This window comes from Lycorma delicatula, chromosome 1 (assembly GCF_047948215.1).
Source record: "Lycorma delicatula isolate Av1 chromosome 1, ASM4794821v1, whole genome shotgun sequence".
Lineage (NCBI taxonomy): Eukaryota > Metazoa > Arthropoda > Insecta > Hemiptera > Fulgoridae > Lycorma > Lycorma delicatula.
This window is the reverse complement of record NC_134455.1, coordinates 290303929-290376017: the sequence shown is the minus strand read 5'-3', so window position 1 is coordinate 290376017 and position 72089 is coordinate 290303929. Positions and strand designations below refer to the sequence as shown.

Genomic DNA, 72089 nt, shown 5'->3' with positions numbered 1-72089 from the left:
GAATGCGTAAGTAATATTTTCCATTTATTTATATAAATTTTGGAAAATCAAAACTAACTTCCAAATTTGCGGTGACCGAATTATAAAATGAAAATAGATAGATTTGTACTTTGCAGCTCCATACTTAAAATCATATTCACTAGTTATAGAAACCAACTGTATACGATTAGAAGGGTAAGGTAGAGAGGGATTTAGTCTGACACTTTTTGAAATCATATTCAGAGTACGTTTCTTCTAGAAACCCATTAAAATGAATGATAATGCCTCCAACACTTTAGAGCGAGTAAAAAATGAAATAAGGAAAATAGAGGAGGTGAGTCTTTCTCCGATCCGAGTAAATAAAGTTCTCGAACAAAGAACGTTTGATAAAATATAAGAGATGAAATTTCTCTCGAAGACTCAATCAGCGTTTTCTATTTTGCCAAACGTTTTTTCATCATAATTCCAATATCTATCACCTCTCAGAATTCTTGAGAAATAATAAAACAAGACTAAAAATGTTTATTATAACCTAATATACTATCAACGGAAGTTTTTTTTTATCGTGAGTAGCTGATAGTTATTCTTATTTCTCATTGATTAATAAACATTAAAACAAAATACACCCAAAATTAATAATAAAATTAGATAAAGATTTTATGAAATAATTCAATTATATTATTAAATCCAATCGATTATTACAGAACTCTCAGCATGTATACCATAATTATGATTGAAATATTATTATTTTAAAACATGAAGAATAAAGCTATACAATTGCTGATGACAGAATTCTCTAAACCAGAGTGAGTATCGCAGTAGAACATAGAATAAGTGTGGCCTATTTCACACTTTGCTATCACATTCAATAAACTATATGATCTACCAATCCAAAATTTCAACAAGCTGCATCTGTACTTGACACAAAAAACAAGAAACGTCGGCAATTAAGGGGCTTCAAATCAAGACTCCTAAACTAAATATCGGAGAATCCTAGACTGAGTATAAAAGTCTATAGCAGAAAACCCAACCTTTGTGATGGAACGGTTTCTTCTTTGCTTATAACACCGAAAGATTTGAGCTTGACATTTTTCTCAAAGTAGATATTAAATTTTAAATGTAATAGGCGTAAAACTGTGGGGAAAAATGTTTCAAGAATAAACCGATTACCGTAATGGTCACCATAGGCTAAAGATGAATGAACCACAGAAAAGCTGAAGCACTTTTGAACGTCACACCCCTAGGTAATTAGATTTCACATGATATTTCTACGAATAAGTCACGAGATGAAAATAATTAATAATTTCGAATTAATATATATATATATTGTTTTAATATAAAAAAGCTTCAATATAGTTTTAATAGAAGAGAGAACAGCTATTTGTTATAAAGATACTATTTCAATATGTATTCTGCATTTCACTGCATCGCTTGTAAAAAAAAAATATAATGTACATACATATTTATAGTTTTTGACGAGATAGGATACAGATGTATAAATAATGTTCAACTAACGAATTTGTCCCTTATCAGTTATTAAAAATTCACCATAGTTGACAGATATTCTGTTAAACATAAACATTTTCAAATGTACAGCTTCCTTTATAATACTGTTTGGAAAAAATTATAGATGAAACTGCAAATATTGAAAAAACTATAACTAAATCATTTAAAGAAAATTCTATCCAATTATATATTGTTCAGATTGCTCAGCGATTGCTCTCACCACCACATAGGTTAAGGTAGAAAGCGAATAAATTTTAATTAATTGAATTAATAAGATATCCATGAATTCAAACAATATTCTAAACGATTTCAAACATTTGTAAAGTTAATCAATATCGGCCATATGATCACCCAAAACACCGCCAATTTTTTTTTAGATAACTTAGGATCGTTAAAATTACATCAATTTGCATATCCAAAGAAGATAGGGTAAATATAAATCTGGTAATGTATGTGCATCGATAAAGAACTGTTATAAATAGATTAATCGTTTCTCTTTTATCTCATATTAATTAGTAATTCCAGACAACCTACAAGATTTTTTTCCAATACACTTCTCTGCACGATAGACTATTACTGTTAGATTTATATTATTATAAAAATCGGACAATATTTGAGAACCGTCGTCTGACGGAGAATGTGCTAGGAAAGGTTATTTATTATATCCATTTTATTATTATTTCTGCACAAGGTAAAAGATATTGGTCAAACCATCGATATTCAATTGAATTTTGTCTGGCTGAAGACTCAAAGCAATCAATTTTTATTTCACTGACAATTCATCCATTTTATTTGATACAATCAATACTTCAGTAGAATTACACTTCTTTTTTAGCGAACGTAGAGAATTTCGCTTAGCTTCTGTTTATTACCTTTTCTCATCAACTTTTCCAATCACTTTCCTACCCAAATCACTTTAAGAAAATTATAACGAAAGTAATTTCTCTATGTCAAACAGTAATTAATTAAGGTTAATAATAATAATTCTAGTATGTTGATTTATGGTACAGGTCGTTTCTCGGCCAAATAAAATATGCAGAATTTATCTCAAAGTAACGAAAACACGTATGAAACATGTTTTTATAATGAAATTAGACGTTTCTATTACGTGTGGTTCAAAAATCGCTTATTGCTTGTTACCACTATCACAAGATGTTTTTTAGTATAAAAACGTAAGTAATGATTCTAAATTAACAAACACATGTTAATTATGACAAAATAAATTATTCTAGTAACAAATCAATGAAAAATTTAGATAAATCTTTGTAGAATTCTAGCTGTAATTTTATAAATTTCTCGATAAAGAAACTTATGGGCACTTTAATGAATCCTGAAAGTCCAATTTCATGTCCAATCTTTAAGCAGTCGTGCGTTGGTCTCAGTGATCCCACGTACATTATTTTCCATATTCTGATATAAGAATAATAATAATAATTCATAATACCCTCCTGAAATTGTACTGACAACAATGTCTTAGAAATTATTTAGTAATTTACAAACCAGTTCTCATTGAATACAATCATCTTTTACATTGATGATGGTTTGCATTGACCCCACGCAACTATTCCCGTTACACCACTTTCTTTTAAAGTTAAGTTCTGAATCGTTGTGCACGCGTGCATGTAGACGTTGGTTTATTTAAATTGTGCTCCGTTTAGTGATAAGAATTGAGCAGACTAGTCGCAAAATTAAAGCTCATAATTTTTTTTCAAGTACTTCTTTGGAAAAGATATTACAAAATAATATTCCATTGGTATATTCCGTCAGTTGTGTTAATTCGTGTCGTATATTACTCGAGCATTGAGTATTTCTAGATTTATCGTGCAATTTTGTACTGTAACTAAAATATATCTGTTAGAAATTATAAGTATATCACACGCTTTGGATGAAAAAGAACCCGAACGAATTACGAACACTTCTTCTGAAGTTCTTTCATCTGAGGAATAGGAGCCGTAAACTAGAACATTTTGATAAAGTTAATGTTAATGATTCTGATCATGATTCAGCTTTTGAATTTGAAGATGTAGAAGAGGAAGGAGAAAAAGAGTCTAGTAATTTTTTTTCTTTTGACAAGTACAAAAGAAGATGAAATTGAGAACCAACTACTCTGTAAGAGCTCGATTTTTGAACTTTACGTTGTTTTCCTTATCCAGTTCATAAGGCAAAAACCATGCTTTTAATGAAATTAGCCCATAATAGAAGACACTGTTTTGAATTTATTAACAAAATACACAAATATATATACTGGAAGTATTTATGATTGATTTTCAAGATAACGAGATCCTAAAGCAAAAGATAGCATTCAAGTGAAATCGTTTTTGGTTTATTCATTTTTGCTGTGTCTGTTATATAACTTGAGACCATCAAAAGATGGTCTCAAGATGGTGATTGGGATAAGGATGGTATGAGTACTTAAATATTCTACACAGAATGAGCTTAAAGCATCTATTATTCTTTTCTGCGAAGCATTAGATTTATCAATATCCAAGACATGGATCAATGACATAAACGTGACAAGTTTCCTCCATTTAGAGAAATTTTTGATTTATTTGTCGAAAACTGGAAAAGATCTGAAATTTTCGAAAAAGACTTAATATTTTCATCACTATAGTCGAGCAGTTGTTCCTTTTATGGAATCAAAATTTTTACTTCAATAAATGCCGAAACATTTAACGTGAAAACAATAGAAGTTTAACTCAGTATTCATCCAAAAGGACTTATCGACACTCTAATCGATCTTATATTATGCTCCGTTTAGTCAAAAGTATAGAGGGAACTGGTTGTATAACACTGCAGATGATGAGTGGGTTTCTTGAAAAACAATTATTCGAAACGAACTGCTGAAATCCCTTTAGTAGAAGATCTTACAACTAGCATACATACGTCCGAATATTAAGTTGCAATAAACGAGAAATTACAGCCAAATTAGTGAATATTAAGTGCAGGAAAGAAATGAAGATCATATTTGCTCCTTTTCAATCTAATATCACTCTTACCATTCATTAAAAACTAGAAAAAAAAATAGAGATGTAATTCCTTTTTCAACAATTAACCTTATTAATGCTGCCATTGATTCTTTTGCTGGAGACTTGAAAAAGTTGATTAAAATATTTTATCAATTTTTACATACCATTTTTTTAACCAAATTTCATTGTTTAACAGATACATGTTTATTAATGTCAGATCAATAAAAATTTAAAAAAATTTCCCAACTTTTTTTATTTCTTTTGACACAAAACAATTCTAAATTTGAGAAATTTGACTGAAAAGGTGTACAACAAACTTGATTTATTAATATATCAAAAAATTACATTTCTATGTAGTAATTAAATCAAATAAAAGACAAATTCAAAATAATGCGTAATGAAATACAGTAGTTAATAAAAATGTATGGTAATACATTACTGACTAAATTTTAACGAAAAAACCTACAAAATATACTTATCATACTTAATAGCATTTCCTTAAAATCAGGTAAAATCATTAAAATGAATTTTTATATAATTGTAAGGAAAAATTTTGTTTTAAGATTATAAAAATGATTTTACATTGGTCCGGACAAATTTCCAATGAAGGAAAGCAAACTACCACGCCCTTACTTATAGTGAAGACAGAAGCGAATCAAATTAAATCTCAACACCGAACAATGTAAAAAATTCTCAAAAAATAAAATTTTATTTGTGCTAAATAAAGAAGAAGTTAACATTTTATAAAGTTTATGAAAATAAAGTAAATGAAATAAACAAGAAAATACAAAAATTCAGTTTTTAATTTAAAATAAAACTTTTTTATGCTATTTTATTTTTTAACAAGCAATGTTAGAAGTAAATATATATATATATATATATAAACCTGCTAGTTACACAGCGTTTTCGGACAGACATATATTTGTTCGAATACAAATTAATCTCATTAGTATAATACACGCTCTTCCGTTACTTTGTTATACACCCTAAACCTCTCACTTGATACCAAACTACATAAAAACGAATGTTAAAGTACACACAATTACAAGAGCGGACATAAAATATCCTATTCTTCCAATATTGCCATTGTAAACGCCGTTTTCCAAACAGGTGACACACAACTATAATAATGGTAAAAGATTCAAAGACAATTTTGACGGTCGTCAAATCTACAAAGTAAATGGCATCACTTAATTGCTGCCACCCTTGAAATTTAAATATCAATATCATGTAACTTATAGTTGTACATTTCTCACTCAAATATGTTTGTATTGTATTATGAGCAATAAATAATATTATTTTTTAATAATAAGAAATCGAATTAATTTACACAATTTCAAAAAATAGGAAGATATATCATGTTCCTTATTCTATCATTAAATTCTATAAATTTTCTTTTTATATTCTACGAAATAATCTTTACTTCATACTTCATTCCTACAACTGATTTAATAAAGTAACGCGTTTTCAGGTTTGCTTGTTTTAGATAGAAACGAGATAGGAAATTCTCAAATTTTCTTGTTGAGATAAACAAAGCGAGCTACGAATATACAGAAAAATAATAATCCTAAACGAAATTTAATTTACCGGGCTATCAATTTTCTATTTAATTTAAATCATAAAACAATTAATAATTAATGACAAAATACAGATGCATAATAACTTACTCTTAAATGAAATTTAAATTTTTAACGGAGATTATCAATTTTTTAAATATTATGAACGTAAGACGACTAAAAAAAAAAATTATAGTTTTATTCCACTCAATATTCTCCACATACCAATACTTTCACATAAAAGTTCCTCCAACAACTTTTTCATATTGTGCATTCTATAATCTGTAACGTACCCTGAAGTCCCTATACAACACTATAATAAATTAATCATTTCTCTTACACACTGTAAATTCAAACTTCCGCTACGAAACTTTAAATTGTTGCTATAATACAAGACAATACCTAGGTTTTCATAAATAAATTAGTATTTCGTGTTGTTACGTCTGCTTTTGTCTTTTGCACTTTCTCCCTTTAATGAATTTTAATCCCTTTCTCATTTACAAGAAGGAATATCTAGTACAAATAAAATAACAGCAGGTTGAAACAAAATTTCAATATCTAGACAAAATAAATGTTTGTAAAATTTTATGCCCGCTAATTCAAAAAATATTGTATTAATGGTATTGTATTTACCTATAACGCAGAAGAGAAACACTCTTCTCTAGGAACAGCTAAATGCACGTGCCAATGCGCGTGCCTTTAGCTTTATAATAACCTATCTGGGTTGTCTTATATTCATAAAATATTTTTTTATTGGAGATATAAAAATATGTAACACGATTACAGTTATAATCTCGGACCAGCAGCCAAAGATTCATCCAAATTCATTACTCAAGACTCTAGAGGAGAAAAAATAGGAATGTATTATTGCCGGATTACCAACAGGATATCCAAACTGTAAACGCAATAATACAATCAAACAACAAATCTATTTTCTCCTGAAAGTTATAATTATATCCAGCTTATGAAATATATCTCATGAAATAAAATTTTCGAACAAGATATCTATTACGTACTATATGATAAAAGAAATAACAGCTCTTGGAAACGCTTTTGCTATGTACGTTTTAAATATATTTTTTTTTTTTTTTAATTTAAAACGATAGAGTAAAGAAAAAAGTAATAATTCCCTTTAAAAACAAAAAAAAAGTACTACAGAAAATATTTAAAGACAGAATTATAATAAAATTGTATGATTGGTGTTTTGGGGAGGCGAAAAAGCATTCGAGTTATTATCGCCCGGGTTAAAATAATAGAGACTTCTTCTTGGATATTAAAAAATTGGAAAAATATAGTTAAGACTATGATGAAAATTAAGATAAGAATAGGGATAAAATTGAAAAAGTAAGAGATGCAACAATACATGAAACGTGAGTAACCAAATAATATCAAATTTTGACGGGTTAAATCTTATTAAGCATATTAATTCTTTTTAGAAGTAACAATACCCGGACTAGTACATTCTTTTCATTTCCTAGGACGCGTCGTATATCCCTCGGCAATTTAAATTTGCGACGTAAGGCTGCATAGCAGCAGATGCAGTCAATAGGATGATAAAAAGGATAATAAAAAGGAAGGATGATAAAAAGTCTAAACATCATTATGTCATCGCAGAATGCCCCTCAGGCCTCAAAGCGCCGTTTACTGGCGACCACCGTCGTGTCTTCGCTTATGTATGCCGTTCCGGCCTGGTGGCGCTCTATCGCCATCAGGCGCAACAAAGAGAGACTGGCGAGGACGCACAGGTGTGTGCTCCTAGGTGTTGTGTCCGCATACAGGACAGTGTCCTATGCCGCCCTGTGCGTGTTATCGGGTACACCTCCTATTGACCTAATCGCAAAAAAGAGGGTGGAGAGGGCACAAGGCAAGCCAGAACAAGAGGTCAGGGATGCCGTTTATAATATCTGGCAGGAAAGATGGTCGCAGGAAGCTGTGGGTCGATGGACGAGAACCCTCATCCCCAACATCAAGCCATGGTTGTCGAGAAGATTTGGTGAGGTTGATCATCACCTATCGCAGTTTTTTACAGGACATGGTTCCTTCAATAACTACCTGCACAAAATAGGCAAGAGAGAAGAGCCAATTTGCAACTACTGCAACGAGATAGAAGATGCTGAGCACACCTTTTTTGAGTGCAATAGGTGGGACACACTTAGACATAGTAAGGCACTCACAGGTATAACTCCAGAGACAACAATAGACTACATGCTAAGAAGCGAGTCAAACTGGAATAATTTTGCTAGTTTTATTAGACAAGTTGTTCTACAGAAATACTCCGATGAGAGAAGACAAGGTGTTGGCTAGAGGACTGGGTGGACAGCCTTGCTGGTGAGGTCCAGCATGCTGCGGTGTGTTGGCATTGATGAGCCACCAAGGACTCCACGGGTAACAGTCAGGCAAGAGCACACTGAATACTGAAGGGACCCGGTACCGCGTCGCGGCGAACTGGGTCTGGCGTAGTGTATTAGTATTGCCCTTTTGGGTCCCCAAGGGGCCAATATTGATAAAGAACTCTCAAAAAGAGCTAACCGGTAGGCCGACCTGCCTTGCCGGTATATAGCCGGTAGGTGGGGAGGCCTATTTGAGTTTAAAGACACTCCCCTGGGCGGCGTAATACCAGCAAGTCGGTCCGGCCCAGGGGAGCTGAGAGAAAAAAAAAAAAAAAAAAAGATGCAGTCCATAAGGATGAGGTGCACAATCAAGTGTCAGTTACTTCGGAAGCACAGTCGGGTGCTCTCCGCTGACAGGTGTCCGTGAGTAGCTTTGGTATTCCTAATCGCAGTCGACACAGGACCACTTTCTCACGGTGAATTTTCCTGCATGAATTTCCCTGCAAAGTCCCTTTGTAATAGGGTGTCTCAGTTGTAAGATGTAATGTAACTAGAAATCAATCCAATTACAATAGGGGCAATAAACTTAAAAGTAATAAAACTTATATAAATATAGGGTAATAAAATTTTCTCAATTTTTTTTTAGCTTTTATAATTTTGAAATAAACATGATTCCAGCCAACTCGAGGTCGTGACCAACAGGCTCTCTCTTCCTTTCTGTATTCACTAATCCTACTAAATAGAATGCTATAAAAATAAAATAAGATTTTTATTCTTCAGTGTTATACTTTTTTTTTAAATCTAACACTTCGGGAATGATTATTTTTAAAAACAGTTACACATTTTATAAATAATTTCCAACAGTTAAACATAGACCCGAAAATAAGTGTTTTCCATATAATAAGAAACTGAAGCGACCGGTTATCAAAACATTTCTTCCTATTCATTATAATTCTGGTTTGATATTTTAATAATGTACCGGTACGACTTTTAATGTTGGGAAAAATTACCCTTTGTTTTATTTATCTCTTTATATAAAACCAAAAGCAATCGATTACATAATATAACTTAATGCATTAAATTGGAAAAGTTATTCTTTATCTTGAATAGCTATTCTTTAAATTAACTTTATTTTTTAGCTGTTTGGCTGAACAGTAATACGCTTAAAGCTTTTTATAATAACATGAAGGTTTTTTTACAGTTTTTTACAAAACTTTACGTCAAAACGTCAAGCATATAATGCGAATATATAAAAGTAAAAAATGTATTAACTAAAACTTCAGTTAGTGAATCGCTTAAATAAATGTTATAAATTGGTGAGAAGACAAGAAATCAGGTCATAATTAGGGAATCTTAGAACACAATATATTGTTATCGCAGGAATAAATTACTCAATAAACGCCTCGTAAAAAAATTTGATAATTGACAATATTGTTATTTCTAACAACCGTTTAGTTAAGTAGATAAACCAAATTTTAAAATTGATTTTCTTTTTTGAAGAAAAATTTCGAATTCGTGGATATCCAAAAATAAAATCATACTACAAATGCTTTAATAAGTTTTATAAAAATTCTTTTTTTTTTAATTATTGTAGAACATTTGAATTTCTATCTGATTCATTACTTTCAAACACTCCTGAACCTACTAACAAAAAAACTGTAGATACTACAACCCAAAACGGTAGTCTAAATCATTTATTTAGATTAAAAGACAAATGGAAACATCTAGCGGTGTAATAAAACGTTTTTTAGAAGAATCACGATAGTGATGTCACAAAGGATTATAAAGAGACTCTAATATATCCCTACTATAATCGAGCAGTTATATGTACCAAGGGACAATTTTGATAAATAAACTAACTTATAATCTTTTGGTAATAATCTGATACATCCAGTGACAGTTACAACATTCAAAGCAAATTTAATTTCAAAAAATAGCTCATTAAAAATGCTGTGCCAAAGTATTGCATAACTTTCCCGGGTACATCAGTCAAATCATACAATACGTTGCACTTATTCAGCTTTTTCATTACAGAACCTTTTCAGCAAAGCTGAAGAGTCTGTGCAATTCAGTCATTAAAAGTCCTATTTTTATTTTCGTAATAAACATTTAAATATAAGTAACAAAAAAATATTGTCCTACTTTTTTTTAATTTTGGGGTTTTCCTGCAACAACGGGGCTTTTTTTATTGATTACAATGGTTACCAAAATAAGATTTAACCATAAAAATTTTCAAATTTCGAATAAAAAATGTTTGATTTTGAGGGGTCCTTTACCTTGTGGAGACAGTTTTGTAAAAAAAAGTTCATAAAGTTATCCTTAACTAAAAAAATCTTTTAAAAAAGAATTGTTTAAAAATATTGGAAAAATAAATTATAACTTTTAAGAAAGTAATTAAAAAAGAAGTTGCTCCTTATTTCGGTTCAGGATATATTATATGGTCATAAATTTTAACTGCCCTTAGAATGAAAGCGAAGGTTTTTTTTTAATAGTAATAAAAATTAAAAATGTTATAGCAAAAAACGAAACTGATAACACAGTTGTAGGACGTTCTCGGCACGCGGCTTTTCTCTAATGCGCGGCTTACACACACAACTTAATTTAAAACATTAATCGTATATATTTTAGAAATTCACTAAATTAACGGCGATTACACGTGCGCAAATATAATTTACAATTTTAGTAGCATTTTTTTAAAAACCTGTCCGATATTTAGAAATTTGGAGCGTAATGTTTATCGATGAATAATACAATGAAAGTGTTGACGAGAATTATTACCTGTTCTGTGCATTTCTCTTTTACTTGTGTAATAACTCTTTTAATAACGCCAGTCATAACAGGAGCACCATCAGTTGGAAGAGAAACTAGTTTTTGTAATAATAAAATATATTTAATAGCATCCGCGTCAAAAATCTTAACCCCAGTGGTTGTACCGTGCATTGGGATAATCTCCAGAAGCTCTTCACTTACTTTCAAGTTCGCATCACATCCGCGAATAAAAGCAGCTAGCTGAGTTTTATCTTGCACGTCTGTGCTTTCATAAATTACAATGGAATAAGTTGCAAATGTTAGAATTATTGATGTTAGTTGATTACGTAAATTTTCGGCCATATCTTCCATTTTGCTGGCAACGGTATTTCTTTTTAAGCTTATATTTTTGATTTTTTTTATAGTTTTGGACACTATACTTTGACTTCCTGAATCATAAATTCGCTAATAAATTCCCCTTCAGTGAATGATTTCTACTTGGTTGCACTTAAAGGCGACATCAAATAGCTCATTTTTTACAGCAACTGTGTTATCTTCAATAGGTTTGGAAAATATGATTTGTTGTTTTTGAAGTATCGACCTTAATTCTAAAACTTTATCTTCCCGAAACTTCCCTACATATTTATCATAATTTTCTTTAGGAATTGTATCATAGTGTCTTTTAATATTATTCTCTTTACAAACCGCTATGGAGTTTCTGCATATCAAAAAAAAATTATTTTTTTTCCTTAAATACGAAAGTACTGTAATTCCCAATTTTCTTGAAAATTGCGATGTTCTTCTTCAATTGGTCGTTTTTTGCTCATACTTGTGGAGGGATTGTGCATTGTTTAAATAAATTATCATTTAAACACTAAACAAAGGACACTACTTTTTTAAATCAGATGAAAATTGTTATGTGCAAACTAAATTAGAACGCAGCATTCGTTCATCGACTGCTAACTAGTAATAATCGTGAACGAGTCGTTACTTCGATTCGATTCTTTATACTGAACGAAAGAATTGAGAATCGGTTTGCGGAAAAAACCGATTCTGTTCACGATTCTCAACAATGAATTGGATAAGGGTTAGGAAACCAAATCTTTCTCAGTTATGATTCGGTTCGATTCATATCAATCTTTCTTGAGTCGAATAAGAGTTGATAAGAAAAGAATCAAAGACATTAAGTAGGGATGCATCAGTTGAATCGAACAGAAGTAAGTATAAAGAGAGATGAACCGTTGAACATGGGTGAGGAAGAGAAGAGAGCATGCGCTCTAGAGTTTACAGTACTAGTAGTGGGGTCAAGGAAAAGAATCGTTGAATCGGAGGAACGATTCTTTTTTAAGAATCCTTTCTAAGAATCAATTCCAAAGAATCGATTCCTGAAAAAGAATCGTTTATCCCACTACTACTGCTTCCAATTCTACTGGAATTTCGTGACTCATTGTCATGCACAAAGTATAACTGTTCTTAATTAAGAAAGCGTACCGGCCTCCGTGGCGCGAGTGGTAATGTCTCGTTCGTTCATCCAGAGGTCCCGAATTCGAATCCCGGTCAGGCATGGCATTTTCATACACGCTGCAAATCAATATTTTGATATTGATTTGCAGCAAAACTGAAATATTTCGATATTTCAATTTTGATCGATCACCATACTTTCCCTTCTGTATAGCTGTAGCTTCGATATATCTACTATATATATATATACGGGAAAGTAAAAGATTATATATTTAGAGGTGGTGAATAAATTTACAAAAAGCTCTCTAAAAATATTCAAATATAGATTAAGCTTAACATATTTCTACAAATAAAGTTTTCTCTAAATTAAACAACCCCTCCAATAAAGGTTAAAACAAAGACGTAAAAATTTTCAAAAAATCTTTTTAGTGTTAAATTTATAATTTTAAAAAACTGTAGTTTTTTTATAGCTCTATACATGATGTATAAATATATCAAAATATTTCTTTTACATATTTGAACCGAAGGAAGATAGAACAAAAAACATATAATTCAATTTTAAGAGCTGAGAGTTGATTTTTTAGAAGTTTTTAAATTATTTATATGTTCTTAAACAGAAATACATTTTGACTGTTTGTAGCATAAAGATTTGCCCAAGTAAAGTTTTTTTCTAAAGTCCCTCTGAAGAAAATCTAAATTGTGTTATTTGCGATATCCCCAATCCCCTAAACGAAATATGAAAAAATTAGTATGATTAATGCACCTATATAGAAATATTGAGCCACATTTGAAAATCCATTCAGTCAATCCTAACATATAAGGCCAAAAGCAGTGCATCTGCGTATGTTTTTTTGGTCTAGATGTACTAGCTGGACTCCAAAATGTAAAGACCAGTAAAAAACCAGATATCCCATTTTTGCATGATCACCGTAGTTGCCACTTTAATACAGGTATTCTAGCTATATTTTCTGGCAAAATAACAATTTATAACTTAATGTACAGTATTACAATTTATTCTAAACGATGTAGTCTACTGCTGAGGTTAGGATAGTCTGAAAAAAATACTTCCAACATATTATTTTTAAAATCAATTAATTGTTACAAACGAATTAATAGTAAACTACCTTTTTTAATCAGAAAGATATAAAATCGAAAATATTAACAAAAAATAATAAGAGGTTTAAGTGGGTATACCCTATAACTTACGGCTAATTTTACATCACTTTTTGAGCTACAGTTGTTAGAAAGCACATTATAACAGTTAATTAAGTCTATTATTTTAAATAAAATATGAATACTAATAATAATTATTATTTTACAACTCTAAAATACATTACTAAATGAAAGTATTCCAAAAATGAAGAAGCATTGTCGCAGCAAAGATATCATCAGTTCCGTTTGAGCAATAACTAACGAGTACAAACAAGAAATAAAAAGAGTGATTAACCTGTTAACAATTGTTCCCTTAACCTTAAATCTTGTTCGATGAAAAAATCTGATATTTCATTATTAATATCTATCTTTTAATATAGTGAACACATATGCCAAAATAAAATAGATTTTATTAATATGGGTAATGAAATCAAATAATCTGTACCAGTAAAACAACTTGTCCTGACTGACTGATTCATCAATGCACAGCAAAAATTACTGGAACTAAATGATGAAAATTTTTATACACGTTGTTCTTACGGTAAAAGTGCACAGTAAGAAAGGATTTTTGAAATTCCGAGTTTAACAGATTAAAATGGAGTAACAATGAAATTTACTATTTTTTTTTTTAATTTCTCGGTAATAAATGAAGATATCAGTTTAATTTTAAGTATATGTAATCTTCATTTAAATATCTAAAAAACGAATTTTAGATTTTTTTTAAATTCCGAGTTTAAAGGGTTAAAATTGGTTTTGATTTTTTTTTTTTTAAAACCCGGTTATTCTTTTTTATTTATCAGTGTCAAACTTGTTGAAAAATTGATTTTTGGTGTGTGTAATTTTCCTATCAATATCTAAAAACCAATTTTTAGTATTTTTCGAAATTTGTCCTTGAAAGGGGTGAAGAAAGGTAGAAAATATTTGAATAGTGATTGCAAGTTTTTCCCATTTCCAACTATATTAATATATAGTCGAAACTATATATATTAACATATATTAGCTTGAAAATGATCTTCAGATAAATACCTAAAAATCATTTTCAAGCCTTTTTTGAATTTCGATTATTGAAGAGCTGCGACTGTGTACGGCGGGACGGTTCAACCAACACCGCCACTGTTATTGTTTGTGTGACCTAACAGGCTGTACCTGTCACTGGTTATTTGACGAAAACACAAAAAATAAAAGTAACTAAAAGATTTATTTAAAAATGAGAAACCTTCTGGTGGTATTTGTTGGGTAACGCTTACAACCGGGAAATTCATATTTTTACTAGTACTAAGTACGGGTAACTAGTTATCTTTAAGATGGAGGCCGACTGTTTCAAAATCCACATTCTTAGATCACTTAGAGTTTTGGGTCCTATACTGACTAAACTGTTGCTCTGAAGAAATTACAATATACTGATTTTTTTTTCATAAATTGAACAGGCTTTAATCTTTACTTATCACTATTACTCTAAGCACTTGTTTAATGCGCACTGCGAAGTCTAAGGGGCAGAGCCCTCTGGTTAGACAGAAAGGGAAAGCGAAGCGTGCCATGACCGGCCAAATATCCCCTGACCGCGACGGGAAACACAAGTAACCATACAGCGCGGGTGAAGCCGGGACGAGAGGATTCTAGTATTAATATAGATTCGTTGGGATTCATACAGTGACGTAATTTAATTTTAATTATTATCATTTGAAATATTTATTGTGATCAACCTTCGATTGATAACAATTAACAGTCGACTTTTAATTAGGTAAATACACTGTTATCAGGTAATTAATATAAAAAAGAGAAATTGATTAAATACGAGTAGCATCATTTCATTGCAATGCACAGAAACAGTTGCATTCGTAATATACACGTTTGTACATGTCTAAAACATTGAATAGAGTATACACATATTAAGTAATTTTTATATTTATGTTGTATCAACTACGCTTCTATAATGAAATGAAAAGTAGATACCATTCAACTTTTTATCTACATACTTAATCAAAATATTATAACAAATTATTGGTCTAATTATAATATTGTATAGGGCCTAGGGTACAATGTAGCTTGCATACATTTGCGTATAACAGAACATTATAATTATTTAAATTAGTATCATTTATTCGTAGATCTAATTAAAGTATCCAAAATAACGCAATTTAATTTATACGTCAAAAAATTTGTCGATGTTAAAAAATTTACGTCAAAAAATTTTTTACTGTTATCAGAATTGTGTTAACATGACGTGTTAATTAATCTTTTTCTATAGATAACGGTGCGTAACGTTTTATGTTATAACAGTACATTAAGAATAACAGAGAATTACAACTTTAGTCGTAATTAATTAGTACATTAAGAATAACAGAGCTATTGGAGGGTACAAAAAATAATACAAAAAGTTTTCAAAATTTTTATAAACTTCCTTTATATTACTTAGTCGTACTTCAATCAAATTATTATATATTGCAAGAGTTTAATTAGTAGGCTAATTTGGATTTCAAAAGATAACATCATGTACTGAAATTTTAAAATATTTATAAAATATCAAACAAATTTTCAATTAAACATTTACTATACAATATAATGAAATTCGAAACTACAAAAATTCAAATTAGTAAACTCAAATTCAAAACTACAAAAACTTCCGTACCAGGTTTTTGTCATTTTTTTTATGTAAAACGACTATCGGATTTGTCGTCTGCGACCCAAAAACCCCGTATAGCCGGTTTAGAGATTTTGCAATTTTTTATACCCACATCTTTAATCTCCACCCTTAATTTACTCTCGTATGGGGGGATGTTTGCAGAAGTAATGATGGAATATTGTATTGTCACCCGATTTTTGAGGAGGACATCGCAAGAGGTCTGAGTAAAAAAGATAAGGTAGAAAATGTAGAAGAAGAATGGGAGAATGTTAAAAGGAAATTCTTAAATCAGCAGAAGCAAACTTAGGCGGAATAAAGAGAACTGGTAGAAAACCTGGGTTTCAGACGATATATTGCAGCTGATGGATGAACGTAGAAAATATAAGAATGCTAGTGAAGAAGAAAGTAAAAGGAACTATCGGCAATTAAGAAATGCTATAAACAGGAAGTGCAAACTGGCGAAAGAAGAGTGGATTAAAGAAAGGTGTTCAGAAGTGGAAAGAGAAATGAACATTGGTAAAATAGACGGAGCATACAGGAAAGTTAAGGAAAATTTTGGGGTACATAAATTAAAATCTAATAATGTGTTAAACAAAGATGGTACACCAATATATAAAACGAAAGGTAAAGTCGATAGATGGGTGGAATATATTGAAGAGTTATACGGAGGAAATGAATTAGAAAATGGTGTTATAGAGGAAGAAGAGGAGGTTGAGGAGGATGAAATGGGAGAAACAATACTGAGATCTGAATTTAAGAGAGCATTAAAAGATTTAAATGGCAGAAAGGCTCCTGGAATAGACGGAATACCAGTATGAATTACTGCGCAGTGCAGGTGAGGAAGCGATTGATAGATTATACAAACTGGTGTGTAATATTTATGGAAAAGGGGAATTTCCGTCAGACTTCAAAAAAAGTGATAAGTCATGATACCAAAGAAAGCAGGGGCAGATAAATGTGAAGAATACAGAACAATTAGTTTAACTAGTGACGCATCAAAAATCTTAACTAGAATTCTATACAGAAGAATTGAGAGGAGAGTGGAAGTGGTAGGAGAAGATTTGGTTTGAGGAAAAGTATAGGGACAAGGGAAGCAATTTTAGGCCTCAGATTAATAGTAGAAGGAAGATTAAAGAAAAACAATCCAACATACTTGGCGTTTATAGACCTAGAAAAGGCATTCGATAACGTAGACTGGAATAAAATGTTCAGCATTTTAAAAAAATGAGGTTTCAAATACAGAGATAGAAGAACAATTGCTAACATGTACAGGAACCAAACAGCAACAGTAACAATTGAAGAACATAAGAAAGAAGCCGTAATAAGAAAGGGAGTCCGACAAGGATGTTCCCTATCTCCGTTACTTTTTAATCTTTACATGGAACTAGTAGTTAATGATGTTAAAGAACAATTTAGATTCGGAGTAACAGTACAAGGTGAAGAGATAAAGATGCTATGATTTGCTGATGATATAGTAATTCTAGCCGAGAGTAAAAAGGATTTAGAAGAAATAATGAACGGCATAGATGAAGTCCTACGCAAGAACTATCGCATGAAAATAAACAAATACAAAACAAAAGTAATGAAATGTAGTAGAAATAATAAAGATGGACCGCTGAATGTGAAAATAGGAGGAGAAAAGATTATGGAGGTAGAAGAATTTTGTTATTTGGGAGGTAGAATTACTAAAGATGGACGAAGCAGGAGCGATATAAAATGCCGAATAGCACAAGCTAAACGAACCTTCAGTAAGAAATATAATTTGTTTACATCAAAATTTAATTTAAATGTTTCAGAAAAGATTTTTAAAAGTATATGTTTGGAGTGTCGCTTTATATGGAAGTGAAACTTGGACAATCGGAGTATCTGAGAAGAAAAGATTAGAAGCTTTTGAAATGTGGTGCTGTAGGAGAATGTTAAAAAACAGATGGGTGGATAAAGTGACAAATGAAGAGGTATTGCGGCAAATAGATGAAGAAAGAAGCATTTGGAAAAATATAGTTAAAAGAAGAGACAGACTTATAGGCCACATACTAAGGCATCCTGGAATAGTCGCTTTAATATTGGAAGGACAGGTAGAAGGGAAAAATTGTGTAGGCAGGCCACGTTTGGAATATGTAAAACAAATTGTTAGGGATGTAGGATGTAGAAGGTATACTGAAATGAAACGACTAGCACTAGATAGGGAATCTTGGAGAGCTGCATCAAACCAGTCAAATGACTGAAGACAAAAAAAAACCGACCTTCGTAACTGTGCAAAATTTCATCAATCGCCAATGTCAGGAAGTATGTTAGATTTAGGATGCCAGATTAGAGTACAAAAAAAAAACATTGTGAATTAAAGAAAAGCAAGTTAAAATACAAATATAGAATATCTCTGCAAATAGATACTTGATGCTACTCAACATTAAAGATCTAATTTGGCCACCACATGACTTCCTTGTACGACTATTAAATCTTACCAACATTTTTTTTTTATAATGAAAAGTATACAAAATTTTATTTCACTAATATCTTCTCATTTTTTCATTTTTTTTAATATTTTTATTGTTATTATTGAATTATTACTTATTGTATTTTTTTTTACAATAAGAGGTTAATAACTCAATATTAATAAATCAATATATTTAAATTAAAGAAAAAAGGAAATGAAGTCCGATTCGAACCAACGTGCAATTGATCTTCCCCTTCTAAGATCAATATATTTCATTAATTAAAATTTTATTTGGCTATAACTTTGGAACCAATGAAAATAAGTACTACTTATGATATATTTGAAATGCTCTCAATGAGGATTTAATACTGCAATTAAGAAAAATTCCAAAATCCAAAAGTTTTTGGATTTAGGACTTTTTTGGACACTTTTGGTCTAGTTGACTGCAATCGATAGGGGAGGTGCACAACTAAATGTTAAAACAGTCCTAAATCCAAAATTTCAACATTCTACGGATAGTCGTTTTTGAGTTATGCGAAATACGTACGTACGTACGTACAAACGTCAAAGTAGTCAAAATGGATTCAGGGATGGTCAATATGGATATTTTCGCTGAAATCTGAAAACCGAAATTTTTCGCATAAATTCGAAATCGAAATTTTTTCGTTTTTTTTATACAAATAAAATCGCAGTAAAACTAATGAAAATTAACCTAATATAATTAAAATTAAAATAGTACAACCAGTCTCCGGATGGCCAAGATACGATATGAGATGTATCAACCGACTCCACTGAAAATCGAACATGAAAGAAAATTTTAAACAATTTATCTTTCATAATATGTAGATTTAAATATATTTCCTTACTTCCTGCTTTTATCCGTTTACTATCATGTTTTAATTTTGAAGTTTGCGCTTCCAGTATAGAACGAACTAAAGTTTTAATTCCATAAACAATTTTCGGCTACAACAATAGCACTCGACACACTGCTAACTGACCATTGTTATTCCTCAACGTACTAACAAAACGTAATGCGCACGCAACTGTTCCTAACCACCGATGCATCTCAAAGATATGACAAACGCAACACAATCCATATGTATCATAATGTTATTGTTTAATGGCTCTTTTAAAGCACTGAAATAAAATACTTAACAAATATTAGTCAACGTAGTTAGTGTTGTGTAAAAAAATAATCTTCAGTCGAATATTTCTTAACGTACACTCTTTCTTCCTTTGTCTCATTTCAACTGTTTTATTTATAAAATGTACTTCCAATTTATTAACGCATCAACTAATGTTACTTTTTTTTAAAGTTGTGTATACAATATTTTTATTTACTTACTCTTCCTCCGGAAACTGCAGGGCCTACGCTCAATTTAATGATGTATTTTTATTTGTATTTTTAATGATAAATAAATTTTTAATGCGTAAAAAAATTCTAAACAAAGAACCTATCGATAAAAGTCAAAGTTGCAAAAATTTATCTTCGGAGGTATACCCACCTAACATTTCAATTTGTACTTGGGATTAAAATGTTTTATAACTAAACCCATACCCAAACAATTTGCTTGATGAAAATGGTACACTCCATTCTTGGATAAATAGTATTACAATATTTCATTATTTTTTCAACATTTATCATAATCCATATTTTTAATTTAATTTCAAATTTTAGTACTATATTTACAGTAAAATTTCATAATATAGCCCATTTGGATTATTTTGTAATATTTCAGTGAACATGATAAGCCACTGAAAATATAACAACATTATTAAATGAACGATTTAGGTAACCTGTATTACTCATCCTACATCATTATTCAGTTTTTCACTCTGTGTCTAATTTATTACAAACTGAATAAATTATAAAACATCTACTGCCATTACAGCGATAATAAACATACTTACACAGACAAACACACATTTATTGAACTTAAAATATGGAATAGTATTATGAAAAATAAATTATACCGAGTCAATTATACTGTACATACACACACTTTTTTTAATTTTATAAATTTCCTTAAAACATAATACCTGATATCAAATTTCTTTTTCATAATTTATAAACTAAAACGTTTTGATCCTTTTATTGTTTAAAACCAGTAACGGCTCAATTTTTATCTTTAAAATGGTCAAGACGCTGACAAGTTTTAAAGTTTGTGCTTTATTCATGCAATTTACGAAGAGATTCAAATTAATATTAAATTTAAAAATGTATGTCTTCAGGATATAATGGAGCAAATATTGTTACTTTCAAAATTATATAAACTATCGCCTTGATATTGCAATAATTAATTTTTCTAACTTTGGTTAAGCCGACTAGACTAATGACAAATGAAGTTAATTTAAATCAAATTGTAATAAACTTTATCATTATCATGGTTTATTAATCGATCTAACAAATGTTTGTATTCACACTGTAAAATTTTAACAAGTACCCCTCTGCCCACTATTGATGAATAATTTGTACTACACAAATTTATGCTTGTTCTTAAATTAAATCAATAATGATGACTGATTAAAAAATGCTAAAATGTTTAGTGAAAGTTTGTATGAAAGATTTATCCATTAACTCTGTGGTTCCTGACTTACTTCTCAATTTCTAACTGAGAATAGTTAGCAAAAAAACCATATTTACAAAAAGTATACAACTTTTTTTTAAAGTTAAATTATTATTCAGGCGTTAATTTCTTTATTAGAGATAATTTTTCTGATTATTTTTAAATTATAGTTATTTTCATCTACAAAAAAAAATTTAAGGTCAGGAAGAACCATTTAATGTTATCTTTTTCAGAAAAAAAATTTTTAATAAACGTAAAATTAAAAAAAATATTCTTACATACAGTTCCTTATCGTTAACATGATGTCATTTATCAAACATAATGCAGAAACCGCATCATGTTTGATAAAGTAAATTTCCCACTAGTGTAATTCTGATATAATATGTATATTTTTAAAAATATTTCTAGCAAATCTTTAGATGAATTTGCAACAATGTTGAAAGATAATTTATTTCTCCGAGTTTCTATATTTGTAATCAGCTAAATGCTTCATTTTATCACTATTAATTTGTCCTGCATATCACAATTTATAACTATTATCTTTACTAATCAATTTATAAATGTACACTTTTTTTATAGCTTCAGTTTTATCTTTGTTTCCAAGGGGAAGTAAAATCCTAGACTACTGGTCATCTAATGTGACATGTTCACCCTAGAATACTCATTATTTTTAAGTGATTTTGTTAAATCACAACTATATAATGTCTTCTGTTTATATGACACAATACATAATTAAATGTTTGATAACATGATGTACAATGCAACGTAAGTATATTGAGGTTCATTTAATATTTATGCATATATTAGAAAGTAAATTTAGCATATAGAAACAGGATCTATCAAGTGATTTAAGAATTCAATTGCCTCAACAAATTATTCAATTGTTATCCTTCTTTACTGATCATAAACAAAAACAATACTTCATTTTGTGTGAACCATTGCCTATGATCCAAATAAAGCTTACTGTTTACTATTATTATTTTTTTATGTAAAAATAGTAGAGTAGTGAAAGATTATTAACTTCACATCATGACTAAGTTTCATAGACTAGGCTAATAAAGCATTGAATGCTTAATATTTGTTCCTAGTAATTCTTCATATTAAATATCCATTTGTCTTTATCAACAGAGCAAGATTAAATAAATGTTATGAGAATCATATTAAACTGAGACAGATCTTTTTTAATAATAAGTAACTTTATTCTTAATCTTTATTCTTAATATCAAAAGATATGTCTATCTTTTCTCAACATATCATCAACTAGAAGTAATGAACAAGGGTATTCAAATGTGAAACAACGCCAAAACATTTTTTCTGGGGATATTTAACTGTTAGATATGAGACATTGATGTATTTTCATCTGAAGCTATTTTAATGTATGGAACTCTTTACCCCTGAACATTAAAATGTCACTCGGAAAACAATATGATCCAGTGTTGGAGTAGTTTTTCTCTTACGTCCACATTTGCCTTTCCTTTGAGGAACCAGTTTATTTAAGTTTTAAAAGGCTGAAACGCTTCTATGATTCTGTGTATTGTAATTCCTAATATATTTTAGAAATGTTTGCCTACATTTATGTATTCTATTATTTTCTTCTTTTACAAAGTAATTATAATTTACCAGTCTAAAAGATCCTTTCTTTTTCCTGTGTGTGTAGCTACATCTTATGAATCGATGCTAAATTATGTGCATGAAGAGATTAAGAATAAAGTTACTTATTATTAAAAAATGATCTGTCTCAGTTTAATACACATTACTGTATACATGTGTGTGTGTGAGTGTATTCCTTAAAAATTATATGTGAAAATTAAATACTTTATGAAGTTAGTGAGTAAAAATAGAACCCCACCTAAGGTGTGGGAAATAATTAGATACTACTAATTTTTTTTTCATAGTTTTACTGATAGTCGTGTATTATACAATTTGGTAGTCAGTACAATAATAGTGTATTGTACACTATTATGAATAAAGTTACTTATTAAAATTTGTTGATTTGTAATTCTGGCTTTCAGGTTTTCATCCAGAAGGGTCTGGGGTCTAGGTTTGAATGGTAGTCAAGCTTGGTATTTTTCATAAGCAACAAAATTATTCATAATTAACTTAACTGCTAAAATAATAAATAATAAATGCTTGTCTACACTTGTTATATCAATATATAAGAGATCTGTGTTCAAAAACTATTTAGAATTGCTATTTTTTCACATTTTACAGAATTTATTTATCTCAAAAAATAAGGGAGTTAGGTAACTGTAATTGGCCCTATACCTGTAGTTACAGGAGGAATAATAAACTTTTTAAAAATTAGCATTAGGTATAATAATAACGAGCTCTGAAAATAAGTTTAAGTTAAGGTCATGTTATTTAAATCCTTAGTATGCTCCATACAGGATGTGACTCTGCTATCTGTTACTGTCTGCATGTAATTCTTTACATGATTAAGATTTACGTAAAGTATAATTACATATTGATCAGAATAAAACATTTATTAATATACTAATACTACAACTTACTAAAGATAGAGCACAAAGATTAAAATTTTACATGAACATTTAGCGTGACCATACATTCAAAATTTTTGGGGCAATCGTAAACTTTACAGCTGAGTCCTGGTGAATTTAAAAAACAGTGTTTGGGAGGTTTATGCCAATTATTTATGCATGGAAATTGCCAAGTAAAAAACTGTAGATATTATGATTTCATTTTCAATCATTAAAGAACCCACCACTTTAAACTAATAAACATTGAAGTTTTAAAGTTGATGATTTTTGACTTTAGCTGAGATAATTTTTAATGAAATGCAACTTTTAACCTCAACAGATTTTACCAGCACTTTTAATAAATGATGCTACTTAAAAAATAAGTACTGTAATAATAGCACTTAATAAAAAATTATATTTAAATAAATTTATTACATAATAATAGATATATAGATTAATTAAAGGGGATATTTTATCTCATCATTACAGTGGTATAATACATGTACATGATGAATGTTCCCAATGCATAAAAATTTAGTATGTACATCAGTTTTATGTAAATTTTTTTACATAAAAGTCAGATAAATGATAAATGTGCCCAAATGCGTACAGATTTAATATGGATATAACTTATGTAAATTTTTAAAATAAATAAATATAAATAAAATACATTACATGACATGCTCCAGTGTATGCATCTGGGTATTCCGCATACAAAAAAGATTCAATATAAACTTTATGTACACAGGAATAATTGGCTACACATTCTGTTTGATTTGATATTAATGCATCAGTTCCTTTCAGTTGGTCATGATCTTCAGTTGAATACTTAAAAAAAAAACTGAATAACTGTTAGTAAACAAAGAACAAATTAGCAACAAAATATTTACCGTTTTAGAAACTTGAATATTATGTAGAAGGCTCTCCTATGGTTATTTGATTTTTTCTTTTTTTTTACTAATCTTCGACCTATCTTCTTCCTTAAAAAGAGGAAGAAACACTGTCTTATCTTAAAGTGATGATCATCAGAACAAAATTATTTCTTTATCTACTTACGCTATGCTTAATTTTCTCTAGTTAACTTGCTGGTCTGATGGAAAGAATAATGTGATGACAAAATGTGAATAGGTACTATATTATGATGAAACTGTAAAAAAGTAATTAATAACAAAAAGGGGGACAAAAATTAAGGAAAAAAGGTATTATTAAGATGTGATTCTAAATAACAAAGGAATAGTGAAGATTTATATTTAAAATATTGGCTTTATTCTTTATAGTACTATAAAATAGTTCTTTTAATTTATTTCACTATATTTTATAGTGATAATTATAAAAATATTGCCTGAGTTTATGGAAGTTTTAAAACTAAATTAGTATAGATAAATCTGAAGAACCCTAATCTCAGACAGAAAGGCTGGAATCATCCTGAGATTAAATTTTTATAACCTCCACCACAATGTACTGTAGCATAAAAATGTTTTTATATTTTTTAATTACTAACACTTCTTACTAGCATCATAGATACCAAAATTCTGACTTTTACAATATTGTTCTGGATAGTGTATTTAAAGCATATACATTTTTTTACTGTTACATAAAAGACATTATCTGCACCAGTTTCTATTTCAAAAGCATCATTAATTTTCTTATTCTTTTTTTCTGATATCAGTCAGCTTTAGATATACTGCTTTAGAACTGTTATCTTATAGTTACTAGTCTTGTTTAACTATACCCCAAATTAAACTGCAATCAACGCTAAATAGAAAAAAAATTGTAAATGATGAGCAGAAACAATGCTTCCATCAGAAGATATTGCAAATAAAGCAGCTTTACTAGGGTAGATGATAAACTTCTGCTGACGGGGATATAGAGACAGAATAAAATAATATAAATGTCCTTCATCCTATAGTACAGTGAGTGTATATTATATTGAATCACTGAATTACCTTACAAGATGTTCATAAGGATAGCCAGCAGAGATGAAAATGAATAGTGAAAAAAATATATTTATATTTGCAAAATAGTTAGATAACTATAATATAAGAAACAAATCAAGGAGTACAGTAAACCCTCATTCTCGGCAGGTTATGTTATCACATTTACTGTGATTAAATACACTTTATTAAGCATTTTTTTCATTTTACTATTTGTAGCTTGGAATAAAAAATAATTAGGATAAACTTGTAAAATAGCTTCATTTAAAAAACGCAACATTTTTTTATTAGTTATATTTTTCATTCTGTTCTACATAATTTAATATTATGAATATTACATTATTTTTGAGAATAATTTGTTGTTTAATTTACAAAATAATTTATTATTGTATTCTTTTTAAAAAAAAAACTATAGTTGTAGTAGTTTTGAAGATAAAGCAAGATAGGAAAGAAGATTATAAAGAATAAATAAAAAAATGTCAAAAGGTGAAAAATAAACTTACTATTTCTCAGTAAGCAGTTTTAGTATTGAGTAAGAATCTTCAATAACTAATTCTTCAGAATTGTAATAAATTTTAAGTTTTAACATATTAATACACTGGGTCTATTTTTTTTAACGAACTTAAAATCGTAGAAGATTTCAATTTGATCTATATTTTAGTATCTGTGAATGAAATTTAGAATAATGTTTATATTTTATTATAATTTTTAATTATCTGAGAACAAAATGGTGTTAAAACAGCAAATAGCTAGTACATCCACCAGCATGAACTGGTTCAGAACTGTTTAGACTTGCTGTATTTAAGGAAGATTAAAGTACCTAAATTTTCAGCAGTTGTAGCATTTTTTTTATAAAGTCGTGTCGTTTAAATAAATATATCCAGCCGGCACATAATCTTTAATAGGAACTGAAGTTCCTATTTTCTCCTCATTGGTAATTAAAAAAAAATTACCCAACTATATTTTTTGGATAATATAAATGATGCAAATCTGCCTTCTTAGAATTAATAGGGATGATTTACCAATATATCATTTGTGTTATTTCCCTCTATTAACATTTTGGAGGATTTTATCTTAACTGTTATTCCTATAATGAAATGGAGAAACAAATGTACAAAACTCTTGCCTGTGAAAGAGTTTATTTCTCCCTTGATTGAAAAGTTATTCAGCAGGACTATGAGAGTATGATTCTCATAACATTTATTTAATCTTGCTCTGTTGATAAAGACAAATGGATATTTAATATGAAGAATTACTAGGAACAAATATTAAGCATTCAATGCTTTATTAGCCTAGTCTTTGAAACTTAGTCATGATGTGAAGTTAATCATCTTTCACTACTCTACTATTTTTATATAAAAAAATAATAATAGTAAACAGTAAGCTTTATTTGGATCATAGGCAATGGTTCACACAAAATGAAGCAGCAATCTACAGTATATGATTCTGTAAGTTTAGTGAATTTATTCATGTTTTCTTTGCTTAGAATTGAAGAAATATTGTTTTTGTTTATGATCAGTAAAGAAGGATAACAAGTGAATAATTTGTTGAGGCAATTGAATTCTCAAATCACTTGATAGATCCTGTTTCTATATGCAAAATTGCAACTTGTCTACAGATTGAAATTCACTTAATAGCTTTTCTAATTTTCATAAACTTTGTCAAATCTTGTCAATTCTTTCGGAAATTGTATCGAACAGTTTTTTTTTTATTGTTAATTCTTTCGGTGCTTCTAAAACTTACACAAACACATCAGAAAATACAAAAACAAGAATGATGGTGATCTTGTTGCAGATCACTATTAATAAGACATTTGATGCCATGTGGAAATTGCGAAGAAGCAGGGAGGCTGAGCTATTTGTGATGTGGTTGTGAGCTGAGCCTATACCGGCGGAACACTGATTTCAATGCACCGGTTCTAAATTTAGAACAGTTGCTCATCTCCCATCTGTAGAGGAGGCTTTACAGCCTCACGATGGAAGCATGGCAGCAAGAATGGCACGCTACGACTAAGGGAAGGTCCTCATATGGATTTATACAGGATCTGGGGGGATGGTATACCTCTCCATCATTTTTAAGGGCAAGGGGTGCTCATGTGCTCTCCAATCATGTAAATTTAAACCAATATTTGTTTTGGTTCCACCTGGCAGCTGATGAGCTGTGAGTCTGTGGGAGGTCCAGTCGAATGAACACGTGATGTTTGACTGCCCAGCTTTTGGGGGGGCCAGAATTCAGACCACCCTGGAACATAGAGGTCAAGGAGGAAATTGGCCAGTCACAAGCGGTGAGTCAATCTGGCAAGAGCCACATTGTCGGACTGTGTGATGTTTCTTGATGTGCTTGCTTTTTTCAACTGACTTCAGTAGGTTACCTAAGGGAAAAAACTCCTACCGCGCTGCTGTAGGAAGCTAACCGAGAAATATGTGGCTGGGTTCCAGCCAGATTAAGGCTCCAAGTGCTTTAATGGTGGACAGGTACTTGCTGGCATTCAGCGGCCTAGGCGTGGCAGCAAATTGCTGTCTTTGACGAGATAAATTAATTATAGATAGTCATGTTTTAGTAGTTGACAGGGTGTGCCTACCCACTTAAGTGATATATGACAAGTGGGCGGTGGGACACACAAGCGAGTGGTGTATGGTATCATGCTTCTTCTGCTCACACTTCTAGGTTAGCTCTAGAAGCTAGTTAGGACGCTGATCGCTAAACTGTTTTGTGGCTCAGTAGCAGTTTATGGCACAGACTTTCAGTCTTATACTTTAGAGCGACTGAACGGGGTGGTGGCGGAAAAAATACATGATATGCGAATTGCACTAAAACTCCGGCCGAAACCGCTCTCACGAGTTGTGCGGGGAAGACTGCAGTCGGATCCGCACAATGGAGGGAAAGCCAAGCCGAAGGGCGGCTTCCGCAAACTTTGTGAAGGCGGAAAACAGCGGTGCGGTGATCGGTCCTGAGCGGGAAGTTGCTGGAGGGAAGCCTGCTGTGCGGCAGGTGAACTCGGGATCCGACAGTTTCGGGCGGATTGAGAAGATGAGGGCAGAATGGTCCAAAATCTCCTCTAAAAAGGAGTCGGGGGTTGCACTGGAACTTCGACAGTTATGTCGACTCCTACTTGAGTTGCGTTGTTGGTCTCGGGTCTGACACTTAATTGAGGGACTCCAGGTCGCCAACCTTGCCTTTGATTCGGTCGTGTCACAGCTAGCGTGTCACAAGGGGTACGGTCAATGTCGTACTAGTGTCAGGATACGTCCAGCTTGGATGGAGTATCGATGACTTGGTGGTGAAGTTGGGTAGAATTCTGGACGGATTCCCGGGCACCAGAGTGCTGGTTGCTCTGGACGCTAATGCCAAGTCTCCCACCTGGAGTTCACCTCTCACTGATCCCCAGAGGCGTTGATCTCGAACAGTTCGTTGAAGCCAGGAACCTCTACTTGATTAATGATGCAGAACAACCGCCCACTTTCTCTTCCTACTGGGAGAAAGTTACATCGACGTCACTTTGGTGACGAGTGACTTGCTGCGAAGTACAAGTAGTTGAACTGTCTAGCCCGAGGCCAGTGTGAGTGACCATAAGCTTATAACCTATGAGATTGTTTACGGACGCGGTCTAAGAGCTCCAGATTCGGGTTGTTATAACCTAAGGGGCCTGGATCAGCCCAGCTTGCGGTGCAAGTGCGCAGCTGCCTTGCAGGAGGTTGGAATGGCGCATGGAGCACAGGAAAGAGGTTGAATTGATGGCTAAGCAATTCGGCCGGGCCTTCAAGACAGGCTGCGATAGGGTCTTACGGCGACCTCGGCCAATGGACAGACCCTTAAGCGATGACCGTCCGCTGATCAGAGAGTGCCTGGAGCCGTCATGATCGATGCTTCCGGGGAGCCGTCTGTTAGACGCAGGCAGAAACCAGGGGAAAAGTGGTGGTCCTTAGTGTGCTGCGCGCAAGAGTTAGGTCCACTAGGAATAGGTACCAGGGTCGCCTCCTAACGGGGATTATCGTCCACGACGTACGCGCTGAGCGTCTGCGGATCTACCGGCTCGCCCGTAAGAGTATGTTCATGCTATCAAGAAAGCCAAACTCAAGTTTTGGCAAGACTCCATGAGCGAGTTGCAGCGCAACCCCTGGCAGCTCACAAAGTCATGTTACCGGCCAAAGCCATTGCACGTGCTGTCCAGTGTTCGATGGGTTCGATGCGGTTTGGTGGTCGAGACCACACTTTAACATCTGTGGCGACTTACCAGGCGTTCCTAATACTCTATTTCCAGATGCTCCGAAGGGTGAAGCAGAAGTCGGCGTCAGAGCAGTGAAACCTGATTTGCGGGCTGTGGATCCCATAGATATAGAATGAGTGTTTTCTCGAATGACACTGAGAAAGGCACCGGGAATTGACCAACTTGATGCGGATATTTTTTATCATCTGCTGCCTGTCATAAGAGAGCCGCTTGGCAGACTCGTCCCTAGGTGTCTAAGCTGGGACGCTTTCCGGCTTGCTGGAAGGTGGCTTTGTTGAGGATGCTCTTAAAATCCGGTAAGGATTTTGAAAAGAGTGCTAGGATACGGGAAGGATCCTAGTTAGGTCAGTAATTATCGATCCATCAGCCGTTTGCCGGTTATCGGTAAGTTGCTGATGTGAAACGGCTCTGGGAAGACATCGATATGAACTGTTTTCTAAATCGAGGCCAGGATGGCTTCATGAAAGGGGGTTGGTACCGAGGATTTCTTCTTAAATGTTCTTGCTGACGTAGAAAGCGCCGACTGTAAATATGTTTTGGCAATTTTTATTGTCACAGAGCCAGCATTTGCTTCCTTGTGTTGGAGTTATGTCCTCTATGAGTTGGAACGCCGCAATGTTCTGTAGCCCTACAGGCCGTAGTACGTGACTATTTGTCTAACCGCACGGCTCTGTTCAAAGATGCGCGCCTAGTTGTGGAAAAGTCCGTAATTATAGGAAGCCCTCAGGGTTCCGTTCTCGGTCCCTTGCTGTGGAACGTGGTATTCGACGGATTTCTGGGACTGACATTCCCAGATGGGTCACGGCGCAGGCTTCCACTTATGACTGTCTCCTAATAGTTCGTAGTAACTCACGACTGCAATTAGAAGATCGAGCGCAGGCGGCTTTTTCAACCGCAGAGGGCTGGATGGACATGTAAAATTTAAGGATTTCTATGCCTAAGACGAAGTGCATGCTTCTCAAGGGTGCAGACAAATTATCGTACAGTCGTAACCCCCACATTAAGTATAAAGGCTGTGTAATCAGCCAAGTTATAGTTCATAGGTACCTAGGTGTTTTGTTTGATGAGAAGTTGCTGTTTAGCAACCGCATTAAGCAAGTAGCGGCGGACGCCGTCTCAGTGATGAACAAACTTAGGAGGATTGCTCGGAAAGACCATAGGCCGTCAAATGTACATGGTGTACCGAAGTGTCTTTGAAAGTATGACTACTTACGCGGCGCCCGTTTGGGCGCATGGGTTGGATATGATAGACCACTTCTTCAAAATCTAAGGAGCGCCCAGCACTGAGCCTTAATTGTATGCACTGGTGTTTTTAAAACAACATTCTACGAGGTTACCAACATATTGGGAAAGGCTGTCCCAATTGATTTAGTGGTGATATTTCGGGCAGCCATGTAGAAATTGCGAAGAGGTCGTCGACGTATTTGGGATTCGGTTTCGAGCCGAGCCAGTACCGGAGCGGAACGGCGATCACAATGCACCGGATATAAATTTCGTTAAGTTACCCGTCTCCCGCCTGCAGAAGAGACTGCAGAGCCTCGCGATGGATGCATGGCTTCTAAATGGCACACACAGCTAAGGTATGATCCTTGTACAGGACATGGGTGGATGGTATGCCTCAAGCTCGTTTTTAAGGTAACGGCAGGTGCTCACCAACCATATTAATTTAGCCGATATCGGTTTCGCCTGGCAGCTGTAGAGCTGTGCGTCTGTGGGGAGGTCCAGTCAAACGAACACCTGATGTTTGACTGTCCTGCTCTTGGGGGGAGGGGTGAGGGCAGAGACCGAGCCACCCTGGAACTTAGAGATCAAGGAGAGGCCACTCACAAGCGGCGTGTCAATGTGGTGAGTGCCGCATTGTCAGACCGTGTGGGTGTTCCTTGATGCAGTTGCTTTGTATAACCGACTTCAGTAGTTTACCTAAGGGGAAAAGACTACGCACTGCTGTGGGAAGCTAACCAAGAGATATATATGGCTGACCACCAGCCAATTAAGGCTCCAAGTGCTTTAAAATGGTGGACAGATACTTGCTGGCATTCAGCGACGTAGGCATGACATCGAATTGCTGTCCAGTCAAAATGAATTTTAATTTATGGATGTTATACATATATTTAGTAGTTGACAGGGTGCGCCTACCAATTTTAGCAAATATATGACAAGTGAGCGGTTGGGACATGTAAGCCAGTGGTTTATGGCACCTCACTTAGTCCACTCACGCTATTAGGTAAGCTCTAGAAGCTATTTAGGATACTGGTCGCTAAACTATTTCAAGGCTCAGTAGGCATTTGTAGCATAGACATTTTTCGTATGCTTTAAGGCAACCAAATGGGTGGTGGCAGGAGAAATGCTAAGCAAGCCAATATGAAAGTTGGAAAAACTGAAACTTATCTTTTATTAAAAAACGTATATGACAATGAATGTTTATTGCGCTGATTTTTGAGTGTTTTAAGCATTTCCAAATGACCAAGAAGATACTGAAGATGATGTTCACCTGCATCGCCCTTCCATGTCAAAAATGAATAAAAATAATATTGAAAATATGGTAATCTAATCTGATCTTACCATTGGTTAACTGTTCGTGCATTGCTGAAACTGTAGAAATTGACAAAGAATGCATAAGGGAAATTTTACATAACAATTTTAACATGCAAAAAGTGTGCACAAGAATGCTGCCTAAAATTCTCAAAAACAAAAAGAAGCTCATGAAAGTGTTTGTTCTGACACTTTGAATGCCATTGAAAATGACCCAAACTTCTTGGAAAAAGTGATAACATGTGATGAATATTGGTTTTAACTTATGATCCAGAAACTAAGTGTCAATCCATGCACTGGAAGGCCTCAACTTCACCGAGAGCTAAAAAAGCTCGAATGAGCAAATTAAAATTCAAAGCTATGATTATTGTTCTTTTCGATATTCATAGGATGGTGTACCTTCACTGGTTCCTGAAGGTCAAACTATTAATCAACATTACTACCCACAGGTCCATGCTCAACTCTTGAAAAAATAAGAAAAAATGACCCGAATTGAGGAAGAACAAATCATGGGTTGTTCATCAGGACAACACATTGGCTCACATTGCATTGTCTGTCAAGACATTTTTAGCTAAGTATAACATCCCAATGTTAGACCATCTGCCTTATTCGCCTGACCTGGCACCATGTGACTTTTATCTGTCTTCCAAGTTCAAATCTGCATTAAAGGGAGAAAGATTTCAGACTGTTGAAGCTGTGAAATAAAAAAGGAGCATGCATCATGAAAGAGCTCACAGAAGAAGACTTCCAGTACTGTTTTGAACAATGAAAAATTTGCATGGAGCGTTGTAAGAATAGTGGAAGGTGTATATTGAAGGGGGATAACAACTAAATACATATAAATTTAAAATAAAATATTTTACAGCATTAGTCTCATTATTTAATACCCATACCTCATAAACATTAATAATTTTGCTATTATTTTATTTATGTAATTGTATTTGAGATGTAGACTATTATTATTAATTTTTGTAATATTTTTTTGAGTTGTATTTTTTATAATTATCTTTGGAATTTTTATTTTGCTTTTTATTATTATTTTCTATCATTTAACCATTGAAACAGTTTTGTTTCATACATTTTTTTTTCTATTTTTTATTGTATCATATATTTTGAATTGTTTTTATCATGTTAAAAATCATGTTTTTATATATATTAATTTTTTTGTAACCATGGATTGTTACAATTTAAATGTATTTTAATATTATTTATTATGGTTTTTTATAAACTTATGTTTCTATTTGATTGTTTATGCTTATTTAGATTTCAATATCTAAAAAAATGTATTTTTCTGTTAACTATTTCATATGTAAATTTTAGGTTTTTATTGTAATTGTTAAGTTTATTTAAAATGATCAAATGTTGTTATTTATATTTGGGTTGTATATGACTAAAATAACATCTAAATGTCTTATCCACAATAATATTTGATATGTATATATCAAATATATGTACATATATTTGTATTAATTATGCCATGAACTATTTTATTTTCAAAATATTGTATATATGTCTCTGACATAATAGCAAAGAGGTTTACCAAATGATTTTTTTTTTGTATTGGTAAACCTTCCTTTTGTAACAATTATTCTCATATTTTATGAAATTTTGAAAACAAATATATCTTATAATAATTATAAACGCATTGGTTTATTCTGAGGTTTCATTTAATCTATTTTTTATTATTTCTATTGTCTTGTCAACTGGTATATTAGAGTACATGTTAGAGTCATCATAACTTACCATTTTTGGGTTATAATTAACTTTAACAGAATTTAATGTATTTTCGACTTGAAGCCATTTTCATGTTATGTTTTAGATTAATTTTTATTCTAAGTTTTTATTTATATTCAGATGCCATTATAAAAATTTATTAAAGATCTTACAGGATTATTAATTTTATGTAATATTGGAAGTCCAGTGAGGTTTGGGGATGATAGTATATAAGAATATAATCTTGAATGGTAATTTAATTTGTCATAATTAAGTTTTGGTTTATAAAAGTATTCAGATATTAAATCATTTATTTAAATATTTGTTTGTTGTTTAATTTATCTAATTGCTCTGTTTTGGAGGTTTATATTTCATATAATATTAATTTTTTTTAGCACAGTGTCAAAATGTGTGTTTTTTAAATGTGTCAAAAAATGTCATGTGTCATAATGTAAATTATTTGAATATTGAAAAAACTATATATATATATATATATATATATATATATATATATTGCAAAACATGTTCATAACAAATTGATTAAATAATATTTAGAACATTTTCATTGTATTTAAAAGCTGATCTTCAAAATCAGGTATATGAAAAAAACAAAATTCAAGGATTTATGAATATCATCATTTATATTAAATTATTACACCTTATAAGTGATATGAGCCTCCATATTGTCACATTACTTCAGTAATTCGGCATTGAAATCTGACTTTTATAGCTCCTTTTGTTCATTATATGTTGCATAACCTCCTCTATGAATCATGAGACCTTGCCGTTGGTGAGGGGGCTTGAGAGTATTCAGTGATACAGAGTAGCTGGAGCGAAGGTGCAACCACATCGGAGAGGTATCTGTTGAGAGCTAGACTAAGGAATGATTCCTGAAAGAGGGCAGCAGCTCTTTCAGTAGTTGTTAGGGGCATGAGTCAGGATGACCTAAACGGCCATATCATCATCACTCAGTCCTCCGAGTACTGCGCAGCTGAAAGCAATAGAAAACTACAGCTGCTTTTTTTCCAAGAAAATGTGGCTCTCTGCATTTCCATATAGCAATGATGGAGGCGCCTTCCTTGGTAAAATATTCCGGAGGTAAACTAGTCCCCCATTCGGATCTCCGGGTGGGGACTACTAAGGAGGGAGACACCAGAAAATTAAAAAATAACATTCTACGAGTCGGAGCATGGAATGTTAGAAGTTTAAAAAAGGTTGGTAGGCTGGAAAATTTAAAAAGAGAAATGGATAGGATAAATGTGGATGTAGTAGGAATTAGTGAGGTTCGGTGGGAAGAGAAGGCGACTTTTGGTCAGGTGATTTTAGAATAATAAACTCAGCTTCAAATAATGGGCAGACAGGAGTAGGTTTCATAATGAACAAGAAGATAGGGAAGAGAGTAGAATATTTCAAAACGCATAGCAATAGAATCATTGTAATAAGGATAAAATCAAAACCTAAACCAACAACGATTGTTAACGTCTATATGCCTACAAGCGCCCATGATGATGATGAGGTAGAGTATGTATACGAAGAGATTGATGAAGCAATTAAACACGTAAAAGGAGATGAAAATTTAATTATAGTTGGAGATTGGAATGCAAGCACTGGAAAGGGCAAGGAAGGAAATATAGTAGGTGAATACGGGCTGGGCAAAAGGAATGAAAGAGGGAACAGACTTATAGAGTTTTGCACAAAGTATAATTTAGTAATTGCCAACTAATAATTTAAAAATCATAATAGAAGAATATACACTTGGAAAAAGCCAGGTGATACTGCAAGGTATCAGATAGATTATATCATGGTTAAGCAAATATTTAGGAATCAACTCGTTGACTGCAAAACTTACCCTGGAGCAGACATTGATAGCGACCATAATTTGGTGATAATGAAATGTAAATAGGGATTTAAAAACTTGAAGAAAAGATGTCAGATGAATCGGTGGAATTTAGAGAAGCTTGAGGAAGAGGAAGTAAAGCAGATTTTTGAGGAGGACATCACAAGAAGTCTGAGTAATAAAGATAAGGTAGAAAATGTAGAAGAAGAATGGGAGAATGTTAAAAAGGAAATTATTAAATCAGCAGAAGCAGAAACAAAGAGAACTGGTAGAAAACCATGGGTTTCAGACGATTTATTGCAGCTGATGGATGAACTTAGAAAATATAAGAATGCTAGTGATGGAGAAAGTAAAAGGAACTACCGACAATTAAGAAATGCTATAAACAGGAAGTGCAAACTAGCGAAAGAAGAGTGGATTAAAGAAAAGTATTCAGAAGTGGAAAGAGAAATGAACATTGGTAAAATAGACGGAGCATACAGGAAAGTTAAAGAAAATTTAGGGGTACATAAATTAAAATCGAATAATGTTTTAAACAAAGATGGTACACCAATATGTAATACGAAAGGTAAAGTTGATAGATGGGTGGAATATATTGAAGAGTTATACGGAGGAATAATACATACTTGGCGTTTATAAACCTAGAAAAGACATTCGATAATGTAGACTGGAATAAAATGTTCAGCATTTTAAAAAAATTAGGGTTCAAATACAGAGATAGAAGAACAATTGCTAACATGTACAGGAACCAAACAACAACAGTAATAATCGAAGAACATAAGAAAGAAGCCGTAATAAGAAAGGGAGTCCGACAAGGATATTCCCTATCCCCATTACTTTTTAATCTTTACATGGAACTAGCAGTTAATGATGCTAAAGAACAATTTAGATTCGGAGTAACAGTAGAAGGTGAAAAGATAAAGATGCTACGATTTGCTGATGATATAGTAATTCTAGCCGAGAGTAAAAAGGATTTAGAAGAAATAATGAATGGCATAGATGAAGTCCTACGCAAGAACTATCGCATGAAAATAAACAAATAGTAATGAAATGTATTAGAAATAACAAAGATGGACCAATGAATGTGAAAATAGGAGGAGAGAAGATTATGGAGGTAGAAGAATTTTGTTAATTGGAAAGTAGAATTACTAAAGATGGACGAAGCAGGAGCGATATAAAATGCCGAATAGCACAAGCGAAACGAGCCTTAGTCAGAAATATAATTTGTTAACATCAAAAATTAATTTAAATGTCAGGAAAAGATTTTTGAAAGTGTATGTTTGGAGTGTCACTTTATATGGAAGTGAAGCTTGGACAATCGGAGTATCTGAGAAGAAAAGATTAGAAGCTTTTGAAATGTGGTGCTATAGGAGAAAGTTAAAAATCAGATGGTTGGCTAAAGTGACAAATGAAGAGGTATTGCGGCAAATAGATGAAGAAAGAAACATTTTGAAAAATATAGTTAAAGGAAGAGACAGACTTATAGGCCACATACTAAGGCATCCTGGAATAGTCGCTTTAATATTGGAAGGACAGGTAGAAGGGAAAAATTGTGTAGGCAGGCCACGTTTGGAATATGAAAAACAAATTGTTAGGGATGTAGGATGTAGGGGGTATACTGAAATGAAATGACTAGCACTAGATAGGGAATCTTGGAGAACTGCATCAAACCAGTCAAATGACTGAAGACAAAAAAAAAAAAAAAATTTTGCATAAAAAATAATTTTAAAAAAAACAGACCAAAGTATTTATTCTTTATTCAAAATTCAAATTTTTATTATAAATTTTAGACCTTTCTTTCATAATTTTTTTGTTTGATATTCTTTCTCCACTAAGTTATTTAAATGAAATCATTTTAATAACAAAAATTACAACTGAATGGTGACGTTAACATCAATCTTTTTTTGACAGCATATATTTATTAAAACCAAATTCATCTAATTATTCCTTCGCCAATAATAATAATAATTATTCAATAATCTACTTCCTAACCATCCTCTAATTATGAGTTCAAAAATAATTAAAACAATTTGATGAAACAAGAAGCTTTGAGGATTAGTCATACTCCAAAAGACCATTTTACCTGTTGCTGATAGTAGCAAATTAGCAGATGAATAGTGTATTATGAAGCCTCAACATTCTCTAATCATGAAGGTAATGGTGTAAATATATTGTATAATTAAAAAACATTTTTTATAAAAGTAAGATTAATAACATTTAGATTATTTACTGCACTAATGCATTGTCAACCAAAATATTTTTACATTAAATAGATGAGAACATAAAAGCTTCATTATTATACTTATAGCTCCTAGATGTCATTTCTATTTGAACAGATATATTTCTTCAAAATATAAACCCTGTTTACCAGAAAAAAATTTTGGATAATTTCCAATTAGTGCATTATTTTTTTCTAATTCAGATTCAAATGAATGTTCACTTTTACTTGCTTCATTTACAATCCAGTCATAAAAATGTCTTGCAGACAATATAGCATTTCGAGAATGAGGATTATTTTGTGATTTTTCCCATTCATATGCATTTTTTTCAGGATGAAATTGTGTGCCAGCAAATGGGTAAATTATAGATTCTACAGATGATACAAATATTAACCCATTTTCATCTGTATTTAAAGATAATGTTTTCCATTCATTTTTTAGGCCAGTAGTTGACATATTTTGTGGAGTGATGCAAAATCTGAAAAATTACAGTATGTTAATTTCAGTAGTACTCATTATAAAAAAGTTAAGCAGTAGAAAATAAAAATATGAAATAGTCCCACTTGAAGCATCACAGGTAATGGATTCTTGGCTTGTAAAGGATATAAAGTAAGAATATAACTTAATGAATGGATTACATAACTAAATAGATTGTCCCATATTATTTATTAATAAATTTAAACCATGATGGATCAATTTCCCTTTGATTGGTTCATCAAGTAGTTAGGCATGGTTAATTGTTATTGTGTTCTGTTTTGTTTTTTGAGGGTGAAAAACGCTTGCATGTTATCATTGCTCAGAATTAAAAAAGTAAAAGAAAAAAAGGAAAACAGATAACTAAAACTGCATAACAAAACTAAAAAAAAATTAAACAAACAAAAACGTACAATTAATATCACAGCTAAAATATCATAGTATAACAATAAAAATAAAAAAACTAAAACTATATTAAAAAATGAAATTAAAAACTAAAACTTACAATTATTAACAAAAATAAAGGATCACAATAAATTTACAACTAAAATCAGTCAGAACAAATAAACATTGGGGTTTCCCAATATTTGTGGGATATATCTATTAGCATTCTCAAGTATCAGGGACATAAAAGAGTTAAGTTGATCAAAGTGCAGTTGATCATACTGCACTATTGTCATACTCTGATGGGAAGGCTTTATGGTGACAGTTCCATTCTACCTTTTCAACAACCCATCTACATGACCTTTTGTTCACCTCATGTCGATAACAAATGATAATTGGCCTGTGATCACTGGTGTGAAAGTTGACACAGACCAATCAAGATGAGAGAGTAAAGAAGAGGTCGATATCGGACAATGTACCAGATGATAAGGACATGAAAATAAATGAACCGTCATTCAGTAGACAAAGGTCCAAGTCTTGTCTCACTCTATCTACCATATTTCCTTGCGAGGAACAGAAAGATGAGTCCCATAAAGTATGGTGGGAATTGAAGTCTCCTACTAATTACAACGGTGATAGGGTTTGCGTTAGATCAGTCATTTCTATAGAATTGAACTCAGAATTCGAGAGAGATACAAATTGCAGATATGCAATTTGAAGGGACAGAGTTTCATAGCAACAGCAGGAATGAGGGTAGCTAGTGGTATCCTTGTAGCAGCTCATTTTCAGCTCATTGCAGGATCTGCACTATTGGATACCTGCATTTATAGGAGCTTTACTTGATATAGTGGCAGCAAAAGAAACATCTAATTTAACCAAGTTTTGAGAGTTTTGTATTTATTTATATTCTCTTTGTGCAGCTGGGAAAGAAAGATTTTGCTTGGTACAGATTTTTAGGATAGCCTTCTCTTCGTTGAAATTTGGGAAAACTCGTGAGCGAGCTGAATATGTTCTCCTACAATTGGCACATATTTCTTCCTCCTGGCAATTAGTGTCATTGTGATCTTCTTTGGCATATCGAACACAAATTACATTTTTTGAACAAGATGTTATATGGTCATATCCTTGACACTGGGAACATTGTCATGGGGTGGGAATGAAAGTTTGTACTCGAACCGACAGGTAAACCTACTTTAATCTTCTCTGGTGATACTGGAAGATTAAATGTTAAAATAAGGAAAGCTGTAGGTTCTTCTACTCCGCTGTGCCGTTTCGTTATTTGTTTCACTTCCACAACTTAGCGACGAAGCTCATCAGCTATTTCAGTTATGTCCATCTCCAGAAGAACTCAGCAAAAAATTACTCTTCAGCTCATAAGTAGAGTTTTATGGCATTCTACACTTATATTTGTACCAATCATATTACGAAGACATAACATAGATAGCCTCTGCTCATCATTAAATGTTTCAATCAGAATTAATCCATCTTGCAATTTTTTAATATTCTTCAGGGAACCACTTGGACCCGTTATAACTTTTTTAATCAAGAAAGGCGAGACCTTCTGGAGGGAACCACTGATTATTTCAAAGAACAATGAATACAATATTTTTATATTTAAGACTGAATGTATCAGAATTTATTGCACTGTTTTGTGCATGACTATTATATTCCACCAACCGTCAAGAGATTATTTTGTGGACTAATAATTTTGTTTCCATGAGTACCAGTGATATAATGAACCACTCCAGCAGAGCGCATGCATACTGGAGTTAGAGCTAAATTCAAACAAGTTCGACCAGGTACCCAGAAAACATCGTTTGAGATTCACTATGAAGAGCAGTCCACCTATTGGCATGATAATTTCCACCTTGGGTTATGGTTGCATTTTGTAACATGTTGCAACACTGCATCACAGGGTAAGTGTAACAAGAAATAATGTAGTAGGATGTTGTTGTGTAGTTGTGTAAGAGTATATGTTGTAAATTGTGAAGTGTTCTTGGTGTAGTGTATGCGTACAGCGTTCTGCAACTTGCAACTCTGTGCGTAATGGGAAGACAAGCTGCAGAGGCTAGGCTCGTGAGGATGCAAACCCCTGAAGTCTTGAAGACTTGCCAGACTATTTAAAGACTCCTCGTCATAGTTATGTTCTGGTAGTATTTATTGGTTACTATCTCTAAATTATATTAATACTAAAATATAAATATAATATAAATATAAATATAATATAATATAAATATAAATATAAATATATATATGCAAAATACAGCATTCACAATTCCTTTGTGATAAAACTGCACTATTGCAATTTATATAAGTAAATTACAAATTAATCCTTGCAAACAACTTACACATGATGATTAGATGTAACTGATGTAGAAGAAATTATTGTCAATATTTCTACATTAGCATTTCCATACAACCTGCTTTGTCTAAAGCCAGGTAGAAATTTCAAAGGTAGACCAATACTTTCACATTTACAACTTGTTCTTAATTCTTTGCCATTGTTCCCTAAATGTAGAAGGAGTTCAAATCCTAAGCAGACACCATATATTGGAAAATGATCTCCTTGCTGATTAGCCTATAACATGAATTTAATTAAAGATTCTTGAATTTCATTTATCTATCTAAATGATTTCACCATTTTTTAGAAATATATGTAATTCACAACTTGAACTTAAAGTTAGTGCATGAATATGGGTATGTGGCATGGAAAAACAAAATCCTGTGATGGCTAAGAAGACAGATATTAAAATTATTCATTATATCTGATTTGGATACAAATTGCACAATGTATTTGAAATTTAAATTTAAATCACCTTAAATTAATATGAATAACAAAATCAGAGCAACTTTATTGTTAAGCTATAGAGGCTGAAAAGTTACACTGAAACTTAGTAAATGGATTATAATTGTTTTCCTTTTACATTTGTTATTAATATAAGTCTACTGTCTAATGATTCACCTGTTGGTGCAAAATCATGCTTTACACAGTTCCTACCACGAAGCAGTTGTTTTAAAACAAGGACTAAATATGGAACTGTCCTACAATTTGTCTGGAAGGATCAACTATAAAGAAATCACAATCAGGACAGCATTAACTGAAATTATTGATGTATTAATAAATATACTTTAGTAATAAATACTAAATACTATACTTACTAATAAATACTTTGTGTGCATTTTTTGAAAGTTTTAAACAAGCACTCAAAAAAATTAAAATTAATTTATTTAATACTATTTAAAAACTCATCATCAATCGTATAATGTTGAGTAAAAGAAAATTTTTTAATCAAATTTAAAATTAACTGATGGAAAGATACTTTAATGAAAGATTACTAATAATGAAAAAAATAAGTGTGTAATTCCCTTTTCTGTAGGATGAAGTGTTCACCTTTGATTTATGAAAATAATTCTCTTCTGATCGGTTTGAAAGAGCAAGCTGTTATTTTATTTTTAAGTATGAATGTTTTTCTTTTTTCTTTTTTTTTTTGAATTTCTGATTAATAAATATGTCTAAATAATTTATATTTACAAGTACTAAACAATAATCTGACAAGTAATTTTATTCCTCAAAACTAATTCTGATTTGATGTGAACAATTTTTTTTGCATAACAGGATCATTCACGGGAACCGGATGTTTTTAAAATAATCATAAAAAATTGAATATTTACTTTAAAAAAGTTTTATTGGTACTGAAACACTTGTTAAATCAAAGCATTTGTTACTTACTCATGAACGAAATATTATGTCCGGCAAGTGATGTTCATTTTGGGCAATACATTGTTGCAGCCTTTCACGGTAACTGGCCTCAATTCTTTGCAGCATGTCTACATCAATCTGGATGACGTTATGACGAATTGCGATCCTTAGGTCCTCCAATGTACGCGGTTTATTGCCGTACACACGCGATTTCAGAAACCCCCACAGAAAAAAATCACAACTACTCAAGTCGGGGGACCGAGGGGGCCAAGGAATGTTGCCGAATCTGGAAACGATCCGTCCCGGAAACAAGTTACGGAGAACAGCCATCGTTGCCCTCGCTGTGTGCGCTGTAGCTCCATCCTGCTGGAATAACACATTTTGAAAATCGATTCCCCGGTTTCGTAACTCAGGGATGAAAAACGTATTCAACATCGCAATGTAACGATCAGCTGTTACAGTTACGGCAGCGTCATTTTCTTCAAAAAAATATGGTCCAATAACACCTTTGGGCTATGAAGTGGTCTCTCGTGAAGCTGATGTGTGTTTCTTTCTGCCCAATACCGGCAATTCTGTTTGTTGACGAAGCTATTCGGATGTAAATAGGCTTCATCACTCATTAACAATAACAAATTTTCATTTTCTTCAAAAATGGTAAGCATTTGTCAACAAAATTGTAATCGCTGCGTGAAATCTTGCTCGCTTAATTGCTGCACGACGGCTATCTTGTAAGGATGGAAGTGCAGGTCTGTATGCAGAATTCGTCTTACCGTACTTGTGCTCATTTGAAGCGCTGCTGAATGCCTCTGAATAGAGCGGCGTGGGCTTCTGACAATGGCTTCCCTTACTCGTTCGATGTTCTCCGGAGTGCTAGCAGTTCGTCGGGGACCCGGTGGTTTTTTCTTCAATATTGAACCGCTTGTTCGAAGGTTGTTTACCCATCGCAATATTGTGTTACGAGAAGGGACACTTGCATTACGATGGATATTAAACTGACGGCGGAATCTCGCTAAACAGCAGTTACGGATTCGTCATTTCGCACAAAACTGTTATACGCGTACAGGCGTTGGTCTAGCGTCCACGACTACATCTCAACGACTAAAATGTAAATGCTATGAACAAAGGAAACGTCAGACATCAGCCACGTACCCCTCCCACCACGAACGCCCGAGTACAACTCACTTCAAAAACATCCGGTTCCCGTGAATGACCCTGTTTTGAAATTGATAATGAAAATGGTGAGTTTTTATTCAGTTTTCTTGATGAATAATTTTTGTTAATTATCTTGTGATTAAATATCCTATTAATTAGGTTAAAATCACTGTTTTATTGCACCTATGATGTAGAATAGTTAAATATTAAATACTAAAAAAAAACTTGCAAAAAATGTATTTTTCATGATGTAAAATACCTTGCGCACACCCTTGGCCCCGCGCCCTCAGTCCAACCTTGAGGGTCTCACATGCCATCATTGGATTCGACTCCCCTAATCTTGCATGCAGGCAAGCCCAGGCGGCCTAGGCATGAGGGCTACCTCCTGTCCCTATACATGTCATGTTTCAAGACTCCCATTGCACACATAGAAGCTACTCCCTTAGAGATTCTTTAACATAACTTGAATTTATTTACAGACTTTTAAGTAGTCCACTGGCATGTTGATAAGCAACTATTTTTCCTTCATTTCTATTTTCCAAATCGACAGCAATATTATTTCTTAGTCAAAACCTCTTTCTGAGGTCCTCATATATGGTACATTTTTTTTATTAGATGCTTGACAGTAAGTGTTCTATTGAAAACACCACACATGGTCTTTTTTTGACGGTTAACAAATATGAATTTGTTATTTGTGTGTGACCGATTCTAAGTTTGGTCACAGCCATTTGTTCTCGGCAAGTCAACATCATGTCGCTCTTCCATTTATACAGAAAAGTTTTAACTGAGTTTAGTTTCGTATTTAATCTTCTCCAATCAGTATTCTACCTATTTCTTATTGTATTGTTGTTATTATTGTATTAAACCATTTTTAACATCTGCTACCCATATAGGAATTACATTCAAGTTATCACAGACTGTTGTCTTACTGGCAGCTTCGTCTGTGCTTTCATTTCCTGCAATACCAGCACACCCTGGAGTCCAAACAAATATGCATCACGATAGTGATTTAAAACATTGATTTAAAACATACAAAATGGACAGGATGTTTGCAATTAAGACATCCTTAATGTTCTTCTTCTGTATGGTAATAAGTTCTGCCATATAAACACTGGCCATCCTGGCAATTTCCAAAAATGGGCTTCTCCAATTACAAATATGGAGGTTCCAACACCATGTTTGGTTTTAGAACCGTCAGTATAAATTTTAATGTGTTCTTTATAACTACTGACAGTTGATAATTTCTGTTTGGATGATGATTACTGCTGGCTTCTTTTTCATTACTTCCCGAGAGAGATCCAGTCTTGTGATTACCATTGGGATAAACCATGGCGGTATTTCTCTTGTAGAAATTGCTAATGTTTCTGGTAAAGTAATTTCATATTTTCTTGTCAATTCGTGATACCTTATTCCGGCAGGTCTGGAATAGGTAGCACGATGTTCATATAATGCAGCCAAAGGATGATTGTTAAAATGTTTGTTATTTAATGGGTAGGAAAGGCCCCCATATATTTACTGCATATCTTAGCAGTAGGATCTCTCTTCTGTAGTGTAGTGGCATTATTCCGGCTTCGGATATTAGACTAGTCGCTGGACTTGTAAATGCGCCTGTCGCGTGTCTTATTCCGCTGTTATGTATTACGTCTAACTTTCTTTAATGCGACTTCCTAGAGGATGAATATACCATACATCCATAATCGAGTTCAATGCTTTATACAGCCTCAGTAGTATTTATTTATCTGAGCTCCAATTGATGCTGGATAAACATTTTAAAATGTTTAAGGCTTTTTTGCATCTATCACTCAAGTCATATACATGTAATCCCCATGTAAGGGATTTATCCAGTAACAGACTTTAAAATCTCACATTATCCTTATATTCTATTGGATTGTCGTCGAATGTCAAAACAGGACTTCAGTGAGGAATTCTCTTCCTACAAAAGTGTACACAGCACGTTTTTTCTGGTGAAAACTGGAATCAATTATTCTTCACAACTTCATTAAGGGCGTTAATCGCTCGTTGTAATTTGTACTTCATCAAATTGCATAGAAGCCTTGTTGCTGGCATACATAATTGCCAGATCATCAACACTTTTGCTGATTTCTACTGGAATGGCTAATATTAGGTTTATTGATGGCGATCATAAACAAGGTACCGCTCAACGGTGAACCTTGTGGTATGCCATTTTCCAAGCATTTTTCTGATGAATATTCGTTGTTGACGCGTACATGGAAAGTACGATCATTCGTATAGTTGCTGAGTAAAACTGTCAGATTGCTACGAATGCCCCATTCATGTATTTGGACCATTATTCCATGTCACCAGGTCATACTGAATGCCTTCTGCAGATCAAAGAAGACTCCTACACAATGTTTTCTTGTGATAAAGCTGTTGTATATGATGTTCCTCTTAGTTGATCATTTGATCAGTGGTTGAGAGGTATTGCCAAAAACCTGATTGATGTAAGGATACGAGATTTTCTTTTTCTAAAATTCAAACGCGTCGATTATTTATCATTTTTCAAATATTTTTCCCATAGCGCACGTCAAAGAAATAGAACGGTAACTATTGGGATCTGTCAAATTTTTATCTTTCTTTGACACTGGAACAATATATGCTTTTTTTCACTGCTACGGGTACATTTCATCTCGCCATATCTGATTATATAGTTCTAACGATCTACGTTTTGCAATGGTATTCATCTGCCTGATCATGTTATAATGAATTTCATCCGAACCAGCAGCTGTGTTTCCGGCTTTTTCCAACGCTTTCAAAAGTTCTTCTATTTTAAAAGGTATATTGAATGAATAATTTATTTCAGTTCTAAAATTTAGTAGACCTTCAAGTTTTGCTTTTTTCGTCCTAAAATATTTGTCGTAGTTAGCCGTTTTGCTGGCTTTTTCGAAGTGATTAGCTAGTAACTCTGCAATTTCGTTTGGAGTATCTGTAATTTCATCTTCATATTGAAGGCTAGTTATGGGAGTAAAGATTGTACGTCCACAATTCGCCTTCACTTTCTTCCAAACGTCTGGTGCAGTTGTGTTTCTGTCAGTGGATAACATATATTGCTGCCAGGATATTTTTTTAGAGTAATCATAATTATTTTTACATACACTCTGTATTTTATAAAGGCAATTAGATTTTCTAGTGTGGGACGTTTCTCAAAGGCGTTATACACTTTTTTCTTTCTTTTAATAGCTTCACTTACTTCATCGTTCCACCACGGAACGGGTCGCTTCTTAAGTTTCCCAGATGTTTTGGGAATATATCTTGATGCCGAGTCAAGTATTGTATTAGATATGGCGTCGACATCGGCTTCGACAATTCCAGTTGTTTCAGGGAGTATCATCCTAGCTGTGAAGGTCGTCCAATTTTCCTTGTCAAACAACCATCTTTTAGAAATGGGCTATGTTTTCTTTGTAAAATCAGTTACAATTATATCACCATCAGGATCGTCATATGTAAGGGTGTAAAGGGCCCTTACATTTTATTTAAAAACAACAAAATTTACAGAATATTTAAGGGCAAACACTAAAATAACTTATGGGGTGTAAAGGGCCCTGATCTTAAAATTAAAGATAAATAAAACAAAAATATAAATGGAAAAGAAAGGCTCCACAATAGCAATATCTCCTTTTTTCGTAGCACCGGAAAATGATCGCTTCCACGTAAATCTTCTAAAACATGGAAGGTGTACCTCGGTGCTATCAATCCAGTTATAAGTGCTAGATCTATACTGGACGTCGATCCATCTCTGGCACTGAAAAAAGTTCCTGAACTATCATTTAAAAGAATAAAATCAGAATTCAGCAGGAACTTTTCCAATTATCTTCCTCGGGGATCTATTCGATCCGACCACCAAAGAGAATTATGTGCGTTGAAGTCCACCACATTATATGGTGGGGAAGCTGAGAAATTAATCGTGCTATCTCATCTTCCTTCCAATCATAATTCGGCAAGAATATGCTGCAGATAGTGATCTGAAACGGACGTTTCATTCTGATTGCGACCGTTTGTAGATTTGTGTTTAGATCGACAGCTTCGGTGGTAACTCTAGTCGATGTTAATATGGCTATTCCACTTCCAACTCTTATATTTGGCGGTTGATATCACCGAAATATATCGTATCTTCTTAGTTGAAAATTTTCATTTCAGCAGAAATCTATTTCTTGCAGGCATATACAAATTGGGTCTACATCATGTACTAAGCGTTGGAGCTCATGGATGTTTGACGAAAAACATCCATTAATATTCCATTGAAGAATCGACTCGCTAATTTTTAATTAGTCTATGGTCTTGGTTTGCCTTTCAGCAATCATTTTTTTCCCTTTTTTACATGTTACGAACAGCTTCGTATTCGTTAAGAATGCCATCGCCCGTATAGCTCCAGGCCTCCGAATCGGAGACGATCGAAGTCGTGGACGATGACGAACATGGATCGGCCCCTGGTTCAGGCGCCGATTAGAGGCGGGAACCTGGAAACCCGTAAAAACGTCGCCGTTTCTTCTCATGTTCAACTCTCCTTATGGCGTCAATTCCTCGATTTTTTCCTGCTCTGTGCAGTTCAGAAGATCCCGATAGACCACAACACTCTTTAAGGTACTAAGTGTGCCGTGCGGATCGACATGCACAGGAAAATCACCAATATTCTTGAGCCCTAGGATCCTTTGTGATTGTGCATCATTTGTAGTCTCTATATGCAGTCTTATAAGTTTTTATTATTTCTTTAACTGGGCCTCTAGCCCATTTAGTTATATCTCGAGCAATGAAAAAAGTACTTACCCTCGAGAAATTTCCATTATCTTTCGTAATAATCAAATATTTTGATTTTGGTATATTATTCTTGAATAAAGCTGTTTTCAAACTCTTAGCTTCATTTTCTAGCCGTCTTGACTCAGCACTCTTTCTCAGTTTCGCCGAGGTGAAACAGCTGGTTCCAAACGAGGCTGTTTTCGTGAACCCTCTGTCACATTAGATTGTTCATGCTGCATGATAATTTAATCCCTTCTGTAGCAATGCTAGTCGCTGGGGTACACCCCAACTCCAGGGCTGCTAACCGTGGAGGTCCGATCCGGTACTTTGGTGGAACCGGCATATGTCCTGGCAGAGAGCGAATGCGCAATTTCTGCACTGATTCCAGGCCGCTACACACCTAGTTTTCAGGGCTCCCATTCACCGTCATCTTAGCAAGATACTTGCCATCGCGGGGGGCATGTGGACAGCGAAAGGGCCTCCGTTACCTGCAATCACTTCGACCGTGGCCGCCACATCGCCATCTCTAAAGATGGTGTGAATCCATTTCCTTAATCAATTAAATTTTCGTAACTGCAGGTGGCCGATAAATCCAGTCCTTAAATACGGTCTGTAGGTGGAATTAGGACGAAAAAATTACATCTCCGAGGAAAACACAAAGAGCCCCGTTAGCCAGCATTAAAAACAATACTTATGTACAGCTTTTGCCACTCTGGACGTGGAACGTAGGTATTATGTTCCGGACGTGGGGATTATCTACCTGAGGGCATTATTATTATTATTTGTGCATAAAACATGTAAAACATGTGTTTAATATTATATACGTGTAATTATTAATTACAAATAAAATAAAAATAGCACTGCATTCAACCTGTTTTAGCTTCAAAAATTAAGATGTGTTTTTAAACTTTTGTGATTATTGTAATAATGCCTGCACCACAATGCCTCTTAGATTTACAAACTTTTTTCACAATTTTTTTTTCAATAAAATATTGAAAATGGTGATTAAATTAATATACCAACTATGTGGTAATGATTTTTATTATCAAACCAATCAGAAGCACAGAGATAAATTTTAAAATTTAAGCTAATTAATAACACTATTAAAATTCATGTCTACTTAATGAGTAATTGTGCAATTTTTCAGAAAACGCGTAACAATTTTTTGAAGAAAAATTATAATTTTATTATTTTAATTGTAATGAATATTTTATTGGTGATATAAATTTAATTAATATAAAAAATTCAGGCATAGTTAGCCTGAATCTGAAAATAAACCACAGCCAGATTCTAAAAGTGTGTTAACAGTTACAATTCTCAGGCAATACAATTTTATCATAAAAAAATATAAGTAACTTATTATATCTTTGTAATTATTTATCTAATATTCAGGATATTTTTACCTGAACAGCTAGATTAAAAATATAAGTTCCAGCTTCAGCATAACCATTCTTATCACTAAATTTAGCAGTTCCACCAGGAATTACAATGCCATTTAATACTGATACTTGCTTCCTAAAAATTAATAAACAGAATTAAAATTTTAATCTATTCCTTGAAATTCTAGTGTAATCATATTGCTCTATATTACTTTATATATATTTTATTACAAATTTACTGTTTCTTCTATTGTTAGTAATGCAACCAATCCATAGAAGTTGCTTTTTACAGAATAAATTTTAATAGTATGAAGGAGTTCTTTATACTCAATAAGGCAGTAGATAAGATCTCTAAACTTTTAACTTTCCCAGTGAATCACTACAGATTACTTCTAGTGAAAGCAGTTGTTCATTTACAAATGATGCCTGGATTACATAATTAATAAATAAACAAACAGAAAATTTGAATAAAAAAATAACATTCAGTAGAGATGAGACTAATGTATATTTTGTATTTCCAGGTCAAATAGATGCATGAAAGTTGTTATGTTTGACATGATAACTTGTCTCACAATTGTGAGACAAGTAGTCTAGATAATGTACATTAATTATACAGTAGTGTACAAGCAAGTTAATTTGAACGCAGGTAATTTTTTACTTATTTCTATGTTGTGGCTACAATGCTTGACTACACCCATTCTTTTCTATGTAATGGGAGATTATTATTCTTTGTTATTTACCAATTTTCTTGTTATAAATAGTATTTTATGAAAATTTATTTCATTTTTAATTATAAAAAAAAAAAAAAATAGTATTTTTTCTGCTATTTTGAGCTATTTTACACTTTTATTAATAAAAATTCCTGGCGATGATAACACTCAGGTGTTTTTCGCCCCCAAACAAAAAAAAATTTTTTGTTTCATATATCTTGAATATATAATAATGGACATAACTCCAAAAAAGTGTTCAAAATTTTTTTTTTCTTCTGAGCATACCAGTATGACACATCAAAAAAAAAAGCTTCTGAGTGTGGTGTTGGAGTAGGAACAGTGAATGATATTTTAATAAAATTTAAAGAAACTAATTTCTTTTCATCTCAAAGGAAAGGTAAATGTGGCTGGAAAAGAAAAACTAGTAGTGATAATAAACTAAATTAAAACTGAAACTAAAACTAGTGATAATAATCAATTATTAGTGATAAAAAGTAAACTTGATCCAATATTATCTGTTGTGGACTTAAATTGAGAATTAGCAACCAGTGGAACAGATTTACACATGATAACTGTTCAGCGCCAACTTCTCACAGCTGGAAAGTAGGCCCACTGGCCAGTTAAAAAGCAGCTTTTAACACCATCAATGTGCAAAAAAAGGCTCCTATGGAGCAAAGCATATGCTAACTGGAAAAATGATATATTTTCCAACAAGTCACATTTTTTTTGGTCAGGGGCAAAGGGTTCCATAAATCAGAAAAGCATCATATGAAAATACATCATTAACTCATATCCAATAATTAGTTAAACATCTTCAGCAAAAATTGTTTTGGTGTTGTTTCAGATTTGAAGTTCTTTGCTTATTACTTCCTGCTGATGCTATGTTGAGAAATGTGGATATATTAAAATTCTGAAGTAAAGGGTGTGACACAACTTCAAAACGAATTCCACAGAGTGACATAATGTTCCTACAAAATATGGCACCATGCTGTACTGCAAAATTGGGGGAAAAAAAAACATTAAACTGCTCCCGTGGTCAGGCAACTCCTTAGACTTAAACTCAATTGAAAATCTTTGCATAGAAGTCAAAAAATTACTCTCAAAATTGAATTGTACCACAAAAACTGACCTCATTAAAGCAATAATATCAATATAGTTTTAAGGTGAATAAGTAAAAATAATTTGTTATTCACTTGTTGAATTGATACCAAACTGTGTACATGAAGTGATTAACAATAAAGGAGAACATTACAATGTAATAGTAATAATTACTAGATATTCACAAATTATATAGATGTGATATTTTTTTCTAAATAATGTTACTTCTTATTAAATAACAAACATATTCAGATTAATTTGCATGTTACTCTATTTACTCAATAATGAACCCAGATTATGAAATTAGGTGTTTTACGTTTGGGATTGTTATATTTAGGTCACTAAGTTGTCTGATAAAATTATACAGAAAAACTATTTAAGAGAAAAGTATTGTTGAATAAAAACCGCCTTGGTGCCATACCTTGGTTAGCTGTATTTATTCTAGATATTAATCTTACTGGTTCATATTTCATGGCAAATAAAATACATTGTTCACTTATGTTTAAAGAATATATTTTCGTAAGTTATAATGATCATTATATATTAACATATTTCAGATTTAATTTAATTAGTATGTTACATTGTTGAATAATATGTGTAATTTACATGTTAACAGTATGAAATGTTATTTTGACTAAACAATATTAAAATTGTAACACACAAATGAGTTTTCGAATGATGGTCAGAATCTAGTGCAGAGCCGGCTTATATATTATAGAGGAGCTGAGTGAATCATCAGGAGTGTTGCATCTGAACATATGCCTGCCAAAATCATATGATGATTTTTTTATAATATCAAAATAAAATGATAATAACTCTTGAATTGTAATATTAATATACTAAGCGTGAATGATTGTATTATACAATGTAGGCAATGAATAAATGTACAATGCTGCATAGATTATGCCGTATTACAGAACAATAAACAAAATTTAAATGTGAATATCTGTTAAATATAAAATTACAATTAAATTATTGAATCTATAATTGGCTTAAAATTGGATTCATACTCATTTTATACATAGTAGAATAATGATTGTGAAGAATGATTGTGAATGAAGAATAATGATTGTGTAGAATAATTCATAACTGTCATATAGTTCATTTGTATCTTTTTAATGTGTAAAAAATTTCAACGAATATATTGAATAAATAATCTCTAGTGTCATAAACACCTTGAATAAATGAGTAAATAGTCTCTAGTAAAATCTTGGGATACTATAAGAAATTGAATCAAACAAGTTTGGTGACTAGGACGACTCATATAGTTTCATGTGTATGTATGTACGAGGTGTGTGAGAAAAGTAATGAGATTGGTAACACTGCGAGCAATCTGGCAACTCTGTGTCTACCGGTCTGTGCTAGACCAGTTTGTTCATCCCTTCCACATGCTCAGTACGAGTTTCTACTCCGTTCAGCCAACACATTATTTTTGACTGCGCCATCAGTGAAGTTGTGTTTTTGTTGTGTGTTACGAAAATGGAGTATCAGAACTTAGAACAACGTTGTGCAATCAAGTTTTGTGTTAAACTTGGGGAATCCGCGAGTGTGACCTTTGAACAATTGAAACAGGCTTATGGGGAACATTGATTATCAAGAGTTTAACGCTGGCACAAATCATTTTTGGAAGGCCGAGAACACGTTGAAGATCTACCTCGCTCAGGGAGACCTTAAACTTCAAAATATGACGAAAACACTGTGCGTGTGAGGGTTCTTGAGATCAGACCGTTGCTTAACAATAAGAATAATGAGTAAACAGTTCAATTTTAACACTTTCACCGTATATCAAAATTTGACAGACGATTTGAACATGCGAAAGGTTTGTGCGAAATTGGTGCCGAAAAACCTCACAACGGAACAGAAGGACAGTTGAAGAAACATGAGCGTTGATCTTCTTGAGAGGATTAACAATGACCACGAATTCTTCAATCGTGATCACAGGTGATGAATCCTGGATATTTGAGTATGATCCTGAAACAAGGCGGCAAAGTGAAGAGTGGCACACTCTGTCATCTCCTCGACCGAAAAAATGTCGAATGAGCAAATCAAAGATCAAAACCATGCGATTTACTTTTTTGACAGTAGGGGTATCGTGCATAAAGAATTTGTTCCTCCAGGACAAATTGTCAACCAAGTGCTTTAAAAAGGGGTCCCTGAAAGGCTAAGGAAAAGAGTGATTCACGTGAGACCAGACATTGCAGACAAGTGGATGCTTCATCACGACAATGTCCCGTGTCACACAGCCATTTCCAATGGGGAATTTTTGACCTCAGAACGCATTCCTACGGTTCCTCAACCCCACCCCCCCTATTCACTTGATTTGAGTCCTTGTGACTTTTTCCTTTTTCTTAAAAAAGACATCATTTTGGAACTCTGGAGAACATTCGAAAGACTGTGACTGACCAGTTAAAAGCCCTACCAGTTGAAGCCTTCCAGCGCTGCTACGAGGAGTGGGAACAACGACTCCGCCGGTGTATGGCTGCCCAAGGGAACTACTTTGAAGGAGATAACATTGTTGTTTGAAAAAAATAAAAACTTTGGTAAGTAAAACGTCAGTCTCATTACTTTTCTCACACACCTCATATATGTTATATGCATGTACTGTAACAACTAGTCTTTACACATCTAATGGTAAGAGTTAACAATTAGTTAATATGAATATGCAGATTGAGTTACAAACAATTATATAAAATTTATGAACATATCAAAAATCATATTTTTGACAAAACAAATCAATGAAATTACATTAACAATAGTATATAAATATCAAATCAATCATATTATGAGATGCAAATTAAATGAAATTGTAACAACAATGAAGTATGCAAATAATAAACTCAATCATTAGAGATTGGTGGTAAACTATTTATGCAAAGGTCTTCGAAATTGACCATTAAACTATCTAAATCAACAACACTACTAGGTTGTCAGAAGAAACTGAATAATGTGTTTCTTTCACAATGTGGATGACTTAATAGGATAACTAAGCTAACTGTGGTTGTGGAAAATTTGCATAATGTGGATAACTTGAGAGGATAACTGTAGTTGTAGATAATTTGCACAATGTGGATGTATGTGATTGCTTCCAGTGCATGGTGAAGTATTCTCGTTGGTGATCAACACTAAATCTCCAACAGAAAGATTACGTGATAAATGGCGTTGCTGCAAATAGTTGCATTATATTTTGAAGTAGTTACAAACAGCCTTAGTGGTTGGAATTTTTTGGTAATTGGGTTCATGTAAAGACGTGAATGGACATACAATGAAACAGTGTCCTGGTGATAGAGGTTCTCAAATTAAAAATTGATATACATTATGAATGATATTTGACGGAACAGAAATAGAATCTGTTGAGAGAAAAAGCTTGAGTAGGTCTACCTCTAAATTGTTATGAATCTTTTAAAGGTTGCAATAAATGACTGAAGTCAGGTCAGATACTTAATCCATATGAATAGCCTTCGTAACAAGACATACAAAGAGCGAGACAACCCTTACTCAAGGTTTTAGATCTCTGCCCGCCATGATGAATCATAAATGAGCCGCCGAGAAATCATTAATAGATTCATTATTGTCAATACCTAGTTAACCTCCAGAATCAGTAAAATACCAACCATTCAATTTAGTTTTAAATATAACAATCATATTGCAATTTATAGTGAAATATAATAATTATTATAACAGTTTTATTATAAAACTTATTTTTTTGTATACTATTAAAGATTCTTTGATTATTTTTGGCAATTTAATTGTTTACCATCAATCAACTCTAATCTAAAATCTACAATTATCAAATGTCTTATGAATAATGATCTGCAACAAGATCACCATCATTCTTGTTTTTGTATTTTCTGATGTGTTTGTGTAAGTTTTAGAAGCACTGAAAGAATTGACAATAAAAAAAAAATTTTCGATACAATTTCCGAAAGAATTGACAAGATTTGACAAAGTTTATGAAAATTAGAAAAGCCATTAAGGGAATTTCAATCTGTAGACAAGTTTTAAATGAACTGAACAGGAGTATAATGTGATATTTGAAAAAATGATTCTTCTTTTATTTTCCTTATATTTTTATGTCAATGATATAATATATTATATATTATATTAATATTTTTATATTTTTTTTTTATGTCAATGATATTTTAATGAACAAACAACTGGTGTAAACTTTCTTGAATATTTCTAATAAATATTTTGTAATAAATGTTACAATTATATTAAGAAATCCTTTGATTTCTTAATATACTTTAGGACGGCTTTGCAATAAATGCAAAGCCGTCCTTTGCATTTATTGCAAAGGACGGCTTTCAGTGTATCGTAATTGCCAATAACAGTAACTGATGTAGCATTAATAAATTGTTTATGTTCATTGCAACTGGACATCTTCAATACTTCTTTTACTCAAACAGTTTAAACTGACTAATGTAGTCACTCAGTCAATCAAAATACTTAGCTAATAGTTTTATTAATGATTCCAGTTTGTTTATTTATCTTGCTTATGTTGTTGACAAATCTATTTAAATATTAAGATTAAAAATGTAGTACACATGATAATATATAAATTCAACCTGTTGTTTCGACACTATTATTTTTGTAATTCAACTTATCATTTTTATTGCTATTATTATCAGAGGTACCATTATAATTCTCCCAAAGAGATTCTATATGATTCTTTTTTTTTTATTATCATAAATAATAAAATAACATTTTTTTGTTATTAATTAAATATGATTACCTCAAATTAGGCGACCAATTCTCATCTCTGATAACTAATAATGCAATTGGGTTTATATTTTTACTGGTATTTGAAATAAATAAACCTTTATTAAAATGACAATTTTCTATTAGATCTAAATAACCTTGCATTTTCTATAATAACTTGATGTATATTATTGCCAGTTTCAAAATCATAATTTTTATTTATTATTCTCAGTCTCTTTTGAGTATTAAATTTGCCAACTTAATAAATGGACAAATGTTCTTTAAAAGTATTATCTTGTGTATTTATATTGGTATTATTAAAACAACTGTTTTGTTTGTTCAAACTTCATACATTTTTCATTTAATAATGTGTAATTTGTTTTAAAATGAAGCATTGGTTTTAGAGCTGTTGTTTTAATATTTAACTTATGTTAAATTCGAGCTTTGTTTGAAGATCTTTATGTCTTCAAACAGAATACATATTTCAAATTTTAAATCTTTCATTGACGTGAACTCCTTACCTTTTTATAGTCATATGAAATAGTCTCAATAATATTATAAATCTTTGTTGAATACTGAAAATAACCTGACAAAATCTCGTAGTATTCATTAATATATTTGTTGTTAGATCTGTAATCCAAACAGTGAATGTGATAATTCAGATTTTAACAAATGATTATTTCGTATACCAGTGTAAAAATGATAGCTTTCACTCAAATCATAAATAAATTGTGTTACAAGATCAGGATTATACTTGTTGGGATTCATTTCTAGTGTTAATGGTCTTTTATCATTAATTGTTGACCTTATTGTTAATTCATTATAACTGATTTCCTTTGCCTGTATTAAATCTCCGAAGGAATGTTTTTCTTTATTGTTATCTAAATAAATAAGCAGTGGAGTAAATAAACATTATCTTATATTGAAATAAAATTGAAACTATATAAAGGTAAGTGAACAAGTGAAAGTGTAAGCTTCACAGAATATGTTTTGATTTAGTTTTTGCAAAGAGTTGAAGATGGAATTGTCCACAGAGTTCCATGTACAAGTCATACTTGCTCCTAAATAATCTTTTTTGTAAAAAAAAAAATGATTACTTATTTCGAAAATAAATTGGGAGACAAATCTTTGTTTTGAAAAAGCATGTTTATATGCATGAACAGTGATCACTACAAATAAATCATGAAAAAAAGTAGTTGAGGAGATGTGTTTTTATATATATATATATATATATATATATATATGGCTATGTATAAAATTTTTAGGATCAAAAATTGCCAAACTACTACATCAGTTTGATTGAAATTTAGATATGCATGTTAAAATTTGATGTATATTGTTTGAATCGTTATACAGTTGTTCTTGACTGATCAGTATCGGCTGAGCTCAGTCAGACCACATTTGAAGTCTAAATATTTCTGTAGGAGCTACTGTTGGACTTTAACACGCACAAGAATGCTAATCAAAAAACTGTTTTAGACATAAGTTTAAATTTTATTTTTAAACACATCATTTTTACTTAATTAAACGAATTTGAAGGTACAGAAGGTACTGAAAAACTTTATTTTATTTTAAAGATGATAGACGTAGCGACGTAGCATTACTGCCTCTCTGTCAAGTTGTCATACTAGCCAGAAGGGTTGCTAGCAACACCTCTCAACTGTGAAAAGATTAGAATGAAAAAAAAAATGTTTAATTGAAGTGTATGTTAACTTGACTCGAATGTGGTTGCAGATTTTACAATGAGCTGTGCAGCTTATTGGATAAAAATCACAGATAAGAAACATTATATTTTATAATATTTAGTTTTAGTAACAATTGATTGTCCAATTGTTGCTAAAAACAGTTGTTTTTAGTATGATGAGAAATAAATTTTTGTAACATATTTAAAAAAATGCAAAGCTTACCTGGGATTCAAACCCACAATAGATTAATTATTGTGCTTGATGTATGTAACACCATTTCAGATGTGAAAATAGCATAACTACTTTATGTGGAAACTGTTTAGGTCAATGTACAAAGAACACAAGAGTTAGTGTGTTAGTTTAAAAGTTGTTGATGAGTTATAATATACTTCAATCTACAGTGTTTTTTCTTCATTTTTTTAATAAAGATTTATCTTGGTGAAAATAAGAGTAAAACAGGAACTTAAAAACATCTAAAATTATCTATTTTATTTACTGTATTTACTTATTTATTTTATTTTACGTATTTTTAGTTTTGCTCTTTTGGCAAACAAATTTTAAAATAAGATAAAAATAAATGCATGTAATGTATAACAACTTACAGAGTATAATTTTCTTTTAAAATTTACTTATTTCTTTCTATATTATTACCTCTTTTCTTTATCTTATTATCTCTTTATTTTCTTATTACCTCTTATTCTTTTTATGTAATTATATATTATTTCATTTTCTATTTTTTTTAACTGTATAAAGGTATTAATTTATGAAAAATATGAATACATACAATTCCATATTATTCTGATTACTGGTTCCATTTTTCTCGAAAAACAGTTTTCCTCAGGAATATCTGACCATCATTTATTTGTCAATTAAAGCTATAAGAGCAGGTAAATTGTATTTTTTAAACTTGCTTTTATAAAAATCCAAAATGTGCACACTGTTATTACTAGGCTATTATCAGGATATTTGGTTGACTTTTATCAGGGATACTGGTTACATTTCCAGTTAGTCAACAATTTTTACTGTTTTAGTTATTATAATCTTAATCATACCAAATAAAATGGTTTTATTTTGATCAGACATGTAATTTAGTTCTACATTAATGGTCTACTAGAAAAACCTTTACAGAAGTTAATGCCCACCTGTAATAACTTTCATTTTGACCAATAAAAATTGGAACAACTCTTCCTCCAGATCCTTCAATAGCCTTTACGTAAGATGCAGCCACATAACTTGTGTAGTTTGGAAATGCTTGTTGAAAAGATTCTGGTAATTCTTGAGTCAGTAATCCAATAACAGGGTCATCATAGCAAAGTACTGATACAAGTAGGAATGATAAAACTATCTATAAATTTACAAACAGTCATTTTATTAATAAAATAATAACATAATATGCAATAACAGTTATTAGATTCTTATAAAATTCAGTGACTGGAATCAAGCTGATACAAAACATAGGTAGAGAAGGGAACTTCTATTATTCAAAGCAGTAAAAGAATTCACTGGTGTGCTTAATGAAACATGGTAAACTTTTGAATTAAACAATTGTAAAAAAAAAAAAGACTGCTTTGTTTTGCTATAAAATATGTAGAACTGTCTCCAGATAGATCCTTTCATAGCTATAGAACTGCTTGGTGAAAAACATCATCAGTTAATGATGAAGCTGTACAGCATATGAAAAAACCTACTATATTCATATTTTGAATATTTTTTCATGGAAAAAATAAACTTGTATAAATGAATCCATTTTTAAAAATAAAATAAATTTTGTTTGGCTGATTCTTAATTGTTCTCTTTCATAAATTGTTAAATAGATGATGCACAGAAACTTGATACAAATTTTGTGATTGTTGGGGTATGTTTTCTAAATTTTTAAGTTTTCATTCCTTTTTTGTTTTTGATATTTGTTGATGTAATTATAGAATTATGTACCAAGTGATGATGCAGGATCCAGTGAAAGTCGACTATTGGTATTTTTTTTAGATTTTTCTGTTACTGAGTTTTGTGGTTAAGTTGTTGTTTTTTGAGTTTAATTGGCACAATGGTCAGTATGTTGATGAACTGTTTGAATTTCCAGATGCATAGTTTATCAACCAGTTTATTAGAAACAATTTTTAGTGTTTATTTTTTACTACACTATACACAGGAAGCCTGCAGCATATTGAAGCATCAAAAACTGTGCACCACATCTATTACTTCCTTGTATGAAGTAAAGGAAATTTATTGTGATCACAAAAAGTTTCAGTTTTCAGATTTCAATTGAAATATCCATTTTGATCATCCCTGAATCCATTTTGACTAGTTTCGGTGTGACGTCTTTACATACATATGTATCTTACATAACTCAAAAACAATTAGCTGTAAGATGTTGAAATTTTGGATTTAGGACTGTTGTAACATCTAGTTATGCACCTTCCCTTTGATTGCAATTGACTTAACCAAAAGTGTCCAAAAAGCCCAAAATCAAAAAAAATCTGGATTTTGGACTTTTTTCTTAACGGCAGTAATAAGCCCTCATTGAGTGCTTTTTAATTGGTTCCAAAGTTATAGCCAAATATAATTTTAATTAATGAAATATTTGGATCTTAGGGGAAGGAATATCGGTTCAAATCAGACTTCATCTCCTTTTTTTAACTTTTTTTAAAATTTAAATGTTGTTTTATTAATAATTATTAACCTCTGGTTGTAAAAAACCCAGAGGTTGTATTAACAACCTCTGGTTGTTATTGAAACTCTGGTTCAATAATAAAAAGAAAAAATATATGAAAAAATATCAGAAGTTATTAATGAAAATTTTATGTACTTTTCATTTAAAAAAAATATGTATGTGTTGTCCACATCAGATTTTTCTTAATGAAATTTACACATAATTAGTTTTGATCCAAATTCAAATTAATGTTTTCAGAAATATGTTAAGGGAGACATTCATTTCTGAGATACTGAGTATTAATGTCATTTGGGGTAGCCAAATTTTTCCTTCAAAAATTAAAAGATTAATTTTAGTTCTAGGAATGACATTGTTAAAAGTTTAGAAAAACAAAAATTGTGGGTGGTAGATGCCATGTTTTACACTGTCAGTACCGATTTAAATCCAAAGTCAATATTGATTTAAACTCAGTAGTTATATCGAATAAAAGTAGACTATCTGAAGAAAAATTTCAAAATCATTATACCCCAGTTTGGTTGTACTAGATTCACTTGAATGATGGTTATCTACTAACAACAATTATTCACAATTAATTAAATTAGTTAACAATCAGGAATTAGTAAATGCTGTTCCTACAAAAAAAATCAAATACACAAAATAAAATTTTGAATAACATCTATTATTCACATTAAAGAGCCTTAATCAAAATAAAAAAAGAAATCATTTATAAAACTCGTTTAAAATTCATCATGTAAATTCAGCCCCAAATATTTTGGGGTAAAGCAATCAATAATGATTTGATTTTCAAATTTAATTTGTCAATTAAAACACAAGGATATTTATTAACTACCAAGTGTTAACTGAATTTAGAATCAAACCATTACTTCTGAATTACTTAATGATTCTAATAAAATTCCTATCTGAATTGGGTGCAGCATTTTTAGGTTTGGGCTAAAACTGATCTTGTTTTTATCATCAGGAAACATTATTAATTTTGGTGGTAAGTGGAATCTGTCATTTAAATAAACAGGAATCTAAAAACTCTAAGAATTAAGCTGGGCACACCATCTGAATTTTTAATAATTGATTCATGACAAATAAAAGAACTAATATTTACATTCTACACTAATACTCATGCTGTGTTCCACAATTTAATGGTAGTCCCATTCACCTTAAAGTGACTAGAAATTGTTAATGCTTCATGTAGTCAAATGCCTTTGACAGATCATAGAACACACCAAAAGCAATCTTTGATCTGTCAATGTCTACTGTCTCCAATTTGAAGTCATGATTAATGATAGTGAATTTTTTATTTTTTGTGAAATCATGGTAGCTACAACAGCATTGAAGTGTTTCCCTTCTTAAACATTGGAATAAATGTACACTGAAGAAAATAAACAGATTGAAGGAAACATATATAGTTACAAAATAAATTAAAGGCTGCACTGCAATATCAGTTATTTATAATATGAAGGGAATTATGTCATCCCAAACTGAAGAATCTCTAAATGATTTCAATTTCTTGATTATATAAGCAACTTTTACAATCACTGGTTTGATCAATAAAATTTCATTATAGGCATTTATTAAATAATTAGGTTTTATTAAATAATTTCAAGACAATTTTATTGGCAGATTTTGTCTGTAAATCCATTAACTCACTTTATCAAATCAATTTCATTGTTTGTATCACTATATTTTAGTAATTCAATCTTTATAATGTTTCCAATTTTCCAGGTTGTTTTTTTTTTTTTTGATACCATAACTACAAAATCTTTACTCTTTCTTTTAACAAATCTTCTGCTTTTGGGGGCCGTTGCAAAACTCAGAGGGATTTGATATTTAGGGTGGCATACATTATAAAAATTTAAATAGAACATGTGAACTGTTCTTTTTTAAAAATTTATTCTAACTTCAGGAATCAATAAAATAGTTTGAAACCCCTTATTCTTCAGCGTTCTAATTATTTAGATCTCTCAATCTAAAAATAATATTAAATACTGCAGTATTCGAATGCAGTACTACTGGGGGGGCCATATAAAACTGGTCTCAACTATCCATCACAGAATGTGTTAGAAGATGGCATGTTTGTTGTGCATGCATATTAAATATTAATTGAAAGGTAAACATGATAAGGGTAAATTACTGTCAGAGGCTCTTATAGAATATTAGTGAAGGATTTCTTGATCCTTGTTTCTTCATTTTAATAGATGAAGCATGGTTCCATCTGTCAGGCTATTAAATTAATTAATTTGGTAAAATTAATTAATTTTAAGAATAATTAATATGTGGCACTGAGCTACACAGAACCCAAATGAAGCCCATCAGAAACCATTCCATGGTTGAAAAATTGGTGTTTGGTGCACAATTTCTGGAAGCCAGATCATCAGAGCAATATTCTTTGAGAAGACCGTGTTAATACAGACATCTATTTATGGCTTTATGAAGAATTTACGCATATCTTAACTCCAGAAGAACTTTCTTATGGATTCTTCCAAAAAGACTTGCCACACTTCCAATCGGTCTCATTCAAATCCACTAAGATTTCATGGTGGATAGAACAATCAGTAAGGACTTGTGGGCACCATCATTTCCACACTTAAAATAATGGAATTTTTACTTCTGGGCCTATCTGAAAGGGATAGTCAGTCAACAAAAACAACCAATGGACACTGGAAGAGTTGAAAAACAACATATGACAAGAGATTGGCAAGATTTCAGATGGAGAATTGTAGAAAGTTTTTCTGAACATGATTCACTTTGCTGAATGTTTAGCGGCTGGTGGTGAGCATTTTGAACAGAAACTTTAAAATGACATTGTAACATTGTAAAATTTCATTTTTCAAAAGCACTTTAATCAAGAATCAGTTAATGGAAGTAATTTAACATTACGCTTTGCTATTTAATTTTAATTTTACTTTTTTTTATCCTGGGACTGATTTTTTTTTGGCCCACTCTATATTACTGCATGGAAAAACCAGTAAAAAACCAAAATGTTGTAGATATAATTCCTGAGTCACACAGTGACCTAGGTTCCCTAAATTACAAAAAACTTGAAATATTAAAATATTCTACCCGTTCTCTTAAAAATGTGCTCTGTTCCCAAAGATGTTGGAGTCTATAAGGTTCCCACTTACTCAAGGTAACTGGGAGTCCTCTTTCATCAAGAAAAGTTTAAGTAAATATTGTAATTTTTAATTATTCTTTTTAAAAATAGTTCTTAAAGGCAAGTAAATCTGTCATTGGTGTGAAAGAGAATTTAAATTTTATTGGCTATTTGTAGAAACATTACAAATACTTGTATATTATGTTTTTACTTTTGAAACATTATTTTCTCATGTCTGAATAACTTTATTATTTATAATTATTTATTAATGTAAATATTTACAGTAGTAGTAATAATAAACTACTATCACTGTTATATAAAATTTGAAACATCGCCTGTTTTTAAACTAAATTACTTGAGATTATTCTACAGTTTCTTATCATTTAACTTTTTTTCTGAACTGGTTTTTAATTTACAACTAATAACATAAATAAATTAAAATTAAAGTTATCATACCAAGTATAAAGAACGAATAATGTTAAACTGCAATTGAAATATAAGTGAAATGAAAATAAAGAAAACAATCCAAAACTGTTAACAATAAATAAAAATTTTAAACCTAATAGTTGTTTTGATAATTAAAAACCATCAACAGTATTTTCAGAGGAATAGCATAAGTACATATAAAAATTAAAACGAAAGTAAAAATGGTGTAAATAACTAAGGTCAACTGTATTTATGGCCAACTTTGTATTCACCTTCACTACCTTTGGTACTTTGTTTGGGTTGATTACTCCATTAATTTTACTTTCAATCTAGTTTTAATTGTCTTGTTCATCCTAAAATGCTTTTATATTTAAAGAAATATCAGTTATTAATTTTCAATTACATCTTAATAATCTTACATTTTTATTTACATTCATTAAGTGATCTCAAATTGACAGATTCTGCTCAAAAAGTATCCAACCTTTATTTTTCTGGAAAGGGTTTAGAATTGAATAGCAAAACGCATGACGAGGTTTCCAAAAGAAATATCATTACACACCATATAGTAGTTACAAAATAAAAAGAAATAATACAATTTAGTCAAAATAATCATAAAAAAATGTAATAATAATAATAATTAAAATATGAGATTTATTCAAAAAGTATCTGACTATAGACCACGTTAAAATAACATACTTTTAATTGTCAACGGGTATTTTATTGTCTAATTAATTTGGCTAAAATTTGGCACGGACCCCAAAAATATAGACTATACAGGTTGTAATAATTTTACTTTTTTTGTTTCACATTAAGAAATTATTTTAATATTTTAGTTACTTTAATTAACAGCAATACAGCTACTATTAATCACACAATAAGGTTAATAAGTGACATTTCTAAGCTGAAATTTTTCCAGCTGTAAAAGTAAAACAGAATATGTTACATGATTTTCACAAAAAAATTTATTTTGAAAATCCCATCATCGGTTTCAATACGATCTTAGTTTTCTTAAAAGCAGAAACCTAAAGCTTTATTTTTTATATATTACAGAAGATTAGTGAAAAAAATAATTGATATAATAATAACAATAATAATACATTGTCAAAATCAATATTAACGATTTCATTGAGTATAAATTACCAGTTTAAACTTGAAAATTAAAATTCATGTTAATATAATGATAGGGGTTTTAATGGGGATATTTCAGAAAAATTAATTTTTTTTAATAAAGAACAAACTTTTTTTTCAAGAATTTAAACTATTATTTTTTTTTGTGGTTTTAGGAGCATCAACTACTGTGGTCATTGGCCCCTTCGCACTTCAAAAAGAAAATATTTCTTTCACATCCTGTAAAAAAACAATAGCGTCATTGTCAAAAGTTAGTTTTCTCAAAAGAAAACATCTAAAAAAGACTTGTCGGGCCCTTGGCACTTAAAAAACTCACTAAAGTTATCATAAATTAGTATGTTTTATTAAAAAACAGCTCCAAACACAACACATTATAAAACACTCAAACCAGTTCTAATGAAATATCAAAAAACTGTGAAAAAATTATAACTTTAAATCACAAAATTAAATCTAACCACATAAGAACTAATTTTTATCACCTAGGTTTTCCTTTAGGTCATCCTTTCTTCTTTCTTTTCTCCATTTTTTTGAAGGTTTAATGTCAAACTCCAAGTTGCCTGAAACCTCTGAAATGGATTCTTCTGATCATTCGCAATAAATCACAAAGGATCTTCTACTGCTGGCATCAGATGATGTTAGCTCAAATTGTGTGGTCAGCAGTGTTTCAGAGTCAAGACTCAACACATTCTCTGCTAAGTTTTTGGGGTGGCTGAAGTACCCACCTTCTTGTTTAAAGGCCTTTAAAGGCTCCATCATTGGATGTTCAAAGTCCTCTTTTTCCAATAATTTAATTTCCGACTTTGCTGCTGTCTAAATGGGTATTTTCTCTATTTACTTTAACGTGCTCTGATTTTAACCTGATCTCATTTTCGTTATTGTTGCAACTGGGTGATGAGGTTGTGCAGAACTTTTACATTTGGAAATATCTGCTTTCTTCTAGGATGATTTAAAACTGCTTTCTCTTGATGGTTGAATCTTCAATTTTTTTATTAATGATGCATTCAATCATGCCTGCTAAAAACTGGTGCCAGTTCAGAAACTATGTTTGGTGTTTTTATGGTAGCTGCTGGATTTGCACCAACCTGTGTGTATGATGCAGTCTTTGGTGTTCTGCCAAGCATGATTTTCCTGGCTTCAAAGAAGCTGACTTTCTATGTAGCCTTGATCTCTTGTAGAACTACTTCTTGTTTGTAGATCAGAAAATTCCTGGATCTTGCAGAGTGGTGCCCATGACAATTGACATGTATGTGGATCACTGCACAGGTCACGAAGGTGTAACCGGTCACCACATATACAGATATGCTTATACAACGTGCGGCTGTGCGTTGAAATCATTGTCATCCAAAGCAGCGTAAAGTAGTTGGAATAAACGGACGAACATCTAACCTATGGAATCTAGCTTTAATCTTCTCTGAACACTTTGGCTTGTTGAAGGTTAACATGTGTGACACAGAGGGTAGAACTTCTCTGTTGCATTGAATATTTAGTTGAGAACACACAACAACTCCTTGCTCATGAAGTTCCTCTACGTTTTCCTCTTTTGCACAATTAAATGAATCTTTGCATATGACTACACCCTCAGAGGAATGCAGTGTACTATGTGATGTAACCTCAATGTCTAAGACTCTGATCTTCTTTGCTTTGAGTAGCTGTAATGATTGTATATCATTAACAGTTTCTTACAAACAGCCTAGTAGCAGTCTTCATTGTTTTTCTTACAGGTCCACCAGCAGCTTCCTTGATGCCTCAGGCTGTTACAAAAGGACTAACTTTCAAAAAATGTCAAATTCTTTTTATTTGATCACCAAATATTTTGGAATCATTCCACTGCTCTTTGGATGAAATTCGGTTCAATCCATCTTCTCTAACTTCATGACTCTTCCTTCGTTTCACTTTTGAAGCTAATGGCTCTCCAAGAAAATGGTTTTTATGTGGACCCTCTGCCATGGACATTGTTGTTTACATAAAACATAGTTTCACCAGTCAAGGTGCGGCTGAAGAGATGGTTGGGTGTGCCCCAGATCATTGATCCTGCCTGGGTTCCTCCAGTTAGCAGCCTCCCACAAATTTAACCCAGACTGGGGAATCAGGTACTGCCTGACCGACAATAACAACATCCCAGGGCTCGCACATAGCAGTAAGGGTTCTGTTACCCATGGGGCAATCCCTGCCAATGGCTGAAGTGACTGATACACAGTGGGCGGATCAAGACTTTGGCAGAGCAAGCTCACAGCAGCCCATCCTCAACCCAGTTCCACAACCAAGAAGAAGGATGAGCACTCTTCATCCGCCACATTGCCCAGCATTGGAAAAACAGAACATGGTCATGCCTCCCACCCCTGCTACAAACAGTGAAACCAAGGAGCACAGCTGCAACTAGCTTGAGACCGCCAATCCCGTACTCCACATGGGAGCTACTGAGCAGGACCACATTGTCCTGTTGGCAGATATAAGCCGAAGTACCGAAGTACTGTGAAATATAACAATAAAATATCTCATGAACAATGTGGATCATTCCTGATAAGTTATTGACAGTCCTTTCCATGATACCATAGTATGCATGTTCAAACTTCATTTAAAGAATCTATTCTGTTAATTGTAAAAGTATATAATTATTAATTATAATAATAAAAAAAGTATCTCTTAGCTGGTTTCATTTCTGGAATTAAGTTAATGATCTGACATAGGAATGGGATGATGGCCAACAATACCAAAAGGTATTTTAATAGCCTTTTTTTATGAAAAGACAATGTAGTCTATTAAAGAATATATAAGATACATCTAACTATTTGAAAATGTAAAATCAGATTCACTCTATTTTCTCAGTTTATTGCAGATTTCCACCCCTAGGAAATCAAAACCTTATAGGGGAATTTCACGTATGTGAAAGACACCCATTAATTTTTTTTTTTTAAACAATTCTACCCTGCAAAGGAAAAAGTTATGGATTACAGTTGATAAGTAATTCATGCTAAATATCCCACTTTATAAACAGCCAGAAGGCAATTTTTTTTTAATTACAAATTAGCTAGTAGGAATTTTGAAAATGAATTCCAGTGACTTAAAAGATTCCTTTCTAAAAACATCTAATTTCATACTTACTTTGATAAATTAATATTAAAATTTGTTACATTTTTACTAGAAGGACAAGTTCCTTACAGTACATACTCTATATGTAAATTTATATGAATAAAATAACCATGTTTGATAATATAATAATAATATAAATAAAAATAATGAAATCATAAGTATTTAAAATTTAAAACTGAAATATATTTTTAAAATATATAAATAATGCTCATGAGCCTGTTGAAAGCCTACTTATTTTAGGAAAATATTAAAAAACAATTATTAATATTTTATACTTACAATATTTCCAGTGTCACAAAAATTCATTTTTACTTAATGAGAATACTTCTTGCAATTGAAAAATTTTTAAATATTTAAAAAAATTCCACTACAAAATTTTGTTTAAGTTTAGAGTATGTACAAAATGAAGTGTCAATTATTAATAATACATTTATTAAGGTATAATAGTTGTAACAATCTGCAAATAGTGGAGTTAAGTAAATTACTTTTTTATTGGTTGTTACATATTTTAATTTTTTTAAAAGGTTATAAAATTTATACCTTTATAAGTGCAATTTTCAACCTATATAAGTAGTAGGATTATAATCTGTTACCATTAAACAATTTTTTATGCAATATCTCTTTTTTTTAATGATATAAAACTAAGTAAAAGCATATGATATGAACTATGAGTAAATTACTCACATATTTCTAAAACGTTAATCACACTTAATTATACCACTTCAACAGTAGACTAAATACAATGGCAATAAAACTTCTAATAAATGAGTTAATCATTTCATTCAAACTTTTTAATCACAAGGACAAATACCGTTTTAATTGTATATTTATATTCTGAGCAGAAAATTTAGTAACTTCAGAAAAAAATAAATAAATTGAAATTTCTCAGAAATAAACTGTTGTGATACATATTTATCTGAATAAATTTTTTAGTCCTAATAAATTTTAAAGTACTAATAAATATCCAAATTCATTTTAAAAATAACACACACATAATTGTTTGAGTATCTTTTGCAGAAAGGAAAGGGGGAAATAATCCTTTTTATTAAATAAAATCCTTTTCTTTCTTTTATTTATAAAGATAAAAAGAACAATTATTTGATGTATCCTCTAGATACCTTTTCATGTTTAAATAGTCCTTAAGTACAAGAAAATATTAGAAAAACAAATATTATTTTCTAATATTAATGTATTATTTTCAATAATTTAAAATCAATTCAAATCAATGCATGTTATTCATATTACTGGAATTATCCATAGAATATGAAATTATTTACAGAAATCAAAATTTGTTTATTTTATCTGAGTAGGTAGTATCTGTGGCTGAGTAGGTACTGTCTCGGCATTTCGTGCGGAGGTCCCAGGTTTGAGTCTCGCTCAGACATGCCATCTTTTTATATACTACCAATTTCCACTGGGCTAATTTCCACAGCTGCTGATGCCCACTTTTACATAAAAAATATTAATTTATAAAGAATTTCATAAAAGTTATTAAAGTAAAACAAATAAATGTTTTTATATTAAAAGGCAAACGATTAGCAGAAAAACTGATGTGGAGTAGATTTTATTAAATGCCTGTCATGCCTGGTGACATTATTGAATAGGCTAGAGACTTTTGCTTAAGTAATTGGTCAGCTCTGGGACCAATTCTTACTTCCCTATTTTCTTGACTTGGTCTCTGGATGCATGGCATCTTATAGATTACCACCACGCACTAGGAAGCAAGAGAGACATCAGCTTGACTATGGTAGACCCAAAAAAGACCCTGACTCCTAGTCAGGGGTTATGAGATGGACTAGTGACTTGTCAACGTAAAGATTTTTTACTTACTTTGTTAAAGGAAGCCTAGTACTGGAAATTTTAACTCTTGTACTAAAAAATAAAATTAACAGAGTGATTATATTTTTGCAAATGAAAAGCTTTTATTTAATTTCACAAAAAGTTTCCCTTGCTCAAAAGGGCTCAAAAAGAATTCTGGAGTTGAATCAAGATGCGTGTGTGGTGTCTTGAGTGAGTGAAAAAAAATGAGACAAGAACATTTAAAAAGATTTTACTGAATAAAGATGAGAGAGTTTATCTGCAGCAATTGCTGAAGACATTTTTACCACATAAGAAAGGTGAATCCTGCAAAGGAAAAAAAGGTAAATAAATCCAAAAACTGAACCTAGTATGATGATTTTTTAAGTGACTATTTCATTACAATAAGCTGCCACTTTCATGGATATAATGTGCATAATATTCTATCAATCTTTAATAGGTTTTCATTACTTGAAGACAAATGAATTAAAGAATATTAACCAGATTGATCACACAAAAGTAAGTTGTAAATATGTTTTTTTTTTTTTTTTAAATAAGCTTTTACCTTTTTTAAAAGGTTTTTACTTTGCAAGTTTTAAACATATACTAGAAAAATAATTTTTTTATAAAGTTGTCAGTAAAAAGCTTTCTAATGGAAAAAGATGACATAAGAGTTGATATACTTAAGATCAGTTAGGGAAGTAAAGAAGTAAAAATTGAACATAGGATATATAGATGATCTGCAGAGTATCCTTTTTTTCTTTTTCCTGTTTAGCCTCCAGGAATTACTGTTCAGGTATTACTTCAGAGGATGATATGTATGAGTGTAAATGAAGTGTAGTCTTTTACAGTCTCAGTTTGACAATTCTTGAGATATAAGGTTAATTGAAATCCAACCACTTTCTTAAGGTAAAATAATGTATTTTCAGATGTATATTATAGAATAACATTATGTTTTATTTTCACTCTGTTTAGTAATATTAGTTAACTTATTTATTAATTTTATTCAGTAGCTATTTATAATTATTTTTAAGAATCAAAATGGACATCTAGTTTTGTACTATTTTGTACATAATTATAGAGAATAACATGCAAGTCTATTAGATTCATACTTAGGTAAGTAATAATAATACAGTTAACTTTTTTTTAAATATTTAGGTTAATATCACAAAATTAAGATAAAAAAATGATACCTTGCATTTCTGAACTGCTGGAGTTACAAAAAATGCTGTAGAAGAGTTTTTATCAGAAGTTTGTTTCTTATTTTTATGTTTATTGTAATCTTCATAAAATTTGAACTGTAATGAGAGTAGTACTAGTCTCAATATGTTCCACGTAATAAACCTAAATTAATAGCAGCTCGGTTCACATTAAGTAATTTCTTAAGCTGTAACCCGACTTAGATGAGTTCAGAGAAGCTTTCTTTTTCCTGTTTAGCCTCTGGTAAATACCGTTTAGATAATTCTTCAGAGGATGAATGAGGATGATATGTATGAGTGTAAATGAAGTGTTAGTCTTGTACATTCTCAGTTCAACCATTCCTGAGATGTGTGGTTAATTGAAACCCAACCACCAAAGAACACCGGTATCCACGATCTAGT

At 31.8% G+C, this 72089-nt stretch overlaps 1 protein-coding gene across 1 annotated transcript; it reads right to left on the bottom strand.

Moving 5' to 3' along the window:
* Window positions 1–37841: 37841 nt before the first annotated feature.
* LOC142317849 (gamma-glutamyl hydrolase-like) lies at window positions 37842–67554 on the bottom strand. Its single transcript, XM_075354399.1, has 7 exons — window positions 67471–67554; window positions 66988–67250; window positions 61820–61952; window positions 59437–59639; window positions 50128–50239; window positions 41469–41698; window positions 37842–38740 (listed from the first exon to the last, which is right to left on the bottom strand). Exons 1-7 carry the CDS (start codon window positions 67552–67554, stop codon window positions 38368–38370), a joined length of 1398 nt encoding a protein of 465 aa, XP_075210514.1. The 3' UTR covers window positions 37842–38367.
* Between the last annotated feature and the right edge of the window lie 4535 nt (window positions 67555–72089).

What these genes read in the sequence shown, in the direction of transcription:
- LOC142317849 (XM_075354399.1), bottom strand. Translation starts at nt 67,554, where the DNA reads ATGTCCATGGCAGAGGGTCCACATAAAAACCATTTTCTTGGAGAGCCA. An exon ending in ATTAAAGCTAGATTCCATAG is followed by an intron (nt 61,953 to 66,987) that starts GTTAGATGTTCG and finishes TTTAAATGACAG; the next exon opens with ATTCCACTTACCACCAAAAT. An exon ending in CAAAATGAAAGTTATTACAG is followed by an intron (nt 50,240 to 59,436) that starts GTGGGCATTAAC and finishes ATTAATTTTTAG; the next exon opens with GAAGCAAGTATCAGTATTAA.